The sequence below is a fragment of the Taudactylus pleione genome, unplaced genomic scaffold (assembly GCF_031769625.1).
Source record: "Taudactylus pleione unplaced genomic scaffold, aTauple2 ptg000296l, whole genome shotgun sequence".
NCBI lineage: Eukaryota > Metazoa > Chordata > Amphibia > Anura > Myobatrachidae > Taudactylus > Taudactylus pleione.
This window is the reverse complement of record NW_028284698.1, coordinates 4,941,782-5,013,870: the sequence shown is the minus strand read 5'-3', so window position 1 is coordinate 5,013,870 and position 72,089 is coordinate 4,941,782. Positions and strand designations below refer to the sequence as shown.

The window sequence follows — 72,089 nt, the reverse complement described above, 5'->3', positions numbered from 1 at the left end:
TATTCTTTTGGTGAGCTTTAAGGGCATGGAACCGCACTTCCGCCCTCACTTCACATCACTTCCAGGTACAGATACTGAAGGGGAACTATACACAATCTTTAGCAGCTGCCTAGGGTGATGGGCACTAGAGGGCTCGCTGAGGCTGCCTATCACAAAAATTAAGGACATCTTGGGTGGCTGTGGGACTTATCAGCTGTGGCCACCACAGACCATACTTGCCTACTTTTGAAAACTAGTTTCAGGGAGACTACAAACCATAGCACATAGTGCCCGTTGGCGAGCCGTTGAGGGGGTGTGTCATGCTTTACCGATGGGTATATCTATCGCCACACAGCAGTGTGTCTTGTAGCGGAAGGTGAAAACTAAAGTACTAAGGCCCTCATTCAGAGCCGCTCGTTAGCGGCAGTACGCTCGTTCCGAGCGATGTTTGCACATCTGCGCATGCGTACGGTTTTTAGTACGCATGCGCGAACCAGTCAGTGCGGCCGAAAATCGTTTGTACGCTATATAGCGAGTGCCTGCTATTTTGAGTGACAGAATGAGGCGTATGTGGGTGGTAACAGGGGAAGGTGCTTGAAAATGGGGAGTGGAGATCCGAACGCAGGCGTGCTTAAAGGTCAAAACGGGCATTTTATGGGTGTGTATATTTAAAACAGCAGCGTCATTGTCCACGTCACTGGGTTATTTTATAGCCAGAACTGCTCGCAAATTTGTGGTAGCAAACACCAACCACAAGAATAGCGAGCAGTTCATACGCTGGTCGATGTACTCGATTAATCTAATAAATAGCGGACATGACGTATGGTGTGAGCGGCCAGGGGGCGTTTTTAACAAATAAACGAGCGTATGTTTTGCTCGCTCGTTCAGACTTAGAGGTGTGAACAGACTGCAATGTGCGTACGGATCATTTGAATAGCCACCCCTTGTTTTTGAACGAACGACCGCAAATAGCGAACGGCTCTGAATGAGGGCCTAAGTGCAGCAGGCTGCCAGTGGGGGTTTGTGTATGGGTGGCATGTGCAGTCACAAAAATTCACTAATTTACGTGATCACGGCCACTGTGTACAAGTCAGAATTGGTCCCAGTATGTGACACTGATTGACTAAACCAAAATGAGTCTTTAAAAAAATATATTTTTAAAACCTTCCCTGTTTGAGCAAACAGAGGGCAGTGACAGCCTATATATGCAGGGGACAATTACAGCCTATACACACAGGGGGCAGTGCCAGCACTCACCCCGAGATCGGGCATTCCTGCTCCGAACATCCTCCTCGCTATCACTCTCCATACCAGAGCTGTAACAACTGAGTCAAAGCCGTCCACAGCCAGGCCACGGAGCTGCTCACTAGCTGGTCCAGTTCCATGTGCAGGTCCCTGGCAGCCTGTCCTCTCTGCATCGGAGCAGCAGTTCCACCAGTCCGGACAGCTGCTGCCTGACTTGCGGCTCCACCTGCTTGGCCTGGATCACAGTCATGTCTGGGTCCCACTCCCCCAGCCAACTCCCTCTCACACACATTAACCACAGCCCTACCACATTCACATACCTCTCCCACATTCACATATATACTCCAGTCACCTCATTCTCACATATATACCCCAGCCCTGCCCCAGGCACCTCACTCTCACACATATACCCCAGCCACCTCACTCTCACATATATACCCCAGCCCTGCCCCAGCCACCTCACTCTCACATATATAATCCAGCCCTGCCCCAGCCACCTCACTCTCACATATATACCCCAGCCCTGCCCCAGGCACCTCACTCTCACACATATACCCCAGCCCAGCCCCAGCCACCTCACTCTCACATATATACCCCAGCCCTGCCCCAGCCACCTCACTCTCACACATATACCCCAGCCACCTCACTCTCACATATATACCCCAGCCACCTCACTCTCACACATATACCCCAGCCACCTCACTCTCACATATATACCCCAGCCACCTCACTCTCACATATATAACCCAGCCCTGCCCCAGCCACCTCACTCTCACATATATACCCCAGCCCTGCCCCAGGCACCTCACTCTCACACATATACCCCAGCCACCTCACTCTCACATATATACCCCAGCCAGCTACTCTCACACATATACCCCAGCCACCTCACTCTCACATATATACCCCAGCCACCTCACTCTCACATATATACCCCAGCCACCTCACTCTCACATATATACCCCAGCCCTGCCCCAGCCACCTCACTCTCACATATATACCCAAGTCCTGCCCCAGCCACCTCACTCTCACATATATACCCCAGCAATGCCCCAGCCACCTCACTCTCACATATATACCCCAGCCACCTCACTCTCACATATATACCCCAGCCCTGCCCCAGCCACTTCACTCTCACATATATACCCCAGCCACCTCACTCTCACATATATACCCAAGTCCTGCCCTAGCCACCTCACTCTCACATATATACCCCAGCCACCTCACTCTCACATATATACCCCAGCCCTGCCCCAGCCACCTCACTCTCACATATATACCCCAGCCCTGCCCCAGCCACCTCACTCTCACACATATACCCCAGCCCTGCCCCAGTTACCTCACTCTCACACATATACCCCAGCCCTGCCCCAGCCACCTCACTCTCACACATATACCCCAGCCCTGCCCCAGCCACCTCACTCTCACACATATACCCCAGCCACCTCACTCTCACATATATACCCCAGCCCTACACATATATGCTCCTGCTCCTGCCCCAGCCACTTCATTCTCACATTCACCTACCTCTCTTACACATTCATACCCCAGCCACCTCCCTGTCACACATACACCACAGCCCTGCGTCTGGCCCACACTCACCTCTCTCTCTCTTTCTTCCCTGGTAGTGCAGTGCAGCAGCAGGTGGGGTCTGCCTGGCTCCAGTGCTCAGCTTCTATCATGTTTAAGGCTTGGAGCCGGCGGTGCATGTGAGCCCGTGGTGCGGGCCTGCCGGCCGCTCTGAGAGACGAGCAGCAGCACTTTATTGTCAAACGCTACTACACAGGAAGCTGGCCCTGCACTGGCACCCGGGGGAGGAGCTGTCACTGTAATGATGCACACTCCTCTCCCTGCTGGCTGTATTCTGCGATAGCCCCTGCCACGTCCCACTCGGAAGCGCGCATGCGCAGTTCATCTTTTGGGCACTGGGGACTAGAAAATCCGGGGGATTTATTTAGCTTTGCGGGGCAGCGGGAGACTCCACAGCGACCCGGGAGTCTCCCGCAGTAATCGGGAGGGTAGGCAACTGTGCCACAGACAGCACTGACAGGTCACTGTGCAGCAAGCCTGGCTCCCCATGCTGCCCTGGTGACTCCTCCCCTTCCTTCCCTCACAGCCAAGCATAGTAAAGCTCTGCCTCCCATATTAGACGAGGAGCTGGCCTGTGCTGGGAGCTGCAGCAAGATGAAAGGATCTTTTTCTGGGTGGCAGTGTCCTATTCATGGGGGTTATCGGCAGCCAGGGCTCAGGTATGGGGCTGCCCTGACATAGATCTAGTGCACTTTCTGGCATGAGCATCCCATGTTCCTGCCCCTGGTCTGCTCCTCCCCATGTTACAGTTAGCACTACTCCTGTGCATCATCTTCCAGAGGTGAGCAGGCTGGGGGTCTACATGTCTGGGGGTGTCCTGTATAACTAGGAGACTGCCTGTGTCTGTTCAGTAGTATTGGAACTACGGGTCCTAACATACCTTGTCAGCTAGATGAGCTGGGACTTGTAGTGCCACTGCAGCAGTAGGCTACTTATAATCGGTTCCTTTTGGGTCAGTAATCACTTATTTTATGACAATAGTTACTTCTCAATATCCCATCTTACTGTATATACCTTCTGATACTAGTATTTATACACCAGGCCGATACAAGTATTTATACACCAGGCCTATACTAGTATTTATACACCAGGCCTATACTAACATTTGTACACCAGGCCGATACTAGTATTTATACACACCAGGCAAATACTAGTATTTATACACCAGGCCTATACTAGTATTTAGACACCAGGCCGATACTAGTATTTATACACCAAGCCTATACTGTACTAGGATTTATACACCAGGCCGATACTAGTATTTATATACCAGGCCTATACTAGTATTTGTACACCAGGCCGATACTAGTATTTATATACCAGGCCTATACTAGTATTTGTACACCAGGCCGATACTAGTATTTATATACCAGGCCTATACTAGTATTTGTACACCAGGCCTATACTGTACTAGGATTTATACACCAGGCCGATACTAGTATATACAACAGGTCGATAGTAGTATATACATACCAGGCCGATACTAGTATATACACCAGGTCGAATACTAGTATTTATACACCAGGCCTATACTAGTATTTATACACCAGGCCGATACTAGTATTTATACACCAGGCCTATACTAATATTTATATACCAAGCCTATACTAATATTTATACACCAGGCCGATACTAGTATTTATACACCAAGCCTATACTAGTATTTATACACCAGGCCGATACTAGTATTTATACACCACGCCTATACTAGTATTTGTACACCAAGCCGATACTAGTATATACAACAGGTCGATACTAGTATATACATACCAGGCCGTTACTAGTATTTGTACACTAGGCCTATACTAGCATTTGTACACCAGGCGGATACTAGTATATTTGTACACCAGGCCTATACTAGCATTTGTACACCAGGAATATACTAGCATTTGTACACCAGGGCGATACTAGCATTTGTACACTAGGCCGATATTAGTATTTATTCACCAAGCCGATACTAGTATTTGTACACCAAGCCTATACTAATATTTATACACCAGGCCGATAGTAGTATTTATACACCAGGCCTATACTAGTATATGTACACCAGGCCGATACTAGTATATACAACAGGTCGATACTAGTATACACATACCAGGCCGATACTAGTATATACACCAGGCCGTTACTAGTATTTGTACACCAGGCCTATACTAGCATTTGTACACCAGGCCGATACTAGTATATTTGTACACCAGGCTTATACTAGCATTTATACACCAGGCCTATACTAGCATTTGTACACCAGGCCTATACTAGCATTTGTACACCAGGCCGATACTAGCATTTGTACACCAGGCCGATACTAGTATTTGTACACAAGGCCGATACTAGCATTTGTACATCAGGCCGATACTAGTATATACACCAGGCCGATACTAGTATTTGTACACCAGGCCGATACTAGTATTTGTACACCAGGCCGATACTAGTATTTGTACACCAGGCCTATGCTAGTATTTATAAACCAGGCCGATACTAGTATTTGTATATTACCACAGTTATGACTCCGGGACGAGAGCGAACGCAGCTGCGTATATCCAGAATCAGGCGCACAGTATCCTAACTCTCAGCCTTTTATGGGTAATACATAATATACATTGGTTTTCAAACACAATGTGGTCTTATGAGCATATTTTTCAACAGAATTACCTGCTTGCCCTATTTTTTTTTCACATATTCTTATATGGTCCAATTTTATTTTCATCTCCCAGTCCATTTTCCTTTAACCACGGTTTCCCTATGGTACTCATTTATTTATCATGATAGACTTTATCATTATAACACAGTGATATGATCTTTAGTATAGTATGTCACTCTTCAGACTGATCCTGTGTATCTGTTAGACCACACCCACTGTCACACCTTGGGTTGCCTAGCAATGCAGCACTATACTGTACATGCCACATGCGTACCCGGCTTCTAGTGATATACCTGATGTAGATGACAGCTTGCTAATCAGATGTATTTGTTATTATATAACATGGACGTATCTGTGGGGGTGATTCAGCTTGGGAAGGAATTGCATAGCTGCATACAAGCAGCTTTGCAATCCCTGTGTATATATAGTTATATATATATATATATATATATATATATATATATATGTGTGTGTGTGTGGAGCACTGTCTAAAAAACAGATGTCAATGGAAATATACACAAAAAAAAATTATTTTAAGAATTTCACTATATAAGAACTGCATATAAAACATGCACATAAAATCTTATCAATTCTGTATAACACCCTTGCATTGCCAGCACTGAGACCGAGGTTGCAGGCTTGGATCACCATTGCGACTAATGGTTGCGATGGTGGATGGCATTGGGCCATCAGCCAGCTGAATAAGCCTCAGCTTACTCAGGCTAGCCAGCTTGCGAGGCCAGGAAACTACATCCATGGACGCAGCCACTGGCCTTGCCACTCCCAGAAAACGGGCCAGACATGCCCCCTTTTCCAGGAACACCGGCAGACCCCGTTCCCACACTGCCTGCCTGTCAATCAGGCAGAGGCATAGAAGTGCCTGCGTGCGATCACGCAGGACCTATTCTGAACATTCGCAGAACGGGTTGAGCACACGCAGATTCCTGATAATCGGGAATCTGCGTTCAGCATTGCACAAGCTCAATTAGCCTCTGTGTTATAATTATTTTAAACATTAAGGACCTTAGAATCAGACATAGGGCTTAATTCAGAGATGGACGCAAACCGGATTGTTTATATATATCTCCGATGGTATCAGATCTGCGCATAGGCAGATGCCGCACTGCACATGTGCAGATCTCATTCTGCGAGATCACTCACATCGCCCTGGATGCCGCAGTCTGATTGAGTGGGAACAGTGACAGGCAGTGTTGCAGAAAATAAGGGCATGACGCCTCGTTTCTGGGTGTGCTGAAGCCAGTGGCATGAATTCCCCTGATCATCCTGAGGAACCAGAGATTACTCAGATGGCCGATGTTCACACAGATGATCCGATGCTGCATCCACGGATGCAGAAGGGAATCAGAGAAGTCGGCAGGAGACGTCTGTGTACACAAGTCGCATCCTACGGCATTAGCATATTATCACAGAGCCATAGCATACAGAAACCCAGTGGCTATGTGATTAGCGTCCATCTCTGATCTGGCCCATAAATAGAATTTGTGGCTGTTTATAACAGCAAGTTGCATTTTCTGTAGTGATCATACATGTCATGTCTCATTGTGCTGCTTTTCACAGCTGCAAGTCTGACTGTATCACTACAGGGCTGGATGGGGCAAGTATGTATACTGTAGGTGAGGTGCTGGGCGGAGGTTGTTGGGGGAGCAGGGAAAGTATTGTGTAGCTTTGCCTAGGGCACCTAGAAACCTGTGTATGTCATATACACTTACACCCATAAGATATGGTGGTAATGTTCCACAAATGGCGCTACTCAGGGATAAGGGGAGGGGAAGGGCGTAAAAAAGATGATATTTCACAAGATGATAATAAGTAATAGGAATGACACTTCCCTTGTCTACTTATTGTGTGTTTCTTCTACGAGTTATTCATCTGTATGTAATAACATAAAGTATCAATACTGTAGGAATAATGTACGTTAATACAAAATGTCCATTTTAGTAGGCATATAACCATACATTTAAATATGGGACAAGAATCAATATAAAATCCAAATGGTATTTATTAAACGAATGTTAAAAAAAAACATAAAAAAAAAACATCCAATGAGTGTGCACATAAGTATGGATAAAATAGTCCAATCTTTTACCAGAATGATGAATTAATCAGATGTGTATGTAATTATGAGGTTCTGGACCCTCAGGACACCCAATTGGCCTCACTCGCTCAGGGAAAATAGTCCTCCTTTATTAGAATCCAAGGAGCTTTGTACCAACACATTTTGGGAAACAGGGATCTATTAATTAGGGTGTGAATGTAAGCTCCATTGGCCAGGAAGTCATATTATATCTGGTGAGTATGATTAGTACTTTCAGTTTCACAATGATACTCAGAACCAGAAGTGACGTCCATATCCAGCACACTTATGCCTATGTTTTTTTATGCATCAATATGACTTCATATAAGAGGCGAGTGGATGACGTGTTATATTATGTTTAGAAGAAACTGATATATTTACAGTTAAAGATATATTTGGCATGAATTGGACATAGCACTTTATTACACAAAATATATCAGTAAATAGACTAACATAATTTAAAATAACATTGTTACTATGATCCCTAGGTCATAACACCTTCATCCATTAAAAAAGTCATTTTTCTGAAAATTGTTACCCATGTGAGTGTTATATTCATAGACCAAAGGATCTGTACTATACAATATAACGTTTATATACTCAACTCTGCATATCCTGCTGTCCCGTTCACATGCCCTCACTGACATTTAACTAAGTGTCAGCCCAGTTACACCACGTGGCGTCACTACGGGGGTGCAGTTCGCACCGGCTGACACAATGCGAGGGGCTGACAATGAAATAGTAGACCTGCTATGCTATATTGTTGTCACCCCATCGGATGAAGAGGTGATGGATGACACGCACGAGGTCACACCCTCTGATGTGACATTTTGGGGGTGTGACCACTGTGTGTGACCTCCTGGGCGCATGGGAAAGCTTCCTTTTGTGCAGTAGATGAGTGTCACTACACCCAGTGATGCCTGTGGTTACACCTCTGGTGGAAATGTGTATGACTCTGCATCACCTATACTTAAGTACGCTCAGTTTTGGTGCATACACACACAAGATACACTTTGCCAACAAGTGTATCAGCGTGACATCACACATGCAGTGAGCAAGAGCCCAGACTTGGCCTGCCAGTTCTACCTTAACATTTAAAAAAAAGAAATAAAAAGATATAATAATTGAAAAATAAAAAAACATAATTATTTTCATTTCTTTAATTTAGAAAAAATGCATTATTAAATAATAAAACATTTTTCCCAATAAGGATGCGCTGCTATCACCATCCTGAGATGGAAATAGTGATAGGAGGAGAGCTCCCGCCACTTTGCATGGTGAAGCCTTCACCATAGAGACCCAGCGAAAGCTGTCAGCGGCTTTGATAGATAAGGAGAAACCCCTATCTCACAGTCACATCTCTATGGCAATCCAAGGCATAGCTAGTCATCTGATACTAACAGAAAGTAATATAACACGTATAACACTGCTGTGTAATTTTCACCTGCAACATAGAGATTTTTCAATATTTGATATTTTTGTTATTGAAACATAGCTCTAAGAAACAAAAAGAATAGATCTGCAAATTGCAGGACACAGTGCAGGGGTAGATGTACTAAGCTTGAAGAGAGATAAAGTACCAACCAACCAGTGTCTAACTGACATTTTTCAAACATATCCTGTAAAGTGACAGTGATGAGCTGATTGGTTGGTACTATATTTCTCTCCAAGGCTTAGTACATCTCCCCCTGTGAGAGAGGGGACACTTCCATGACTGAGTGTCATTTACAGACTAAACTATAAGAATTAACTACTGTGCTCATCTGCTATATAACATTATTTGTACTGACACCTGGTTGCCCTCTATTTATTCTACCAATAACTAGTTGCTATTATTAAATATAAATAAACAAACATCTTTTCATATGTTCTTAATATAGATACATTTTTATCTGATTAATCTACATTGATAAAATTACTTCCACACCATAATTTAGGAAACCCCTATGTTATCCAGTGGTCATTTTAACCATGCCTCCCAATGGATGTTACATCCACATAGACACATCCAGCATATACCATATACAGCGCAGTGATATGGGCAGGTAACTGCCACATGTTGTGTTTGAGGCATGCGGCTGCCGCCAGGACAGCTGGGCTGTATACTTTCAAACCACTGGTACAACAGTGACAGTTGGACGTTAGCTGTGGATGCAGAGATGGAGAAGGCTGCCATGAAGAGAAGGATGGTTTCCAACTTATCTGATGAGGAAGAGGTGAAGGGAACCATCATGAGGAGGAATAAGAAGAGATGGAGAAAGTTATCTAGCTCAGAGGAGGAGAGAAACGGGTCTCGAGATGCGATGAAGAGGAGGATTAGCTCCAACTCCTCTGATGAGGAAGATGTGAAGGGATCCATCACGAGGAAGACTAAGAAGAGATGTAGGAATTTAACATCTAGCTCAGAGGAGGAGAGGAGCAGGGCTGGAGAAGCCCGGAAGAGGAGGATGGATTCTGACTCCTCTGATGAAGAACAGAAGGGATCCATCTTGAGGAAGGACAAGAAGAAGTGGAGAAAGTTACCATCTAGCTCGGACGAGAAGAGTGAGAGCGGAGCTGAGAGGAAGATGAGCGACGTACATGACGCAGTTGCAGAGAAAAGAAGTAAGGGAAACTCACACATACAAACTATTTTCATATAAACACTGTGAATGTCTTTTGGTCGCTGTACCACATTAGAGAAGTGCTGAGGCCTCTATCTCATCTACTAATATTTAAAAATACATTTATTAGAATTTATTTGCAAAATGCTAAATTACCTGCATCAAAATCTAAATTACTGTTATTTGTCTTGCTGGTCAATCTGAGAATGCCTATAAATCCCAATATTTAATGATTCTGAGTTGGGAGTAAAGCAAAACAATAATAGCAAGTATCTTTGTATCTGGAACAAACCATGTTGCAATGCAAGGGGTGCAAATACATTTATATATTTTTGTTTTATACATTCCAAAATGTTCTTCCCCTCCTTTCCTTATCCCATTTTCTTTATTCTGTACTCCTCCCTTGAAAATTATTATTATAAATATATTTGTATGCATGCAGGGTAAATACTGGTTTGCATTGCATGTAGCCCACAAATGCTGGACAGCTTTATATTTACACTGCAATTTAAATATGAGTGTGTACATGCCCATCTAAAGTCGCACATCCACTAGCAGATGGGTACACGACAGTACGACTACGACATTGTAATCGTACCATCGTTCCCCATCCCCTAAGTGCCTACACTGAAAGATTAGTCATTCATTGTAGGCACCCTCCGTCATCCCCAAACATGGTCAATCTGTCGTTATCGGCTTATTGACCAACATGTTTGGGCGATGATCGATGCCGGCAACGACCAACGTGTACGCGCATCGCTGGTCATTGCCAACATTTTGCTGCCTGATCAGTGCGCGATTAATGGACGACTGAACGATATTGTTATGATTCAGTCGTCCATTAATATCGCGTAGTGGATACGCACCTTAAGTCCCTGCACATTTTAAATCTGCCCAACATGCAGTGCAGCATGGTTTTACCAAGGTGCACAGTTACTTGCTTTGCTCCCAACTCAGGATCAGCTCCTGTATCTTCTCCACAACAAGTATCGCTAATGTGTAATACAATGACTGTGCTATCTGTCTGTCTGTGCCATGGAGCTGCTGTTTTGAATCAGACACACATAAGAGCTCAGGTTTGGAGCAGTGATACTCAGGTTGGGTGTGTGGGTGATGTAATTGGATGTAGAGGCTTATGAGGAGCTGCCCATGGCAATGAAGCTTTAGTCACTTGCACTAGAGGCTAAACCTCTGAAATCTAATGGATGTCTGACACTCACTGGCTGTTACATTTATCTCATATATGGTTACATTTCTTATTAAAAGTGAAGGAGGCAGTTGTTAAAAGTGTGAAAAATAAAATTAGACACCCAAGTGCAACATGCATATGATGTCCTGGGATTTTGTAGGTCCCAACTAAACAAACATCCAGAAAAGAGAGTTCTCATCCAATTCCTTGGCAAATTTCACTGTAAGTTCCACTAAAAGGGAGGGTTTCGTGAGATTCCAGACACGGATTTATGGGTAGATCTTAAAGCCCTCCTGTACCATAAACAATTATATGAAAATAGAGAAAGAAGGTCCACCATAGTGTATTACCATTTTAATAGGAATCTATAACATAAATCACATAGATAATAAAATCCACCATACATAAGTAAAAAATCAAGGCGTACCAGATGGTGTGGGTGTAAAATGGTAATACACTATGGTGGCCCTTCTCTCTCTATTTTCATATAATCATTTATGGTACACGGGTATACATCATATTCATACTTTTATTGTGGATCTTCAGTTTTCATTTTTGATTGTTGCGCTTGGGTGTCTAATTTTATTGTTCACATTTGTCATTTGGGTATTTATAGGGATTACCTTTTGACACCTGATAGCTGCATTTAGTGAAGCGCAGGTTCCTATACTTTTATTTTACATAGTTGTTAAAGTGGGCCGGAAAGGGTCGGAACTGCATTCCTCGTTCCGCCTCCTCCAGTCCACCTTACCCGGCCAGTCGCCTCATGCCGCAGGGAGGCTCCATTTGCCGGGCGCCCACTGAGATTTTGTTACAAGCTGGCACCCGGCTCCTTCACCACAGCGGAAGCCAGGGGCTGGAGTTCACTCCTGAGCTCTAGCTTCCAGCTCCTGCAGTGGGCACTATGGGAGAGACACCATAGTTCTGAGGAGTGGTCGGACCAGACACACCGGATGCAGGAGCAGGGCTTAAGGTAAGTATTGTGTTTGTACTTTTAGTTGTATTTTTTGTGTAAGGAGCTCTACTACTGGGGGCACTACCACTGGGGCACTACTAATGGGGGCACAACTAATGGGGGTACTACCACTGGGGGCATTACTAATGGGGGCACTACCACTGGGGGCATTTATCCTGGGGTCACTACTAATGTGGGCATTACTACTGGGGGCATTTATTCTGGGGTCAATACTAATGTGGGCACCACTACTAGGCGCATCACTACTGGGGGCATTACTACTGGGGGCACTATTACTGGGGGCACTGCATAAGGGTCACCACTACTGGGGGCACTGAATAAGGGTCACCACTACAGTGGGCATGCATAAGGGGCACTACTGCTGTGGGCATTATGTGTAAGGGGCATTAGTGCTGTTGGTATTGTATAAGAGGCACTACAACTGTGGGCATTATGTGTATTAGGGGCACTACAACTGTGGGCATTATGTGTAATAAGAGCACTACTGTGGGCATTGTCAGGGGTGTAACTAGGAATTTAAAGGCCCCATAGCAAAAAGTTTGTAAGGGCCCCTATGTACCACCCAGTGGTGAAAATTTTATATAACACATTTAACTTTGACACGGAAGATAGGCCCCTCTTAGCTCTGGGCCCCATAGCAGCTGCACCCCTTGTATCTATTGTAGTTAAGCCCATGGGCATTGTGTATAAGGGGCACTATTGTGGGCATTGTGTAAAAGGGGCACTACTGTGTGTTATAACATGAATAAAGGACATTACTATGTGGTGTAAAGTGAATCAGGGGCACTATGTGCAGTGTAATGTGAATAAGATTGTGCTACTGTATGGGGTAATTTGAATTGGGGATACTATTGTGTGACCACTCCCCTTTCTTCAGAGTCCACACCCTTTTTTTCAGCGTGCGCTGTCCCTTTGTTGATAATGTGCCGAGGATGGGGGGGGGGGAGTTTCATCACATCTCTAGGACCACTTTAAGCACTGGAAGGAGGTATATGTACTGTTTATAACCTATGTCTATTTGCATCATATTGATTTGATAGACCAAATATGCCATCAATTAATCAACACTTTTATAAATTATTTCTGTAATCAAGTTTGTTTAATTTATAGTAGTCAATCTGGTTTCTAATAGAGAAGATTGCATTATAAAATACAGAACTGCCACTTTAATCATTACTGTGTTTACATTAAAGCAAACTTATGAGGTAAGATAAAAAGTGACAATGTTTTTAATTCTTCAGCTTTTGCTATCCCCAAAATCTGGGGGAGCCTTAACTCTGGCGGATCACAAGGGTCTCACGGAACTTTGGGGTCACAAAATGTTGTGATGTTTAAGTCCAATTTGTTCCCACACCAATCACATTATTTAGAAATAACAAATACAGAAATGTATCAGGCTCATCTATTAAATACAAAGGGCCTGATTCAGCTTGGGTCACAGTTGCTAATGCGCATGCTATTTGTCGATTGTTGTGTACTGCGCATGCATAACAGTGCACATGCGCAAACTCGCCATTGCGAATGCACGCAAACCACGAACTCCACGCAGTGCATTCGCAGATTGATTGACAGGCAGAGAGCGTTTGGGGGTGGTGACGGGGGTGTGGTCGGGGAAATGCAGGCGTGCCTGTAAGTTTGAACGCCGTTGCATGGGACCTGGAAAGTTAGCAATTTGTAAGGTCTGACCAGCCACAATGCTGGGTGTGGATTCGATGTCCCTCGATGTGTCCGATGTTTGGCCTGGTGTGAGCAGTGTAATGAATGAGAGTGTAGGCAGAGGGTGTGTGTATATTAGCCGTGCGACAGAATTGCGAATGCAGCATTTGCATATATTCACCTGCCTACTGAATTGCACAGAAGTTAGCAACTGCGATCCAAGCTGAATCAGGCCCAGAGTGACAAATTATATATATATATATATATATATATATATAAAGAAAAATAAGAGCCCGCAACATCCTGCTATAGAATGCAAAAAGGAAGTATTTAATCCATCATAAATAGTAAAAACCATCATCCAATAGTATAGTGCATATCCATTTAAAGGTCAGGGCATGCGGGGAGATCAGCAATAAATTCAAAAAAGTGGCATAATGAACAAGTCATAAAGTCCATGTAGAATGGCATAGATATACTCATCATAAGTCCATCCCCAAGCATGTAGTGCCCGACAGCTGTTTCGGTGTTAGAATGACACCTTCATCATGAGCAGCAATAGTGAATCCCAAAACCCACAATAAATACCTGCATAATCGAAATCAAATGCTTACACCTGTGTTGTAAAATTGTACCAGACGCTGGCATGGATCCCCCGAGCCGTCGAGACCGGAAGTCTCAACACGCGCTCCTGTCCCACGCACTACATGTGTACAGTATACACAGAGAGACGCTCCAAAGCGGAATTAGTCATCGGTTGCCAGGGCAACAAACAACGCTGGTCGGGGAGCCAGTAACGGAAGTGACGCTCTGGGAACAGAGCTAGTCACCCGTAGTCATGGCAACCAGACACACGTAATCTAAACTAACGAAAAATACTAAGGTGTCTAGCGTAATTAACAGAATCAAGACACTCGTTGCTCTTGCAACAATACATAATAGCAAAAGAAAGGGACGTTATCTCAGCAACATAATTAAAGTGTGAGCATATAATTGCGATACGCAGGTACAAAACATACAGACAAACAATTACACAGACAAAAGTTATATAACCTTGGAGAAAATAAGCAGCATATATATATATATATATATATATATATATACACATATTTTAGAAATATGTATAAAAGAATATAGAAATATATAAAAAGATAGTATAGCATCAGAGGATCACATCTACAAAAAACAGCCTAAATTTAAAGCCTCATTAAGCCCATTTGGTGTGACACAATTTAAACGATTTATCCACATAGATTCACGTTGCAAAAGTAATTTATCACTGTCCCCACCTCTTCTAAGAGGGGGAACATGATCTATAGGGAGGAACCGAAAATCCCTCATTGTATGTCTCAATAAGACAAAATGTCTAGCAACTGGAGGCGTGTTGGAATCCACCTGTATCAAAGCCTTTTTAATAGAAGAGCGATGGAGAGCAATCCTCTCCTTGAGATGTCTAATAGTCTTGCCCCCATAAAGGAGTTGACAAGGGCATATAATCAGGTAGATCACATATCGGCTATCACATTCCAAGTGAAATTTAATCTCATACTTAATCTTAGTGAAAGGATTGACAAAGGAAGTACCAATATTGAGAAATTGGCAACTGATGCAACCCTGGCATCTAAAGACACCGTTATTAAGGCATAACCATGTCCTTTTATTCTTCACATTAGGACCCAAGTCTGATTTCGCAACAATATCTTTAATGTTGCTACTCCGTTTGTAACTAAAAAGTGGTGCTGTTTGACAAAATTGTCCAATATTTTCATCACATTGTAAAATATGCCAATGTTTATGAACAGCTTGACAGATATGCTTGGATGCTATTGAATAGGTTGATGTAAAGACCAAACGGTCTAGTTGTTGGTTGCATTCCTTTTTGACAAGTGCTTGTGTCTGGGTCAAATTAAGACAATATAATATTGCCTCTTGTATCTCTTCAGCTGGGTATCCTCTGCTAATAAACCTATCACCCATCTCTCGAAGTGCTTCAGGTAATTCTGCACCATCGGAGGTGATCCGTACAACACGCAATAGCTGCGACAGCGGAAGGCCTTGCTTGAGGGGTGCAGGATGAAAGCTATTAGCTTGCAATAAGGTGTTTTTATCCGTAGATTTTTCTAAAAAGCTTGGTGTGTGTATATTAGCCGTGCGACAGAATTGCGAATGCAGCATTTTCATATATTCGCCTAAGTCCTGCCTACTGAATTGCACAGAAGTTAGCAACTGTGATCCAAGCTGAATCAGGCCCAGAGTGACAAATATATATATATATATACATACCGCATATGAGCAGCTCCTAAATATCGGGGTCAATCTAACTTTCCCCAAAGAACTTATTACACTAGAAAATGGAATTGGATATGAATATGGGTAATGGAAACATAAATGTTGTGGGCAGTCCTGTTTTTTACAAAGGGAAATCTTTAAACAAGATAAAGGGTTTATATCCAGTGGCGGGCTGGGCCGGGGGGCAGGGTGCCATGTGCCCCCTGGGCCGCAGCATCATGCGGGCCGCGGGCCGGTGCAGTCTGTGTAACACAGACTGCACCGCGTGTGTAGCGCTGACCGGACGGAGTTCGGTCAGCGCTACACTGACAAACACACAGCCGCCGGCTCCGGCAGCTGTGTGTTTGTTGTAAGCAGCAGCCAATGAGAGTCTGTCAGACTCTCATTAGCTGCTGCTGCACCCACTGCGGGAGCCGCTCCATCTTCTGGCTCCAGCAGTGGGCAATGGGAGAGACGTCATAATGTCATATGACATCTCTCCCATAATGAAGAGCGGCCCGGCCTGGGAGGACAGACGGAGGAGCTGATGGTGGCGGCAGGAGCCGGGATTTGGGTGTTTTTTTTAATTTTGTTTTTTATATTACGTGTGTCTACTGGGGGGGGTGTCCGGCACTACTGGGGGCACTGCAAAGGGGGGACTACTACTTCTGGGGGCATTACAAGGGGGGTGGGGGACTACAACTACTGGGGTCACTATAAGGGGGGGACTACTACTACTGGGGGCACTACAAGGGGGAAGGGAATTATTACTACTGGGGACTACTACTACTGGGGGCACTATAAGGGGACTACTTCTACTACTACTGGGGGCACTACAAGGGGGGTGGGGGACTACTACTACTGGGGACTACTACTACTGGGGATACTACAAGGGGGGGACTACTACTACTGGGAACACTGCAAGGGGGGGACTACTACTAGGGGCACTACAGGGGGGGACTACTACTACAGGGGGGACTACTACTACTGGGGGTACTACAAAGGGGGGGACTACTACTACTGGGGGCACTACAAAGGGGGGGACTACTACTACTGGGGGCAATACAAGTGGGGGGGACTACTACTGGGGGCACTACTGGAGGCCTGCAAAAGGGTGTTCTCTCCTGTGGCACACGGGGGCACTGCATATGGGCACTACGACAGGGGGCTGCCCTAATCTTTATTTTTACCTTACATTAATCCCATATGGACCCGCCTCCACCCTGGAACACTGGAGGGGGGGGACGCCGTAGCACGCATATTCTTCGGACACCGCCGCTACTCCTTTGCCAGGGCCGCCTGCATGCATAAAAATAAAAATCTTCATGTCACTTGGATGTCCAGGTCTTTATGTGGTCTTTGCTGTAATAAAACCCTCAGTTAATGATCTATAATATATGGCAGATGTTGATGTTCTTTTATCTCACCTTTTCTCTCTATCAGGAACCAGCAGTGCTCAGTCATCCTGCCATAGAGCCTCTGAGACCATCCAGAGACTTACATTTTACCACCAGTTAGGCCAGGGTAGTTTTGGAAAGGTAAGCAATGAAGTTCCAATAGTCACAGGGGAGTTTGGATGCTATTAGAAATGAGCAAAGCTGCAGCACAATTTCATTCAATCTGTCAGTTTTGATTTTGCATACACATTCCATGTAATGATATTCCTCATGTGGAAATCCTCATGTTTACTTATGAATATTTGTGTTGTTAATGTGTTATGAAGTATAAATGTGAGGCCTATGGGGTTGGATTGGAGGGATTCTGGATTGTAGCTTATGTACATGCAATCGGGTGAGCTACATATCTAATAGGCTGGTTGTCAATAGATTTATTTGGGGGAGAATAAAACTTCATTGGAACTTTGTTTGATCGAACCATATTTAACAGGTATAGTGCTGGGATGGTGGCAGAGTCACTTCATTGTGCTCTGAGGTGCAGTTGGGGTTTAATTAGTGAGCAGTTTACAGAGAGGTAGAAAAATCTAAAGATAGACACATAGGGACTGATTCTGATGCATGTGCAAGTGTGTATATCTGCAAACCATGCATGCACCATAGAAAGCAAATGCTGACTGCACATGTACCATAGAAAGCAATCACTGGCTGCACATACACCATAGAAAGCAATCACTGACTGCACATGCACCATAGAAAGCAATCACTGGCTGCACATGCACCATAGAAAGCAATCACTGGCTGCACATGCACCAAAGAAAGCAATCATTGACTGCACATGCACCATAGAAAGCAATCACTGGCTGCACATTCACCATAGAAAGCAATGACTGACTGCACATGCACCATAGAAAGAAATCACTGGCTGCACATGCACCATAGAAAGCAATCACTGGCTGCACATTCACCATAGAAAGCAATGACTGACTGCACATGCACCATAGAAAGAAATCACTGACTGCACATACACCATAGAAAGCAATCACTGACTGCACATACACCATAGAAAGCAATCACTGGCTGCACATGTACCATAGAAAGCAATCACTGACTGCACATGCACCATAGAAAGCAATCACTGGCTGCACATGCACCACAGAAAGCAATCGCTGGCTGCACATGCACCATAGAAAGCAATCGCTGGCTGCACATTCACCATAGAAAGCAATCGCTGGCTGCACATGCACCATAGAAAGCAATCACTGGCTGCACATTCACCATAGAAAGCAATCACTGGCTGCACATGCACCATAGAAAGCAATCACTGGCTGCATATGCACCATAGAAAGCAATCACTGGCTGCACCATAGAAAGCAATCACTGGCTGCGCATGCACCATAGAAAGCAATCACTGGCTGCGCATGCACCATAGAAAGCAATCACTAACTGCGCATGCACCATAGAAAGCAATCACTGGCTGCACATGCAACATAGAAAGCAATCAGTGGCTGTGCATGCATCATAGAAAGCAATCACTGGCTGCACATGCATCATAGAAAGCAATCACTGCACATTCACCATAGAAAGCAATCGCTGGCTGCACATGCACCATAGAAAGCAATCACTGGCTGCACATTCACCATAGAAAGCAATCACTGGCTGCACATGCACCATAGAAAGCAATCACTGGCTGCATATGCACCATAGAAAGCAATCACTGGCTGCACCATAGAAAGCAATCACTGGCTGCGCATGCACCATAGAAAGCAATCACTGGCTGCGCATGCACCATAGAAAGCAATCACTAACTGCGCATGCACCATAGAAAGCAATCACTGGCTGCACATGCATCATAGAAAGCAATCACTGGCTGTGCATGCATCATAGAAAGCAATCACTGGCTGCACATGCATCATAGAAAGCAATCACTGCACATGCATCATAGAAAGCAATCACTGGCTGCGCATGCATCATAGAAAGCAATCACTGGCTGCGCATGCATCATAGAAAGCAATCACTGGCTGCACATACACCATAGAAAGCAATCACTGGCTGCGCATGCACCATAGAAAGCAATCACTGACTGCGCATGCATCATAGAAAGCAATCACTGGCTGCGCATGCATCATAGAAAGAAATCACTGGCTGCGCATACACCATAGAAAGCAATCACTGGCTGCACATGCACCATAGAAAGCAATCACTGGCTGCACATGCATCATAGAAAGCAAATGCTGACTGCACATATACCATAGAAAGAAATCACTGGCTGCACATGTACCATAGAAAGCAATCACTGGCTGCACATGCACCATAGAAAACAATCACTGGCTGCACATGTACCATAGAAAGCAATCACTGGCTGCACATACACCATAGAAAACAATCACTGGCTGCACATGTACCATAGAAAGCAATCACTGGCTGCACATACACCATAGAAAACAATCACTGGCTGCACATACACCATAGAAAACAATCACTGGCTGCACATGTACCATAGAAAGCAATCACTGGCTGCACGTGCACCATAGAAAGCAATCACTGGCTGCACATGTACCATAGAAAGCAATCACTGGCTGCAAATACACCATAGAAAGCAATCACTGACTGCACATGCACCATAGAAAGCAATCACTGGCTGCACATGCACCATAGAAAGCAATCACTGGCTGCACATGCACCAAAGAAAGCAATCATTGACTGCACATGCACCATAGAAAGCAATCACTGGCTGCACATTCACCATAGAAAGCAATGACTGACTGCACATGCACCATAGAAAGAAATCACTGGCTGCACATGCACCATGGAAAGCAATCACTGGCTGCACATTCACCATAGAAAGCAATGACTGACTGCACATGCACCATAGAAAGAAATCACTGACTGCACATACACCATAGAAAGCAATCACTGACTGCACATACACCATAGAAAGCAATCACTGGCTGCACATGTACCATAGAAAGCAATCACTGACTGCACATGCACCATAGAAAGCAATCACTGGCTGCACATGCACCACAGAAAGCAATCGCTGGCTGCACATGCACCATAGAAAGCAATCGCTGGCTGCACATTCACCATAGAAAGCAATCGCTGGCTGCACATGCACCATAGAAAGCAATCGCTGGCTGCACATTCACCATAGAAAGCAATCACTGGCTGCACATGCACCATAGAAAGCAATCACTGGCTGCATATGCACCATAGAAAGCAATCACTGGCTGCACCATAGAAAGCAATCACTGGCTGCGCATGCACCATAGAAAGCAATCACTGGCTGCGCATGCACCATAGAAAGCAATCACTAACTGCGCATGCACCATAGAAAGCAATCACTGGCTGCACATGCATCATAGAAAGCAATCACTGGCTGTGCATGCATCATAGAAAGCAATCACTGGCTGCACATGCATCATAGAAAGCAATCACTGCACATGCATCATAGAAAGCAATCACTGGCTGCGCATGCATCATAGAAAGCAATCACTGGCTGCGCATGCATCATAGAAAGCAATCACTGGCTGCACATACACCATAGAAAGCAATCACTGGCTGCGCATGCATCATAGAAAGCAATCACTGGCTGCGCATGCACCATAGAAAGCAATCACTGACTGCGCATGCATCATAGAAAGCAATCACTGGCTGCGCATGCATCATAGAAAGAAATCACTGGCTGCGCATACACCATAGAAAGCAATCACTGGCTGCACATGCACCATAGAAAGCAATCACTGGCTGCACATGCATCATAGAAAGCAATCACTGGCTGCACATACACCATAGAAAGCAATCACTGGCTGCACATGCATCATAGAAAGCAATCACTGGCTGCACATGCATCATAGAAAGCAATCACTGGCTGCATATACACCATAGAAAGCAATCACTGGCTGCACATGCACCATAGAAAGCGCATGCACCATAGAAAGCAATCACTGACTGCACATGCACCATAGAAAGCAATCACTGGCTGCACATGCACCATAGAAAGCAATCACTGGCTGCACATGCACCATAGAAAGCAATCACTGGCTGCACATGCACCATAGAAAGCAATCATTGACTGCACATGTACCATAGAAAGAAATCACTGGCTGCACATTCACCATAGAAAGCAATGACTGACTGCACATGCACCATAGAAAGAAATCACTGGCTGCACATGCACCATAGAAAGCAATCACTGGCTGCACATTCACCATAGAAAGCAATGACTGACTGCAGATGCACCATAGAAAGAAATCATTGACTGCACATACACCATAGAAAGCAATCACTGACTGCACATACACCATAGAAAGCAATCACTGGCTGCACATGTACCATAGAAAGCAATCACTGACTGCACACGCACCATAGAAAGCAATCACTGGCTGCACACGCACCATAGAAAGCAATCGCTGGCTGCACACGCACCATAGAAAGCAATCGCTGGCTGCACACTCACCATAGAAAGCAATCGCTGGCTGCACACGCACCATAGAAAGCAATCGCTGGCTGCACACTCACCATAGAAAGCAATCACTGGCTGCGCATGCACCATAGAAAGTAATCACTGACTGCGCATGCATCATAGAAAGCAATCACTGGCTGCGCATGCACCATAGAAAGCAATCACTAACTGCGCATGCACCATAGAAAGCAATCACTGGCTGCACATGCACCATAGAAAGCAATCACTGGCTGCTCATGCACCATAGAAAGCAATCACTAACTGCGCATGCACCATAGAAAGCAATCACTGGCTGCACATGCATCATAGAAAGCAATCACTGGTTGTGCATGCATCATAGAAAGCAATCACTGGCTGCACATGCATCATAGAATGCAATCACTGCACATGCATCATAGAAAGCAATCACTGGCTGTGCATGCATCATAGAAAGCAATCACTGGCTGCGAATGCATCATAGAAAGCAATCACTGGCTGCACATACACCATAGAAAGCAATCACTGGCTGCGCATGCATCATAGAAAGCAATCACTGGCTGCGCATGCACCATAGAAAGCAATCACTGACTGCGCATGCATCATAGAAAGCAATCACTGGCTGCGCATGCATCATTGAAAGAAATCACTGGCTGCGCATACACCATAGAAAGCAATCACTGGCTGCGCATGCACCATAGAAAGCAATCACTGGCTGCACATGCATCATAGAAAGCAATCACTGGCTGCATATACACCATAGAAAGCAATCACTGGCTGCACATGCACCATAGAAAGCAATCACTGGCTGCACATTCACCATAGAAAGCAATCACTGGCTGCACATGCATCACTGGCTGTGCATGCATCATAGAAAGCAATCACTGGCTGCACATGCATCATAGAAAGCAATCACTGGCTGCGCATGCATCATAGAAAGCAATCACTGGCTGTGCATGCCCCATAGAAAGCAATCACTGGCTGCACATACACCATAGAAAGCAATCACTGACTGCACATGTACCATAGAAAGCAATCACTGGCTGCACATGCACCATAGAAAGCAATCACTGGCTGCACATTCACCTCACTGGCTGCACATGCACCATAGAAAGCAATCACTGGCTGCACATTCACCATAGAAAGCAATCACTGGCTGCACATGCATCATAGAAAGCAATCACTGGCTGTGCATGCATCATAGAAAGCAATCAATGGCTGCACATTCACCATAGAAAGCAATCACTGGCTGCACATGCATCATAGAAAGCAATCACTGGCTGTGCATGCATCATAGAAAGCAATCACTGGCTGCACATGCATCATAGAAATCAATCACTGGCTGTGCATGCATCATAGAAAGCAGTCACTGACTGCACATGCACCATAGAAAGCTATCACTGACTGCACATTCACCATAGAAAGCAATCACTGGCTGCACATGCATCATAGAAATCAATCACTGGCTGTGCATGCATCATAGAAAGCATTCACTGACTGCACTTGCACCATAGAAAGCAATCACTGGCTGCACATGCATCATAGAAAGCAATCACTGGCTGTGTATGCACCATAGAAAGCAATCACTGGCTGCACATGCACCATAGAAAGCAATCACTGGCTGCACATGTAGCATAGAAAGCAATCACTGGCTGCACATACACCATAGAAAGCAATCACTGGCTGCACATGTACCATAGAAAGCAATCACTGACTGCACATGTACCATAGAAAGCAATCACTGGCTGCACATACACCATAGAAAGCAATCACTGACTGCACATGTACCATAGAAAGCAATCACTGACTGCACATGTACAATAGAAAGCAATCACTGGCTGCACATGCACCATAGAAAGCAATCACTGGCTGCGCATGTACCATAGAAAGCAATCACTGGCTGCACATGTACCATAGAAAGCAATCACTGGCTGCATATGCACCATAGAAAGCAATCACTGACTGCATATGCACCATAGAAAGCAATCAGAATCCCGACCCGGGACTAAAGATAGGCATACTTACCACCCCTCTCGGCATGTTCATCTTTTAGGTTTCTGGCATCGGGCTATTCAGCCACCAGGACGTCCGCGGTTGCAAAATCTTTGGCAGTAAAAGTATTAGAAAAGACTCAGGAGTTAGTTTACTCTGTGGTTTATTATGCAGTTTGTTACCCATACATGAGATGGGGTTTCCAGATCCACACTGTCAGGCCTCTCTTAGGGCTCTATTTATTAACATTATTTTTACTAAAATAAAGTGAAATAGGGTGTTTTGACACCCTTTTCAAATTTTTTTAGTTTGCCCTACAGTTACTATAGGGCAATTGGAGTAGAATTCGTAAAATTCTACTCCAACCCCTAAGTATCACTTATTTTTAGTAAGCAGATTGCATTTCCCATAACTGTAATGGGAAATGTGATCTGCCTGGTAGTAACTAAAAATAAATTGTGAAAAAAATACCTAGGGAGGCCCTGTGATAATAACGCCATCTGGAGGTGGCGTTATCTAGGGTCTCCCCCGGTTACCGGACACCTGCTGTGCTCTAAAAGGCAGAGCAGAGGCGGGAGCTGGCCCCAGTGATCAGCTGTGTGGTCTCCCATGCTGCACTGCGGCCCGGTCATCAGGTGATCGAGTCCCAGTATGGGATATCACCTGACCGGAGGACATGGAAGACATCGCCGTAGGCCCGGATCATGCAGGTAAGTGTAATTAAGGGAGGGGGGGTGACGGGCGGGTCCAAGATTGCAGTGGGCGGGGCTTAGAGCCAGGGGCGGGCTTAGCACAAGGGGGTAGCAGCTGCGGCCGGTCAGCGCATGCGCGGGCACTTTGTCACGGTATTTTTTGCAAAAATACAGTGACTAGTGGGTGGAGGGGATTCACAGGGACAGAGCTTTATCGCAAGCTCTGTCTCTGCAAGGGTCAGAGGCGGATCTAGACTTTTCATTTAGGGGTGGCTGTTTAATCATAATAACCATGACTCCTCCTCTTTCCTATCCTGGCATCTCCCCTTTTGGGTGGGGTGGGAACACACCTTAGTGCAATTGTGAATAGGTGCATGGAAAGGTATGCGTTCATTATCCCGGCGGAGGTGATGATGACGCTTACAATACCAGCGCCAGTATCCCATCTGCCGTGATGCCTAAGGTAAGTAGCGGGTTGGTGGGGATGGTTAGGCACTAGACGGAGGCTGAAGCACTGAGGGGGGAGGGTTGGGTTTAGGGTGCAGGGAGGGGGGCGTTAGGTTTAGGCACTATGGGGAGGTTAGGTTAAGGCACCAAGGAAGGAGGGTTAGGGTAGAAAGAAGGTTAGCATACCGACCAGCAAGTGTCGGTATGTTAACCCAGTCGGGACCGAGACGTCAGGATTCTGACTGCCTGGATCTGCTCCCCATGGAAAGCACCTAATATATATATATATATATATATATACACACACATATATGTTATATATACTGTATCTATATATACATATACACACACATTTACATATATATATATATATATATATATAAACACAATTCACTGAAAGCCCGGCACTCTGCTGACCACAATGAGGGTCTATACCTTGCTCCGGGTGCTCTCAGAAAACCGAGATCACTCCCCCAATGTAAACAGCAGCACATCAGCGGCACTCCGAAGACTTCGATAAAGGTGAAAACAGGTGTCTTTTTATTCTACGTTTCGGGTTCAGTGACCCCTTCCTCAGGAACACACATTATGTGTGTGTATATATTATATACTTCACCCCACAGCTCCTCAGTTGTTGGTGCCAGCATGCACATCACAGAGTGACACACACAGTTGTTCCTCAAACCCTCCCCAGGGCTGCAGAGACTGGCTGCTCCTGCAGTGTGCGGCACAAATACCAGGGTGGCAGAGTGGCGGGAGGAGGATGAGGGGATGCTTGGAACTCTAGCAGGAGGGATAGAGAGGTAATAAATGGGGAGCCTTCTATTACCTCAGAGGCAGAGCTGCTTCCCTTGCTACTGCCTGGCCTCGGTCCTGGAGCCGCTGTCACGTTGCGCTAGACAATGAGCATCAGCAGTGGATTGTGCCCAGAGTCGGAAACAGACAGGAACAGGAGGTGGAGGAACGGAGCGGGAGGCGGGACCATCAGCCAACACTGCAGCACTGCCAGTGCCACTGAAGTCACAATACTCTATGGTCATGACTTGCACCTGGAACATGAGGCTACACACTGTATGGGGGAGTGTCTGGCGCTTGCGCTAAGGGGGGCGATCGCTCCAATCGCCCCCCCCTGGATCTGCCACTGGCAAGGGATTTGTAGTAATTCCCTGTGATATTGACTGAATTCGCAATGCAAATTCAGTCGGTAATATCACACTACAATCTGCATTACAATGTGGATTGTAGTAAATAGAGCACTTAGTGCCCCGGGTCACTGACTATCAGAGAAAATATGTGACAAAAAATATTGCATCCATAATAAATAAAATTGTTGCCTAAACAAATAAATGATGCCCTTGATAATAAAGAAATATGATTATAATGAAATTAATCTTGTCCCTGATGTTAAAGAATTGACCTAATCCTAAAGAAAGAAATCTTCCAACTGTGGTCCTGATTCACTATGGAACGCAACTGTGAATGCACTAGCAATTACGCCCGCAGTTCAACTGTGATAGTATGGTAATCCATTGCGATCGCTATGCCGCTGGAGACCAACATAAGGACGCCCACTTTACCTTACACACATCCGTAATGTTTAGCAAGACTGTGAAACCATCAGTACAATCGTGTACCATCGCAGCCACACTTGCACAAGCCCTGACCTTACTCAGAAAGTGCTAACTTCCATGCACGCTATGAGGCCTCAGGCTGTGTAGGGCACCATAGTGGATAATTTATGCACGTCCCTGCAATGGCGTTCAAACGCATTGGCATGCCTGAGTTCAGCCGACCACCCCCGTTACCACCCACAAACAGCACTTCCTGGCAATCACTCTACGATGGGTCTGTGTAGTCCCAATCCCAGTAGATATATTTATCCTTAGAAATACAGCATGAAATATATTTTCACATCTGAGCCAATTCACCCACCTGCTATCAAGAGATCCCTTTTTGAACTAAGGAAAACACAGACGCTGCGGCACCGACGGTGACAAAGCGGGATGACAAAACAGCAGACCGCTGTGGCTATTGTGCCTACACTAGTGAGATGAGATCGGCATCATAAACACAAGCTCCTGCATATATATTGTGGTTAAATCAGAAAGCACTGTGCGGATACAGTACCCCTGGACTGATAATTTGTGGGAGTCGCTCCAGCTACAATAATACTCTAGAGTAGTAAATAGAGACATTACCAGCGCTTCGGGACTATATCGTCCCTTTGTCAAGGCTTGATAAAGGGATGATATAGTCCTGAAACGTTGGTGTCACATTTTTCATATGTACTTTTAAATATACGCTTTTGACACTTTCATACAAGTCTCCGAGTGTTGCCGCTTGTTTGTGCTGGTATAGTATATATATATATATATATATATATATTATATATACACACAGTATACCAGCACAAACAAGCGGCAGCTTGTTGCTTGTTTTTATACATTTCTGTGGAACCGTTAGTATTGTCAAAAGCGCAGACAATGCTATAATGTAAACTGGGCACTGCAAACAAACATAAAATTTAACAGCCTCTGAAGGATGTGACTCTAGAATTATTGGGAGTTCCTTCAAAATTATAGTTACACCCTGACCCTACATAATATGCATTAGGCTCCAGTGAGCCAGGATAGTTAATAGCTGGGTAGCCAATCAGGAGTAATCTCTTAAGGTGTGTACACACTAGATGATTTTTTGAACAATTTACCAAATTCCAAAGCATCAGAATCGTTGTGAAGTGCGCACTCTTGTGGGGTCATCAGCCACATCATCAGGTTGGTCCTACATGCAGCCCTACATGTAGTCCAACCTGACGATGCGGCTGATGACCCCATGTTGTGGGATGCGGCAGGGTAAGACATTGGGCAGTCAGGCACCGGATCGTCTATTGTGTACCATCCATCCGATATGTCAGCCCCTCGGCGGGGGGGGGGGGGGAGACACCCAGTGCCAGATGAAGGTCCACATGGGCCTGGAGCTGAAACTTATGAAGGGCCTATTGTGTGCCGGCGCAGGGGTTGTGACCAACACAACATGGGTCTGACTAGTAATGTGGAGGGTATGACCAATGTTGTGGGGGCGTGGCACTCCTCCAAATATTTATTCTTGCCAGGTGCAATCGGCATCAGCACTCAGGGAACTTTTAAACAGATGAGTCAGCACTCAACACTTGTGTTCCAATGTTTCAGAATTGAATTCTTTCCTCAGGGAACAATGGGCCTGATTGAAAGTTGTACACAAACCCAATGATTTACGTACATCTCTGATGTTTGTCAATCTGCACATGCACAGAACCTGTACTGCGCATGTGCAGATCTCTATCTGCGATTATGGTTGCAGTGCTCCCTAAGCCACAGCATGATTGACATGCTGCAGCTGTTTGGGGACAGGGAAGGGGGGTTGATGGCCAGAGTTACAGAAAATGATGGTGTGTCAGCCCCATTTTCTGGGTGTACAGAGGCTTGTGACTGCACCCTTGGATGCAGCTTCACTTGCCCCAGAAGTGAGAAATTCACAGCCATCCTTGGTAACCTGAGGGTCACTCAAATGAATGATATTCATACAGATGGTGCATACTGCTCGGATCACAAAGCATGCAGTGGGTGTTTTTCTGCTTCTTTTACATATTTTAATACAGCAGTTGCGTCTCTCTGTGAGAACTGTGCACAACTGTGAATCAGGCCCAATGTACATTATAAACTCACCTTAAATATCCATAGTTGAGTTTCCAGCATGGACCTGGCAGGCTGCAATCGGCGGCAGCTGCTCTCGGTAAAAGCAGAAGTGCATAATCACGTTGGCGCATCCTGACTGGGGTTTGCATAGTTACTATAATAGAGTGTATACATAAAAAGAAATAGTCCCAAGTACATGAAAGAAGGTAATAACACATATACAAACATAATGATCCTGTGAGCTTAAGATGCTAATCACAATGAGCCAATAAACCTGACACGTATATAATAAAAAGAATGTAACAACTGCATTAGAGTCCTTATCACATAGAAAATGTACAAATCAACTAGGTCTAAAAGGAAAAAAAGTATAAATAAATCTGTAGCACATATAATAGGCCTCCATCTACATAATGTAATGCTGCATTCAATTGTTGACATCCTGGATGTAGACATTCAGAACATGTCAACTTTATGCAGTTGACATGCTGAATGTGGACAAAATATAGCACTCCTGTCGTCAGGGGTATGCCAAAACTAAAAGAAAATAGCTTACCTCATATCCCATGATACCATGTGCGATTCCAAATGCTGCCCGGCATTTGGAATCACACATCCTGACTATAGTACACTGTGTTGGTGTCATAATAATAAATATATATATCTGTATATACATACACACACACACATATATATCTTAATCCGCCAACATCTGTCCCGCCTCTGACATGCATAGTGGGAGCCGGGGCACTCACCATAAGAGCCAAAAGCATCCACTGCAGCGAACCACAGGACAGGCCGTAGCTGGAGAGGACGAAGGAGGACCACTCTGTGGGTGCCAGGAACGGGTAAGTATTGAGCAGGGATGGATTGGGGAGGAGGGGAGCTGGATGGATCGGGAGGCAGGATGGGGCTGAGCGAGTGGCAAACCGAGTCCCTTTACTAGTGTGTGTGTGTATGTGTGAATATAAATATATTTATAAAATATATGTATTCGTATCTACTGTTGTCCTTAAAAAGGAATATATGTATATATATATATATATATATATATATATATATAAAGGGTAATGGTCATTGACAAAATCATGATGAAGCCTGGTCCTTCACTCATTTGAACTGTAAATAATGGAGTTCTCCCTCTCTGTGCAGGGAGGGAGCAGCATGGTGGTTTTCATTGGGCTGGGCTAGGGCTGGATTAATGGTTTGGGGGTCCAAGTCACTTAAAAGTGGGGGTCCCTATAGACTTAAATTAACAGCATAGTCATAATAAATTAGATAGATAGTAAGAGGGAGCTACAAATAGGCGGTACATAATAAAGAGCCTTTCACACCATTTCCATAACATAAGAAACATTTATTTAGCATATATTCATAATTTCATATACAAGTATTCACATAGGCAGAGCCACTCATGCAGATCACATATAAAGTCACTCATGCAGCAGGTCATATATGCAGTCATATATGCAGCAGGTTACATGTGCAAATAAGCATGCAGGGTCACACATACAGAGGATCATATATGCACACATGAGACACACACACATACTGTACTTAACAGTAGTTAAAATCTCTCTTACACCGTGCAGGCAGGTACTGGATGTTGTCACTAGGGAGTTGAAAGTAAACAGGGGCTCTGTAGCAAATAATCTGCCCTCTGTCCCATGATGGCAAACCATCAACAGTCAGCAACAGGCAGGAGGACAGTACACTGGGCCGTTTAGCCCCGCCCCCACACTCGGAACACGCCCCCACACTCGGAACACGCCCAATCTCTCTTTGCTTGCTTCCTTGCACTGCAGCAGTTCCATTTTAATTAATGTCCGTTTCCTCCCTTTAATCCAGCTCTGTGTGCAGGGCCACGGAGAGCACACGCCACACAGCAGCTGGCAGCTTGAGGCAGGATTTTTTTTTTTCTATCAACACTGCCAGCTGATCCTGTTGACAATGGGCCTATTTTTATGGTGGACCTGGAGCTGAAGCTCCACCCGCCCCATTATTAATCTGGCCCTGGGGACACCGGTCGCATTGATGGGTACAATCGTTGTTTAGTGTGTACCAAGCTTTACACTGTCAGCTAATCACACATTAGAGCAGCTGCATATTCCAAGTACTTCAAGTCTCTTTCTGCAAAGTGGAAAACACTAATGCACACTTAGCAAATGCTCCTCTCATCAGTATCTGCATACTTTTACCTCCAGCAATTAAGGTGCTGATAGGGGGTGGAGGGTGGTGTATATTTCAAAGTACCTGTCCAGGAACACTTGGAACTGGCGATCAGACCCTTATCCTCCCATCCATTGTCCCAGCTAAATTGGATTATGGGTGTGGGAGGGAGCCTACATAGCAAAAGCTTCTTATGGGTCTATCGTTTCTTTTTCAGTAATCCAACAGGTAATACACAATCACTGTGATACAACAATGCATTTGCCTTTACATTCCTGTGTGGCTTATGAGGATGACTCTGTAATATTTCCTCTAGGTCCTGCTGGCTGCAGATTCCTATGGCAGTCACCATTTGGCCGTTAAAGTCATGAGCAAGAGAGAGCTGCTAGCGGAGGGCGAGGAGGATATGGTGTTTGTGGAGAGGAGGATATTAGAACTTGCATCGGGAAGCGCCTTCCTTATCCATGGGTACTTTGCTTTCCAGACCAAGGTACTGCTGTCATTATCTCTGTATTGCTCAATATATACACATATACCATATATCCTCAATTTCCTCTGCTGTGACTCTTCTTTCCTAGAAAGCAAATCTCATCTAATCATTTCCAGAAATCCTGGCATTCTGTATCTACAACACTTGGTGATATAGAGGTTATTGAAAATAGACAATAGAATTGAACGTTGTACCTGAGTGTATGTGTCGCATCAGACTATTAAGTGCTTCCTGCAGTTTTATATTCATGTACACAGCAATTTTGTATCTCCTGCCATATCTACTCCAGTGCTGGCAGTACATGAATATGGTTACATTTCTTATTAAAAGTGAAGGATGCAGTTGTTAAAGTGGGCCGAAAAGAGGCGGAACTGCATTCCGTCAGTTCCTCGTTCCCCCTCCTCCAGCCCACCTTACCCGACCAGTCGCCCCATGCCGCAGGGAGGCTCCATTTGCCGGGAGGCTCCATTTGGCTGTTTACTTGGCCTAAATATGTCACAGACATTCGCCGATAATCATTTAATAGTGGGATTATATGAGGAGCTGCAGTTACTGGGCTGATAAATGGGAGGACATAGCAGGTGATGAGTATGGGATATCCTAACATAGAAATATAGCTAAGAGCCAGCTGTCCACTATTATAGGCATATATAATTTATTATACCACCATCACTGCTATAACACATTCCTCCCTAACCTCTGTAACAAGACATTCCCCCTCCTCACTGCAGTAACATACTGTATTTCTTCCCCACCCCTCCCAACTCATACTTACCTACTTTTACATTGTGCTCTCCAGGAGAAGCTGGAAAGGAGATGCAGGTGGGCAGTAATGGGCAGGACAAGACTATTTATATAAATAGGCTGTGTCCCCTTATGACAAAATGCTGTGAATCGCGCATATTTGAATAGGTAGTGGGGCCAAATGATGCATTTATCATAGAAACTAGTCATTATGCCCCTCCCCTCCAGACAGACCATGGATTCCTGGTGAGATTCTCCCTATTCTGCCCACTTTACTCGGCAGTAGGTGGGATGCGGGAGAAGTGCCTGCTCTTCCGGGGGTGTGGGAGGACTACCTGAAAAATCAGGAACCTCCCACAGGTTCCTGAAGAGTAGCTGTCCCAACTATGCAGTAACACATTCCCCTACATATCACTTACCTGTCCTCCCATGTGGTAAAACTTGTGAGACCATGCTCTACTATAGGACAGTAATGGTCTGGGGGCATATCACAGTGTAGCTCATTCATTCTGCTGCTTGACTGACATTACTTATAAGATGCCTCATTGCAGCTGTGTGGGTGATTGCAGAAAGCCAGACTCAGGGCCATGCAAGAAAGGACAGATACAGGGAGACAGCGGTATTTCTGTACCAGGTATCCGTGTATCTGTCCTGGTTCCTGCAGGAAGAAGAGAGCGGCTTTGCCTGTGTTATGTGGCCCATAGATTGGGGATCAGTGCTATGTGGCCCATAGATTGGGGATCAGTGCTATGTGGCCCATAGATTGGGGATCAGTGCTATGTTGCCCATAGATTGGAGATCAGTGCTATGTGGCCCATAGATTGGAGATGAGTGCTATGTGGCCCATAGATTGGGGATCAGTGCTATGTGCTAGATGACATTTCCCCACAGTCCAATTTGTTCCCTCCTGGCTTCCCCGACATGTGTAATGATACTACTGCTTCTTCCATAAACAGGAGCATGTGCTTCTTGGCATGGAGTACGCATGTGGTGGGGATTTCCATCAGCTCCTCACAAGGGAAGGCCGCCTTGACATCCCCAGTGCAAGGTGAGGATATAGAATGATATCTTGTAAACACAACTAGATAGAGGATGGACTTAATGAACGTTTTCTTCTGATGTATAGAAATAGATAACACAGTGTTTATAAGCATAAATTACATCTGTGTTATATCTTAGAATAAAAAGGAGTATCTTGTAAACAGAAGGAGGCTAAGAAAGTAATCAGATGTGCAAAGGTAAAAGCGGAGGAGAAAATGGCACAGTCAGTGGGAAAAGGGGGCAAAACTTTTTTTATAAGTATATAAGCGAAAGGAGAAAAACAAAAGGTGGAATAAAAAGATTAAAGACAGAAAGAGGCAGTATTGTTGAGGGAGACAATGTAATAGCTGATCATCTTAATAATTATTTTTGTTCAGTATTCACTACTGAGAGAGAAGGCAAGGGGACAGTGGCATGTGGGGAGTTTGACTGGGGTGGTACACCTGTCAAACCATAACACAAGGTGAGCTCAGGGAGGACAGAAACCTCCCATGGAGCAGATGGGAACAGTAGGTACAAGCACATTTACAGAGGAGAAGATCCTAACAGAACTCTCAAACCTGAAAGTGGATAAATCAACGGGGCCTGATGGGATACATCCAAGGATACTAAATTAGCTTAAAGGGGTGCTGGTAACACCATTAACAGGATTATTCAACCAGTCACTAGCTACTGGAGTAATTCCAGAGGACTAAAAAAAAGCAAACGTTGTCTCACTGCACAAAAGTGGAAGCAAGGAAGAGGCAAGTAACTACCGACCAGTGAGCCTTACATCAGTAGTAGGGAAATTGGTGGAAACACTCTTAAAATAAAGAGTCATAGATTATCTCAAAACAGCATGGATTTACTGGTGGGAGATCATGTCAAACAAATCTTATTGACTTTTTTGACTGGGTGACTAAGGAAATAGATAAAGGGGGGCCATAGATATAGATAAGCTAGACTTTAGTAAGGCTTTTGACACTGTTCCACATCACAGACTGTTAAATAAACTGGAAAGCATGGGATTGGATACAAAGATAGTTGAATGGATATCATGGCTGCAGGATAGGAAACAGAGTTGTAGTAAACGGAGTGCAGTCTCAAGAGGGAAATGTTACCAGTGGAGTACCTCAGGGATCTGTATTTGGACCATGGATTCCTGGTGAGATTCTCCCTATTCTGCCCACTTTATATGGGCAGAATATCTTTATTTGTGACATTGCAAATGATATTGAAGGGAAGCTATGCCTTTTTGCAGATGACACAAAGATATGCAACAGGGTAGACACACCAGGAGGGGTAAAACAAATGATTGATGATCTAGGTAGACTAGAGGAATGGTCAAGAATGTGGCAACTACAGTTTAATGCCAAAAAATGCAAGATCATGCACTTGGGTCTCAAAAATCCAAAGGCTAAATATAGTATTAATGGCACTATACTGGAAACTACTGAAGAGGAAAGGAATCAACAGTAGGAGTCACTATTTCAGGTGACTTAAAGGCAAGCTGTAACAAAGCAGTGAGGAAGGCAAGTCAGATGCTTGGTTGCATAGGGAAAAAAATCAGTAGTAGAAAGAAAGAAGTGATAAGACCACTGTATACTGTAGGTCATTGGTACATCCTCATCTCGAATACCATGTTCAGTTCTGGAGGCCATATATCCAGAAGGATATTAGTACATTAGAGAATGTACAAAGAAGGGCAACTAAAATGGTGCAAGGTCTACACCCCAGAACGTACCAGGAAAGACTGAAAGATCTTAATATGTATAGTTTGTAGCAGAGAAGGGAAAGGGGGGACATGATAGAAACGTTCAAATATATAAAGGGTTTTAACAAGGTAAAGGAAGGAGACATTCTTCAAAGAAAGAGAAGTATTAGAGCAAGAGGACATGTTCTGAAATTGGAGGGAGGTAGATTCAGGGGAAATTTGAAGAAAAATTACTTCACAGAAAGGTAGTGGACAAGTGGAATAGCCTCCCATCAGAGGTGGTAGAGGCTAAGACAGTAGAGCAATTTAAACATGCATGGGATAGACATAAGGATATCCTTCAGAAGAAGTAAGGCTCAATAAGGGTTGAGGTAACAATATGTTTAAAAATGGGGCAAGTGGTTCTTATCTGCCGTCAAATTCTATGTTTCTATGTTAATTGGGATATCAGTAATATTATCCGAGAACAACAGCTGTGATATAATTGTAAAGCTGTTTTATCAAAGTGTGCAAACAAGCCACTGATCACAGCTAAGTCTTATGCTGCGTACACACTGAAGCGATGTGTACCCAGATAATATGGCAGCCGATGGGCCGACATATCATATCCATGGTACACATCAAAACTATGTAATGAAGGACGGAATTATACCTTGTTCCGTTCTTCATTACCTTGCATGGCACTGCATGCGATATCGTCCGGTTGGCCATTCAGCAGGGCCAACCAGAAGATATCGCTAACGACCATGGGAGCGTGCAGATTGGCCATACACACTGAACGATTCTGTCGATATGTTGTTCCGATATGGCCGGAAAAGTCATATCGGGCCGATATCGATATCTCTATTCCCCTCCTCTGTCTCTCTCTCACCATCCTATCTCCCCTCCTCCCTCTATCTCTCTCTATCTTTGTCACCCTCCTACATCTATATCTCTTACCCTCCATCCTCCCTCTATTCCCCTCCTCTCTCACTCCCTGTCTCTCCCCCTCCTACCTCTATATCTCTCTTCCCTCACTCTCATTCTCACCTCCCTCTCTCTCCCCCACCACACTCTCTCTTCTCCTCCTCCCTCTCTCTCCCCTCCTACTTCTATGGGCGGAATTCAATTGTATTCACGGCCCGCATCTCCCGTCTAAAGTGACAGGAGATTGCGGGCCGCTATGCAATTGTCCAAGATTTTCGTGCTGATCGCGCTCATAGAGGTCAGGTTTAGCCGCGTAAAGCAGCTAAACCCAACCAAAGTGCTGGGCGCGATCGCGAAAAGTGATGTTTGGGTGCCCAAACATGTCACTTTTCGCACATTTCAGCTCTCATCCCCCAGGGGCTGCGAGCTGAAATGTAGCGCTGGCAGCTCATCGTGCCCGACAGGAGCAAGAATTGAATAGCTCCGTCGGGCGTGATAGGGGCTACAAAGAATTGAATTCCGCCCTATATCTTACTTCCCTCTCATTCTCACCTCCCTCTCTCTCTTCACAATGCTGGAGGGGGTGAGAGGCTGTGTATGTGGCAGCCAGTGAGAGCTGTGAGGGGAGGGCGGGTAGGGCCTTGCTCCAGTTCTCACTGCACTTGCATAAAATTTGTCAACATTTTTTTTTTTATATATAGATGTTTGATAAGTGACTGCAATATAGTGCAGCATCAGAAATGTTCATGTGCTAATATTAACAAAAATGGTTCAAAATATAAGATTGCACTGAGATGTTTGAAATTGTGTGTGGACAATCTTAAACCGTCAAGGTTTTTGGGATTTTAAAACATTCTTCTCCTTACACCTAGCCATGTGGTGTATCACATTATATTATGTTCTCCTCCTTACACCTAGCCATGTGGTATAACAGATTATGTTATGTTCTCCTCCTTACACCTAGCCATGTGGTATAACAGATTATGTTATGTTCTCCTCCTTACACCTAGCCATGTGGTATAACAGATATTATTATGTTCTCCTCCTTACACCTAGCCATGTGGTATAACAACTTATATTATGTTCTCCTCCTTACACCTAGCCATGTAGTATAACAAATTATGTTATGTTCTCCTCCTTACACCTAGCCATGTGGTGTATCAGACTATGTTATGTTCTCCTCCTTACACCTAGCCATGTGGTGTATCAGACTATGTTATGTTCTCATCCTTACACCTAGCCATGTAGTGTATCAGATTATGTTATGTTCTCCTCCTCAGGCCTGTCAAGAGCCGTGCTGGGCCCCGGAAAAAGGGGGCGTGGCCTAATCACGGGAGGTGCGGTCACACCCCCGTAAGTAAATAAAGAAAACGTTTTGCAGCGCCACTTGCGCACTGATAAGGGGGGGTGCAGTGAGCCCCCTCAGCCCGACACATAACCAGTGGGGGATGTGATCAGCTTGATCGCTCCCCCCACAGGCATACTGTCGGAGACTGCTGTGGCTGTTTCTCAGCAGCCGCAAGCAGTCTCCAGGGCAGCCCAGCACACAGCAGTGTGTGCTGGGCTGCTGAGTGATGTAAGAGGGGGGGAAGTGGTGCCGAACCCGGGCCCCTCCAGCAAGCTCCTCCCCCTCTCGGCACCCCTGCTCCTCCTCACACCTAGTAATTATCACAAGCCGCCGCACTGCCATTGCTGTGCGGGGTGAGCACTGGGCAAGCATTCGCTGAAGTCTCCTCCTTCCTCCTGTTTGGATCTGTGGTTAGCAGGATATTGTTTGAAGTTCCAGTCTTGGTTGCTGCTGAGCCTCTGCACTAATTACTGCCTGTTAGGTGCCCACTGATTGATTCTCCTGTCTCTGCACAGCCCAGGTGCTCACTGGTCTGTCATTAGGGAGACTTGCTCTGGTTGGGCCCTGTTTCTGTTAAATTCCAGCCAGCCCTTCACTCCATGCCGGTGATAGCGTTCCACGTGTTTCCGGTTCCAGTGTGGTCTCCTGTTTACAGTCGAGTTACCTGTGTCTAGTCTGCCTCCTTGATTTTGCCGATAGTGTCATCTGGGCGGTACGGTCCACAATAGTACTGCCAGCTGTTTGTGTCATCTAGGCGGCACGGTCCGCAATAGTACTACTGGCCGCTTGTGTCATCTAGGCGATCCGGTCCACATTCCTGTCTCCAGCCATTTGTGTCATCCCGGCGACACTAAGCGCACTTCAGCTTCTTTAGTACGCAAATTTGTGTACAGTCGCTGGTGTCATCCCGGCGACACTAAGCGCTTTTTAGCGTCCTGAGTACGCAATTTTGTGTACAATCGCTGGTGTCATCCCGGCGGCACTAAGAGCACTTCAGCATCCAGAGTATGCCATCAAGTGTACTATCGCTGGTGTCACCCCGGCGGCACTCAGCGCACCCCAGCGTCACCTTGCCAAGTCCTTCAGCCCTCAAGGCTGCTTCACAGTCCAAAGGCTGCAACTGCATCCAGTGACTGTTATAACCGGCCCAAAGGCCGCATCTCATCCTATTGGCCTTCAGGTCACAACTAGCAGGGGCTGTTACCGACCCAAAGGCCGCATCTCATCTTACCAGCCCACAGGCCACGTGGCCTAGCCATGTGGTTTAACTATAACAAATTATATTATGTTCTCCTCCTTACACCAAGTCATGTGGTGTATCAGATTATGTTATGGTCTTCTCCTTACACCTAGCCATGTGGTATAACAAATGATGTTATGTTCTCCTCCTTACACCTAGCCATGTGGTATATCAAATTATATTATGTTATCCTCCTTACACCTAGCCATGTGCAGGGCCGCAACTAGGGGGGGCTAGGCATCGGATTTGAGGGGGTACTGAAGGGCTGACTCAGACCCTGTGGTGGCTTGGGGGCACGGAGGCTTGTGGGGCATGGTGGCTTGTGGGCTGCAGATTCCATGCAGACTAGCCGACCGCATGGAATCTGCTGAAAATGGCCCTCCAAAAATGGGCGCCGCCTAGGAGGAGACAGATGCTAGAGGTCCTACTGGACCTCTAGTGTCTGTTAGGCCAGCGAATAGCAAGCGTTCCCGTAAGCGTTGGGAATGCTGGTGCTGCTGGGAGATGCAAAACCCCTGGCAACGAGTGTGAAACCCCTAACAATGAGCATGAAACACCTGGCAATGAGCATGGAACACTTGACAACAAGTATGAAACTCCTGGCAATGAGCATGGAACCCCTGACAATGAGCATTGACCCCTGGCAATGAGTGTGAAACCCCTGGCAATGAGCATGAAACCCAGAGCATGAGACCCCTGGCATCTAGCATGAGACCCCTGGCATCGAGCATGAGACCCCTGGCATCGAGCATGAGACACCTGGCAAGGAGCATGAAACCCAGAGCATGAGACCCCTGGTAACGCGCATGAGACCCCTGGCAACGAGCATGAGACCCCTGGTAATTAGCATGAGACCCCTGGCATCGAGTATGAAACCTCTGGCAATGAGCATGAAAACCCTGGCATCAAGCATAAAACCCCTGACAATGAGCAGGTAATTTAAAAGTAATTAGAAGCCTATCTGTGGGGCATAAAATGGTGTCAGGGGCAAATATGTAAGTGGCACTTTGGTAATAGGCATTACAGTGTGTGGCATAATGTGTAATGGGCATTATGGTGTGTGAAATAATGTAAGTCACTATACCAGGGACGTCTGACTAGTGCACTGCCTTATGGAGGAGCAAGGACAAATCCAGGTACATGAAGGGAGGAGGTGCAAAATTACTGCCTTGCCCCAGGTAACAGATATCCTAGCTTCGGCCCTGCCATGTGGTATAACAAATTATATTATGTTCTAAGCAAAATGTATTTATTTGTTTAAATATGTTGATCCTAACCTGAGAATATGAAGGGCCTAACTCTGAGTTGCACACATTGCCGATTTCTGTGCATGAATCTATGTCGCACTGCGCATGTGCCCAAATAGTGTGCGCACAGGGTCAGAGCTGCAATTGAGGGGCACGGGAGACACAGTCTCAGAAATGTGCTGCCAATGTAGTTGGCGTTCCTGGGCGGTGACAGGGAGGTGGCTTAGAGCATACACAGAGATGGCCCTTCTCATGGGCATGTAACGGGCATCTCATGGGTGTGTCATGGGCGTATCAATGTGTCATCATGGGCATGTCACAAACAAGATGTCATGGGCGTGCCATGGATGGGTCATGAGTGTGTGCTATGGGCAGGTCATGGGTGTGCCATTGTGTCATGGGCATGTCATTGAAAATGGTTGTGTACACAGACTCACAACCACTTATACCAGGAGAATTATGCCAGGCGCTGGTGTATCAAACAGGAAAAAGGAAAACATGTATAAATATATTTATTTGATATTTAATTTTCTATGTATAAGTGTCATCATTTATAATATTATTACAAATAATTATATTACAAATAATTACACATATACATATAAAATGTGTAGAAATCTAGCAAGAAAAACTAAAAACTCCCGTGAATAATATGAAATAAAGTAATTGGACAGGCTGTCGATGGACCTTAAAAGTCATAAATTGCCAGCTCAGCCGCTCATATAGGAGGCCGTACTCTGATGGGGAAACTGCATCTGCCATAGGGCTGGTGCCAGTGTCAGTGGTATGACCAATTGTATTTCAGCATTACGGGTGCTGACAGTGGGTGTCTCAGTCCTTGCATATTCGTAGACACAGGTGTACACCAGGGAAGGACTTTGTAGCATCATTGGCATAAAGTCACCAATGGGCGACCACCAAAAGACGCACACACGGATGCGGCTGGGTCCCACTCAGAATCATATGCTCACCAGTGCCAATATTACCAACATTTTTACATTGTCAAACACTTATAAAGCAAAAGCTACATGAGATGTATATTTGGGACACAGGGCCTGATTCAGAGCCGCTCGTAAGCGGCCGCTCGTTCGCTCCGAGCGATGTTCGCACAACTGCGCATGCATATGGGTTGTAATATGCATGCGCGAACCAGTCATTGCGGTCAGAAATTGTGTGCTCGCAAAATAGCGAATGCCTGCTATTTTGAGTGACAGGATGAGGCGTTTGTGAGTGGTAACAGGGGAAGGTGCTTGAAAACGGGGAGTGGAGATCCAAAATCAAAACGGGCATTTTAAGGGTGTGCATAATTAACAAAGCAGCGTCATCGACCACGTCACTTGGTTGTCTTTTAGCCTGAACTGCTCGCATGATTGCGGTAGGAAAATCCTACCACAAGTACTGCGAGCGGTTCATACGCCTTTCGATGTACTCGATTAATCTAATAAATAGCGGAGATGACGTAGGATGCGAGCGGCCAGGGGGCGTTTTTTAAAAAATAGCGAGCGCATGTTTCGTTCGCTCGTTCAGACATAGAGGCGTCAACACACCGCAAAGAGCGAGCGCTCTATTTAAATATCCGGCCCCTTTTTCTGAACGAACGAGCGCAAATAGCGTCCGGCTCTGAATCAGGCCCACAATCAGAAAGGTAATTTACATTTGTCACTTGATGAGGAATGTCCCTATAGTAATGTATACATATATTACTCACCACATGTGTTTGGAGGAGATTCTGCTCTCACTCTTGTTGCCAGATCTCAGGCTCGGCTCCATTAGGCAGGTCAGAGAGAACAGCGGGGCGAGTCAGCTTTATATAGGAAAGGAGGCAGCTGTCAGATGCAGGGAGAAGGACACATTGGTATAACACCATCCAATTAGGATAGAGCTGGGGTGGAGCTGATCACTTAGAAAGGTGCTATTTGCCTGCGGGCATGCAAGTTGGCCGATCTTATAGCGAGGTGAATACTGTTAGATTAGTGATAGGGATCACCAAAGAGAAATTAGTTAGTAAATATAAACAAATGACAGGGACATGGTCAGAATACATAGGGAGTGTTGACTTGAAATTTCTGTGCCATTACGTAAGCATCCTAACAATGAAACATTGATTTATTCTCTTTCTATCAGGTTCTATGGAGCGGAGATTGTATGTGGGGTTCAATACCTACATTCCAAGGGCATAGTCCATCGGTAAGTATAAAGCTACACTATAACAATGGTATAATATAAGTATATAAGTATGGATTGTAATATGCAGAATGTGATATATTTATTATCAGGTCTGCCTGCGCTCTACTTTTTACATATTATACTTTTATTCATTGCCACATATTTCCACCTACATCTTATACTGGGTACACACTGGGCGTTATATCCGCTGTTCAATTGAATGACCGATAAATCGCGAGCATGTCATCAGGTGTGTACCCCTGATATGTCTGTGAACGACATCATTCACAGACATATTGCATTGACTGTGCAGCATAGTAGATGGCCAATATATCTGCTTTAATGGTATGACCAATAGTCAGTGCATACAAAGATTGTATTTTCTTCACAGAGACCTCAAGCCTGAAAACATTCTAGTTGCTGAAACGGGTCATCTGAAGATTGCAGACTTCGGTCTTGCAATTGAAAACATGCTGGGAGACAGAACAGCCAATGGATACGCAGGAACACGTGGCTACATCGCTCCTGAGGTGAGGTGCACAGGATTTCCTACTGTTACTCATGTAACTACTCACATTTCATAGAGAAGCCTGGTGTAAGGCAATATGGCTACAAAAGGCACATTGTAAGAACACCTGTACATTACACCTACAAAGTATCCAATAATGAGGAAAGTAAACTGAGATTTCATACAACAGTTTCCATAACAGCAGAGGACATTTGTAATATTCCTATTACAGCTGTCATTCAGCTGCTTTTACCATCTCAAATTAGATGTGCTATAAATGAGCTGCGGGCTTACTGCTGGCGGATATTGGTAAGTAATTAAATAGCTCTGAGCATTAAACCCAGGAGCTGCAGGCGTGTGGTAAGTCCTGGGGATAATTGAATCTGTCTCTACACTGACACATACTGTACATGGCAATGTTTTCTCCTCACCAGGAAAACTGAAAGCTGAGACCAGCACGTGTTGTCTCCTGATAAAAAGCACCATTGCAGCCGTGCAACAAGATGTCACAATGCATTTATAGGCAATGTGTACTGTAGACACGTTACCTGGGCCAGATTAAGGCTTGTGGTGGCCCCAGGGCAACTAAATGGTGTGGGCCCTCTCCAAACCATACAGAGCCTACCCTTCCCTTCCCCCTGAAAGCCCCACATGGAGCCTTTAGGGGAGTCCTAAATATATATATATATATATATATATATATATATCACTGAAATGCTGCAGGACTTCCGATCAGAGTGTAGATTTATTCAACGTTTCTGGGCTATCAAGCCCCGTCGTCAGGAATACATAAGAAGTGAGACAATTAGTCACCTTACCTTATATCCCCACCATGGAAGTGATTGTAGACCAGGCAGGGCCGCCAGGTGCACGAAACCGGAGGGAGTAAGCAGCGCATCATGATGACGCAACAGCTCACATTCTCGGCGGTTGTCATGGAAACCTTAGACGCTTGCCCGGCTCTGACCTGCCTGTAGAGAACACGTGAAGATAGAACAGAAAAAGACAAGATTAGAAAAACCGAGTTTGAAAAGAAGAGGTTTAAATCAATCAATTTGTTAAAAACAAATATCAATGCCAAATAGTGTATAGAAAATATAAGTAGCACAAAGACGATTTTCACATATATAACTACATATAAATATACTGTATTATAATAGCTCAAAAGCATAATAAATTTAGAGCAAACAATATATGCATGATGTACTGATTCCAAAGAATTTCATTCATAAAAGCATGTTCCATGATATGCGTTCGTTTAACCCTCTAGGGGAAACCGTATCCAGTTTGAAGATCCAGGATGCCTACCATATATATATAAAACATACACTCACATATAAACAGTATACACACACTTACACATAGGGATGTAGTTATGTATACCGACAAGGAAACCCCGATAGGAACTTAAGATAGGCGTCGAAATGCTGACACCTATTTAATCCTGACGCCGGAACACTGAAGGACGCGTGCCCGAATGAAGTAAGTCTGGGGTGTCCTTAGCATTAGTAAGTCTGGGGGGAGGGTTAGGTTTCGGGAGCGTAATTAGGGTTAGGTTTTTGGGTGGTTAGGGTTAGGCCCTATTGGGGGTGGGCTAGGGTTAGGCACAAAACGGGGAGGGTTAGGGGGGGAAGTAGAGAGGGTAAGTATACTTTCCCGACCCGTTTGGATACCAATCATCAGGATGCCGCTGTCGGTATTCTGACGGGAGGCATCCCAACAGCTGGCATTACATACCCATTCCAACACATATTATAGGGCGGGATGTACTAAGGTTGCAGTGACCATTCCGCCAGTTACCGCAACCTTACTAATCACATATCTACTAACATATGCGATTAGTATCGCAAAGGACAGCTCTTGCGATAAGAGTTGCCCTTTGCGAAGCACCCGACGCCTGGTGACAGGGTCTCTGTGGGACCCCATCCCCTCTGAGCCCCGGGAGCTTCCTGCTGGTCACATGTGCAGGAAGCCCCGGGCTCCTCCTCCCGCACCCAGAAGAAGATTAGGAGTAGGAGGAGATGGAGGACCCAGGAGGAGCGCGGGCCAGCGACCATGGACAGCAGGTGAGTGGGGGCCAGCGCATGGCGACGGCGGGGCAGCGGCGAAGTGTCGGGTGCGGGGTCCGGTAAGAAGCCCATAGGCTTCTATAGGGTAATGCCAGGTTTTTCTGGTGTTACCCTCCGCGCCGAAAAAAGGGTGGGCGGGGCTTAGCACATATGGAAATACGGTAAAAACCCCAAAAAAGGGGTTTTTACCGTAGTTTTCCTTTAGTACATCCCGCCCATATACACATTAACACATACACACTAACACACATATATATATATATATATATATATATATATATACACACATTAAGACATAACACATATACACCATGACACATATACACACAGAATCACATACATACATACATACATACACATACACACACACCCACTGAAACAGTACTCAAACATACCCTCACTTGATGCAGCAGCTGCTGCAGGACCAGTCCTGGTTGCAACAGAGGCCCGACAACTCGATTCATAAGGCCCCGCCCCCGTGATGTAATGCTGTGATTTTCAGTTATATGGGGGCGGAGCTTGCATATTGGCTCTGCCCCCTATGCGGCCAGTCACTGTAGGGGGGAATCGGTGTAGCAGGGTTTTTTTCTAGATACTCAGAAACCCCCCTGCAGTCGCTAGTGTGGAGCCGGCTGGCCCCTCTCCTCCCTAGACAAAAGCTGATGCAGCAGCACTGACTGTGCTGCTGCTCCGTAGAAAAGCCACTGCTGCTGCGGAGCCTTAACCCGAGAACAGGTGTCGCAGGACACCTGTTCTCGGCAGGGTCACATCGACCCTGTGTGGGGGCCCCTTTGTGAAAAGTAAGTGTCGGGGCTATTCATCAAGTTCCGAAAAAGCATTTTTTCAGGAACTTGATGGTGTTACTGACCACCACCCTGAGATGGTGTTCATCCCCCGATAACCTTCACAGACTGCTGTTTACTCAGCAACCTGTTAAGCAGGGCTGGCGCTACTACTAGGCAAACGTAGGCATTTGCCTAAGAGCGCCGGCCACTGCAGGGTGGTAGTGTGGACAGCACACAAGTGCCGTCTTCACTACACTATTAGTATAACAAACACACAGCCGCCGGCAGCTGTGTGTTTGTTTTAGCAGCCGATGACAGTCAGACAGACTCTCATCGGCTGCTGCTACGCCCACTGCCAGAGCCATCTTCCGGCTCCTGCAGTGGGTAATGGGAGAGACGTCATGACGTCTCTACCATAATGCGGAGCAGGCCCGCCCGGGGTACAGAGGAGCGGACGCCGGAGAGGGGATTAAGGTAAGTGGAGTTATTATTTTTTTTTTACGTGTGTGATTTCCTGGGACTACTGCTGGGGGGGCGATCACTACTGGGGGCACTGCTGGGGGGAGCCTACTACTGGGGACACCGAACGACTACTACTGAGGGAACTGCTGGGGGGAGGCTACTACTGGGGACACCGAACGACTACTACTGAGGGCACTGCTGGGGGGGATCACTACTGGGGGCACTGCTGGGGGGAGGCTACTACTGGGGACACCTAACGACTACTACTGAGGGAACTGCTGGGGGGAGGCTACTACTGGGGGCACTACTGGAGACAGGCTACTACTGGGGACACCGAACGACTACTACTGGGGGCACTGCTGGGGGGAGGCTACTACTGGGGACACTGAACGACTACGACTGAGGGCACTGCTGGGGGGATCACTACTGGGGGCACTACTGGGGGGCTGCAACTGGGGGCACTGCACGAGGGGGATTAGTGCTGGTGGCACTCCACAGGAGGCGCTACTACTACTGGGGGGTATTATATAAAGGGCACTGCATAGGGGGAACCACTACCTGGGGCAATGTGTAGGTGGGACTACTACTGGGGGCATTATATAAGTGGCACTGCATAGGGGGACCACTACTGGGGGCACTGTATAAGGGTTTGTGTAGCTATCCGCGGGTGGGGGGGTGCAAGGCTGAAGAAATGCCTAGGGTGCCAAGAAACCTTGCAGCGGCCCTGCTGTTAAGATTTACATGGCAGCCACAAATCTATTCAGAACTCCCTGCTGTGTGTGCACTGGCGAGCCCCAGAGCTGAGCCCTGCAGACATGTGGCCCAGCTCACCGAAAGAAGACAGGTGAGCAGGCTAATGAGAAGGAGGGGGGATGGACACCCACGGGGGGGGATAGGAAGGGGGTCGAATCGTACACCCACGGGGATGGCAGTAAAATCCGCAGCCAGCCTGACTTCGAGCTGTGTTTGAACTTGTGATAATTATGTTTTGATGAATAGGCCCCTGAGTATTATACTATTTTTCAACACTTTTATTTTAACAAATAACAAAATGAATAAAATATACAGTTTAATAACAAAATAGTCTAGTTTTATATAACTGAGACGCCGGACCCATGTTACCTGTGTACGGGATCACAGAGGCAGGAAGTAACACACCCCTAAATGGACGAGACACACTTGTGTTTTTTGCCGACACTTCCTGTTGTCACCCCCAGATGTTCCCTGTCTGCCAATTACACTGTGATTAATAACTGGCAGCGTATGACTACGGTAATGTACCGTGGTACCTGCGTAGTGGCAAATAATTGCTCCACTTATGGAAACATTGGCATTGTGTACATCTATGAATCAGGCCCATTAGCCATTGTCAGAGATCTCTTATGGGGCAAATGATAACGATATAGTTTATATCGTCCTTTTTTTTTTAACTCCTACAAAGACCAAACTATGGTCGATATGCAGGCATGGATGGTCGATATCAATATCGACCATCGTCTGTGCATGCAGGCCAACCTGGTCGATATCGAGCAGGTTAGCCTGTTTACTATAGGGACCCACGATAGTTGATCATGGGTCGTTACATCGTTTGGGGGGTTGGTGCATATTGCTGGATGTTCAATATCGAACATCCAGCACATGCAGGATGATCAGACAATGATATCTGATCGTTGTCTGATCGTCACATGTGTACGGGCCCTTAGTGAGACTTCAGGTTCTCACATGTGATTTACGTTGTTACAGTTGTATTTGCAAGATCACTGGTGACCCAACACTGCAGAGAGCTAATCCCCACACCCCCTGGTTGTCCCTCTGCTTTAGCTGTACCAAGTCCTGGCTATAGCACTGGTGCTGGTTACACATTATTAGGGGATAACAAGGAGTTCTTAGTTATTTATTTGGATCTTTCTAATGATGGCCATCATCATCGTCACGTGATTTATAATGTTGTCTTGTGATGTTACTATGTAAACAGTAAGAAAAGGTGAGTAAGGTAAGAGACAAGACAGTAACTATTATTATATTCCTGATATCCCAGGTCAGGGAAATATCTATGATATATAAATAAATAAGGAGCTGAGTAATAGTAATGCCTGTATAGTATACATGCAGCCTTCCCCATACAACCCAGCACATGCCAATATGATTACAAGCTTGCACAGTCACTCATCAGTGTTCTGAATTGGAGCATTACATTGTATTGTTATTCTACCTCCATGTATTCTATCCCCACATAAACACTTATTATATAGAGTGATGGACTGGGGCAGTGAGATAAAAGAATGTACATTAGAGAGGGATTGGTGACAGCCATAATAACTATTATCTCTCTTCTGGTAGATGCGGTCTGGCAAGAACTACAATGCTGGTGCTGACTGGTATTCGTTTGGTGTCATCCTAACCCAAATGATCACCAGCAGACTTACCTTCCAACGTAAGCTATTTAAAGCACCAGGCGCAGCAGCCAGAGACATCATTGTAAAGGTAACCTAGATATTACGTTATTTCTGTAACTTATACAATTCTAATGGCTATAGATAATGTTGTATAACATTATATACAGCATGAGGGAAATCCTAGATGTTTAATTTAAAATATATTTTATCACTGTGCTATAGGTTTCAAGATTATGGTATAATTTCACCACCTAATTTTGCCATATAACTGATTGCCGCTTTAAATTAAGAGGCAAACTTGTCGAAATTATGCCAGGTCCGTAATTTTGGACCTATTTAATATCCCTCTCTGTGTGACAAGGGCAGACACAAATGGGTTCCTATGAAACAGCATTTAACACGGGGCGTATCTATAATGGGTGTAGAGCACATGGGGCCCTGGGTCCAGGGGGGCTCACATCGCACACCCTGCTCTCATAGTTTCTAATACTTAACTCTCTGAAGTTCCACGTTGGGTGGAGTTGTGCTACACAGAACGCCTGGAAAATAGCCGAAGCGGCCACTTTCCTGGCATTTTGTTCATGCACAGTAGACTCTGGGCACAGGCTAGTGCCTGGACTGTACTGAAACTGTCAGTACGCCATGGACGCCGGAGAGAGAGGAAGAGGTCCTGGATGGTGAGTGAACACGGGCTCCCTCTCTAAATATGCCTCTGATTTGACATGAGCAATTATTACACTTTTCTTTAGACACTGGAGACAGTATTAGCTGCTCATCAGAGGCACAGGGCCCACACCGCACACCCTGCACCCATACAGTCTTTATACATACCTGTTTGTTGTCTCCAGAGTGCTGCAAATAGTATTAGGACAACGGCGGCGGCTATTTTCCCAGAGACTTGCGCACTAAGTCAGAATCTGCTGCACACACCGCAGCACCACTAAAGGGAGGAGGGGGCCCACACTGAGTCTGCAATGGGCCCCCTCCTCTCTTAAAACGCCTCTGCTGCTCATGTGATGCCATGTTTAAAATTCATTGCTTTATAAATGCATAGATGCAGCATATAAACCCGTGTGATACCACTCTAAGAGATCCCATTCCTAATACATGAGATTAACAAATTTTCCTGATAAATGTGGCTCTGGATTCCTGATCAGAGATATTTCCCTCATACACAATATGATGCAGCAAGATAGATAAAGGGCTATTTATCAAAATGCAGCAATACAAAATGCACCACTCATTGCTGCAATAGAAAATCAATTGATGCCATTTACTGATAAAATATCACCTTGTCAGCTGAGTGATGCTATGAGTGATACTCCACTGCTTGGCAATACTGGTCACTTACTGCTTTACCGGGCCAGTCTTGGTGGCTAGCCAGGTCACGTATGCAGCCTTGGGTTTCCAGCTACACTTATATACTCATATATATCACAGGTGACGCAACAAGTGGTGACACCTCTCAATTTTCTGCAGTCGCAAAAGGGGCCTGGCCTTGTGCCCCATGACACCACACCCTAGATATGTGCTATTTTCGGGGCATGACCGCAATGTCACGCCCTCATACTCGTCATGCTGGGGGCTTGTCCAACACAACAGGAGATAATGGGAAGCTCCAGCCTCCACCAGCACAGTGTGTATGACACATCATCCATAACTCCTGCAGCTCTGCTATTTTGGTGTCACCCCCTTGGATGATGTCACCCGGTATGGCTTGCACCCCCATAGGGAGGTATATACACAACTGACTACATCATCAAACTCAAACTATTTTTACCAATGTATAGTGAGATAATATGGAAAAATACTAATTATTCTAACAAAGCCCATAAACATATTTCTAGTGGTCACATGTGTGGTCTTTGAAGAACTCTGGCTGTGTACCCTTGGCCTTGAACACCATGATGTTACATATAACTATATATTTGTCTAGTAAGATTTATAAGAGTAATTATTTCATTTCCAAATTTCTAAACAATTGTCCACTTTATAATGAAGCCAGACCTGATCCCCCATTGTTGCACAGACATATGACAGGGAATATGGGAAGGAATGACTTGGTGCTTAGGTGTTCCTGGAGTGGGAAATGATGATGGGCTACTGTGACTTTATGCAGCTGATGGGCTGTCTACTGAGACACCGGCCGGCTATTGCTGTAATGCTGTAATCTGCTGCAGTGCACAAATAGATGCACCATCGACTGGACATCAGTTGCACCAACGGACATGGCTGATGGTACATGGCCACTGGTGCCAGTGTAAATGCATCTTACAATGCAGTCCGTGACAATGTCTGCCAACATGCACACCAACATAAGCCACCCCCAGTAACTGGCCAGGAACTTCTATCAGAATTGTATATGTCTCCAAGAAATTCCAATCTGCGTCCCCTGACGATAACCATCATGATGCTTGCTCAGTGCGTCTCAGACCCATGCACACATTTATAACATCCGGCACTTTCATCTGATGTATTAAATGCATCCTCCTCTGCATCAGGCCCAATGTGAGACATGCTACAGTCCCCAGATAGAATCTCAGGGTTATCATACTGTGGCCATGGACAGATCACTTTATATTCCTCTGTGCCAGGCAGCAGAAATGTGTATAACATGATTGTGCTGAGCACGTCTGCTGTATTAATTAAAGTCACTAAATTAAATACAAATCACTTTTTCAGCTGCGCGATAAAGATCCGACCAGACGACTCGGAGTGCATGGAAAGATCCGCCACCATCCATTTTTCCAGCATGTTGACTGGGTCTCAATTGAAGCTCTTGAAGTTGCCCTCCCATACATACCCGCTCCAGTAAGTATAACACAGAACTTGTATGAGCTCCTGGGCAGCCTGTAACTAAATGCAGATCAGCAGATGATGTATAAGTGTCAGTCACATAGATATAAGGAGATGTGCACATGTCACTTCTACCATGTAACACACACATGTCCAGTTTAATCAATAGTTTGGAGTATGGAAGGAAACACACACCAACCTGGGGAAAACATACAAACTCTATGCATATAAGGCCTTGGCTAAAAATGTAGCTCATGACCCCAGTGCCAGGAGGCTGCAATGTGACTAATATGCCACCTGACTACTTTTACACAATTATAAATGGAAATTTTAAAATAAGATATTCTTGTGAGCAGGGCTATACAATAATTACTGACAAGACACATTGGGGCATATTCAATTGGGCGCGAGGTATACCGATGAAAAAAAAAACTTGCGGCCCTCGCACCCCAATTTTGGATTACTTTTTTAATTGGATACAGCGGGTATCGGGAGTGTGCATACCCGCGGTATCCAATTTAAAAATAGTGCTTGCGGGGTTTTCAGAGCTGAAAACCCTGTGCCACTTGAAAAAAAAAATTCTACACTTACCTGCCCAGGGGTCTCCGATGGTCTCCACAGCTCCCGGCAGCCTCTCCTTCATCTTCTCACTGGAGAGGGGGCTGTTGGGAGGCTCCAAGGGCTGGTGGGAAGAGCAAGGGCTGCTGGGAGATGTAATTCTCCCAGTGCCCATTATGGGGGGCACACAGACACTTGAAGGGACAAACATACCGGGGAAAACACAACACTCATATACACACACTCACTCATACACACTTACAAACACTAACAAACACTCACACTCCAGATCTCGCACCAAAGGGGGCGAGCTGTCGGTGTTGAGTGGGGGGTTGCTGCCCAAATGGAGGCGTTCCCGAGGGAATGCTTGCCGTTTGGGGGCGGCCCCACTGACATCACGAGTGATGTCAGTGGAGAGCTTCCGGCTCTGTTAGAGCCGAAAGTTCTCTGGGGCTTGTGAGGAACGAGACTCGTCGCAAGCCCGCTGGTCGTGATGGTCTTGACCATCGCGACCATCATCATGGCCGCTCACTATAGCTGTGTGTGGTAACCCATAGCTATGCGAGCGACCAGGAGGCCGCTCCTAAAAAAACAGCGCCCGCCCTGATTCAGAGCGAGCGCTCACTTTTTGCGAGCGCCTCTGAATCAGGCCCAGAGTCCACTGCCATCTTTTACCCTTCTGCCTCAAAGTAGCCTGGGGTGCAATGCAGTATGGGAGAAAGCAGGAAGAGATTCGTCTCTTCTTGCTTATCTCCCTGAGGTTGCACATAATGCCATCCTTAAATGGTGTTATATTATAGTGAGAAGCTTTGAGCAGTGCCTTGTGCCTGAGTGGTGTCACTCTTTCTTTATGAATTGACAGGCTTCATTCTCATAAATGCTGGTTCAGGGCACAAAGATTTCCTCCTTGGGATCACAACACAGGTGAAACACAACACAGTCGCTGCACTGAGCAAAGCCAGCTGTGAGCACCCAGTGCACCAACATATCCGCCAAGACACATGGGCAAGATGGTGGCATCTGTGGAGGTGACACCTGGTGTGGGTAGGGGCGAGGAGGATTATTGTGTATGTAGCAAAGCTGTGCGGTGACAAAAGGGGCGTGGCCTCCCAGGACATGGGCATGGCTCTGCGGGTAGGGGACATGGCCTCGCGGGCCAGACCCTCATTTTAGTCACTCCAGGGGTCCGGGAGATGCTGGCTGCCCCCAGAGACAAGTCTGTTACAAAGTGCCAGCTCCCTTCTTACAGCATGCTTGCCAACCCTCCTGATTCTTGCAGGAGTCTCCCATTTTTCTAACAAGCCTCCCGCTGCCTCGCAAAACTATTAAATCCCCTGCACGCCCCACAGCTACATCCAAAACCCAGACTGCGCGTGCGCAGGTCCAGATGTGAAAGGGGCGGGACCTGACAGCAGTATGCCTGGCCACGCACCACGGGGTTGTGGTTAACATTGGCCTCCTCCCCCAGCAAGCAGAGCCTCCTGTGTGGCTGTAAGTGCAGGGAGAGACATCAGTTCCCTCCTGCTACAGCGGGGACAGCAGTGGCTACATCTCCTTCTCCTCTGCATAAACAAGTAAGGAATTAATAGTTGTACTGCTCAGGGGGTGTGTGAAAGGAGAGCAGTACAAAGTCAGATTGGGTGGCAGGGGGGGTTGAGCACAAAGGAGGTAAGTGCTCCAGGCCCACCTCTATCGGCCCCCCAGCCTTTGATTATCAGAAACTAAAAAGTGAAAGGAAATGGGGGAAGTCCGAGCAGTGGGGGGGGGGGGGGCGTGGCACTGTGTGTGCAGCAGGATATGAGCAGCATGAGGGAGAAGAGGACTAGTGCAGACAGTGGGCCTGATTCATTATGCGCTCGCAAGCGGGTCGATGTTTGGCCACTGCGCATGCGCACAACGGCTCCGAAAAGCGCATGCGCGAGACCCGGCTAGTGACGGCACCAAAAGAGGGCGGCTGTCGATGTTGATCGACAGCTCGCCGCATTTTGGAGGCGGGCAGGGGGAGTGGCTGGCCAAATGGAGGCGTTCCCGACGGAATGCCTGCCGTTTGGGATCGGCCCCACCGACATCATGAGTGATGTCAGTGGTGAGCTTCCGGCTCTATTAAGAGCCAGAAGCTCACTGGGGCTTGCAGGAACGAGACCCTACCGCAAGAGTGTCGTTGCAAGCTCCGATGGTCGAGACCATCGCGACCATCACCTGGCCGCTCGCAATAGTTGTGGGTGGTCACCCACAGCTATGCGAGCGGCCTGGAGGCTGCACAAAAAAAAAAACCGCCCTGATTCAGAGCGAGCGAATCAGGCCCAGTGTACACAGTGTGAGGTACTAACAGGGAGGGGGGACACTGTGTATAAGTGAGTGTGACAGTATGTATGTGTGTGTGTAAATGTGTGACTGTATGTATATGTGTGTGATTGCCTCTCTCCCCCCCAATACTAGGGGTCACCTCACCCTGCAAAGCTGCTAATATTACCTTTATGGTGCCGATGTCACACTATTACACCCCCAATAACACTGTGAACCATCATCCTACATACACTCCCCCCCATGCTAGGGTCACCTCACCCAGCAGGAGGCATTGCTGGCAGCTATAATTATTAACCTTGTGGTGCCCATGTTACACCTATTACAACCTACTCTTGTTGTACCTGGAAGTGACGTGCAGTGAGGGTGGAAGTGCGGATCCCTGCCCACACAGTTCACTAAAAAATAAACTTGTCCCATCGTGGGCTTATCACGCTTCAGGCTCTGTGGCTCGCCACAAGATTATATTTCCACTCTATGCCCACTTGGATGGTAGAGAATGACGTTGGACAGTAGCTGATGACGGCAGGGTACAGAAACTGAGGGGGATCTAGCTGTAACCGTCACCTCACCCTACTACAGTTTTTATTTGCCACTACAGGATACACCCCTGAGCGGAATTATATATGCCCATAGGCAGAGCTAGATACGCCTTTGGGGCGGAGCCTGACACGTCCCCTCAATGGTGCCCGAGCAGTGCATTCTACTAACAAATATAATCTCCCTGAAACTAGTTTTCAAAAGTGGGCAAGTATGTCCTACAGTGCAGCACCCAGCTCCTGTTACTGAGGAGGAGTCTGCACTTTGGTGTCACCCCTCGGCCAGTGACACACGGGTGCGACCCGCATACCCCTTGTGACGCCCTGGCCACAAGTTGGCACAAGCCAACTTGTGGCCAGAGATACTGAGATACTGAGCAGAATAAGGGAGCTCATTATGAAGCAGGGAGTAGGTACACTGGCACTCCTATGTTTCCAGAGCAGTAAGGTCTGAGATTTACTTTCTAATGGTGCATACACATGGTCAGACTTGCTAAATCAACGATGGACGATTTACACTATTTTACCAATGATTTCACAAACGATGAATGATGAACAATTTCTGACAGTAATTAAATTAATGAAATTGTCCAAATCTGACTGCAAACACAGTCGATTTCAGAAATCTGACATGCGGGCACGCGCATTGTTCGTCGTGCATGTCAACGATATGAACGATGTAGCGATTTTTACAATTGTTATAGTTCATATCCTCAAAAAAATCGGTCCGTGTGTACCCTCCATTAGAGTGATATTTTGGAAATGAGATTAGGGTGGATGTGGTGCATTTCCATTTGTGCAAAGGGAACATTTCCACTATTATTGGGGCTTTTCTTAGCCTTCATATTGCACTTTGGGGGAGAAAGACATTTATAGCATCTCCCCCACAAATTGCAGGTTTTTAAGAGTAGTGTTGTTGCCCATAGCAACCAATCAAATTCTTCTTATAATTAGTCTAGTACCTTCTAGGAGATAATAGCTAGAATCTGATTGGTTGCTATGGGCAACATCTCCACTTCTATAAACCCGCACTTTAGTAAATAAACCTCTAAATGTTTATGTTATTGAATGGGAGGAAATAAAGTGGTTGGAGGTTGGAGTATAAAGTGATAGTTAGACTTTCTATAATGACTCTGGAAATTCATTATCCTGTCTGCACACCAAGGTGCTCTTCTAGGTTACGTAGGCTTCTCCTGAGAGCACAGAGGGCCTGATTCAGAGCCGCTCGTAAGCGGCCGCTCGTTCGCTCCGAGCGATGTTTGCCCACCTGCGCATCGGATCGTTATACACATGCGCGAACCAGTCGGTGCGGTCGAAATTCATGTGCTCGCAAAATAGCGAATGCCTGATAATTTGTGTGACAGGAGTAGGCGTATGTGGGTGGTAACGGGGGAAGGTGCTTGAAAACGGGGAGTGGAGATCCGAACGCAGGCGTGCTTAAAGGTCAAAACGGGCGTTTTATGGGTGTGCATAATTAAAACAGCAGCGTAATTGACCACGTCACTGGGTTATTTTATAGCCAGAACTGCTCGCAAAATTGTGGTAGCAAAAACCAACCCCAAGAATAGCGAGCAGTTCATACCCTGGTCGATTTACTCGATTAATCTAATAAATAGTGGACATGACGTAGGATGCGAGCGGCCAGGGGGCGTATTCTTTGAAAAAACGACCGCAACTTTTGTTCGCTCGTTCAGACCTAGAGGCGTGAACAGACCGCAAAGAGCGAACGGTTGATTTGAATAGCCACCCCTATTTTCTGGACGAGCGAGCGCTAATTGCGTCCGGCTCTGAATCAGGCCCAAAGTACACAGAAGTTTCATAAATGCTGTTTTTCTATCTTACACATTGAAATGAAAGATGCAATAATCACTTATTTCTTCTTTCTGTAGTCAGCCATTCCTCACTCTGGATGCAGAAAGAACCACCTGGAAAGTCTGGAAGCAGCCGAGGCCAGCAAACAGCCAATAACATCTAAGGACCAGGCAGTATTTCATGGGTTCTCATTTACCAACTCCACCTGGAGAACCCTGCCAAAGCCACCCTGCCTATAAGTACACAGAGCTCAGGCAGCAGCACTGCTGGTTACACCAATGGAGGTCTCTGCATGTATGTACATAATATATTTATGTGTTATTATTTGTAAACATGTTTAATTGAATATTTTAATTTTAAATGAATGAAGGATAAAGAAAGAAAAAAGGGAGCTAGAACTAACAATAATGTAAAGAGCAGTAATAATCAATATTCATAATGAAAGGTGTACAATAGGCTTCTCAGAAGACCAAATGGAGAAACAATAGCAGTCTTGAGATAATTACCTAAACTGACATACAGCTTGAGTTATGCATAAGAAATATAATAAAATGGGGGAAATTGAGGGCAGGGGGTGTGGAGAAGAGGCCTGTCAGGGATGTTAGCAGAGGACGGACACCTCAGAAGAAGCAAGAGAACCATGCAATATCAGTTGTTTCATGGGGCCTTATGGTGCGTGATCCAGGGGGAACAAATGCTGGAGAATGTATTACAGTGCTCATGAAAGACGCTAGTAATGTACTCTAGATGGTATGTACCCAAAATGGAACTGATCAGTGCAGTGGATGATTGGGTTATTGTATGTCATGTAGAGCATAACAGCCAGGGCTGCATGTAAATGGGTGTAGAGTGTATCATCAGAGATAGAATAGGGACAGGATAAGTAATAAGGTGTGTTCTGTCCACAGATCATCTGGTAACATCAGTGAGAGCCTGCTAGTAGAACACCGTCATGTCCATGAAGAGTAGGAGCAAGGATTCCACCGAGGTCGTCAGATGAGTTCGTTACTTGGTGAGTATAGTTTGGTTAGGGACATGAATGGTGGTGCTCTCACAGAACTGCTCTTCTTTTCTTTACAGCAATCCAAGGCTGGTGTACAAGGCAGGGATCCTCTTCTCCTGTGTCAGTGCTGCGCCCGTCAGTGAGGCCTGAGTTTTATTCCCTGATTACTGCTGGATCACAGCATGGTGAGTCAGGAATTTGAGGTGTCTCTCTCTTAGTCCTCTAGCTCTACACACCCTTACTTTTTGGCATAGTGGGCAGGATCATTGATCACTATAATATAGTAGGACCAAGGAGTGCCCAGCACCTCCCGTACCAGCCCTAGCTCTGTATCTATTTAATCACTAGCCATTCTCTGCTCACAAATATTTCTACCATATGCCACCCTTTGCCTACCAGCTTCTATCTCACATTCCATGCTCTACCCACCAGCTTTTTGTTCATATTCCCCCTGGTAACCAACATTTCCCTCACATGCCCCCAGGCTCACCAGATTTCTGTCACATGCCACACACTCCCTACCAGCTGTTCTCTCACTTGTCTTATCTCCCATGACACCCTCTGGCCACCAGCTTTTATCCCATAAGTCAACCCTTGCCTTCCAATTTTTCTCACCCCTGTCATTCCTTGCCAATCATCTTTGTATTATTCTAATCATTTTTATAGTCAAAACTCTGCAGTCTGACAGGGAGTATGACTGCACATCCCTGTCTCTAACATGCCCATGATCTTGTCCCTCACATGCCACTACTTTCCCACCAACTTTTCTATAAAATACTGTGCTACCCCCTGCTCACCAGTTTTTATATCATGCAACACCCCACCCACTGGCACATACTAAAATATAAGTGTAACATATTGCTTAATTAATACAATACTAACCATAAGCAGTCACTATTGTGCCAGACAGGTTGTCTTCTTCATCATGTCTGACATTTAAAGGCACATAGTTTAGGCTTATATGTTTGAATGAAGGAAGTCATTCAATGACAGCACCCATATCCAGTGGCGTAACTAGGGTATTTGGAGCCCAGGGCAAGTTAAAACATAGAGTGCCCCCAAAGTATTAATGTGGCCGCATATCACAAGGGGCGTGGCCACTAGAAAAAAGGGACATGTCAACATGAAGCACCACTGTTTCTCGTCACTCTGGGAAGTCCCCAGTAGTAGTGCCCCTCTTGCAATGCCCACTGTAGTAGTGCCCCATATGTAATGTCCACAGTAGTAGTGCACCCTGTAGTAGTGCCCCTTATACAATGCCCCAAGCAGTGTCTCTTATACAGTGCCCCCAGTAATGCACCCTTATACAGCGCCTCCAGTAGTGGTCCCCCCTATGCAGTGCCCCCAGTAGTGGTCCCCCTTATGCTGTGCCCCCAGTAGTGGTCCCCCTATGCAGTGCTCCCAGTAGTGCCCCTTATACAGTGCCCCCAGTAGTGGCCCCCCTATGCAGTGCCCCTTATACAGTGCCCCTATGCAGTGCCCTCAGTAGTGGTCCCCCCTATGCAGTATACCCAGTAGTGTCCCTTAAATAAAAACACACACACAAAAAAACCCACAACACTTACCTGAATCCTCGCTCCCACCGCTGTCCGCTCCTCCTTCCTCCTGGCCCACCCTACACTCTGCATGGGTGTCTCTCCCATAGTGCAGAGTGTAGAGTGGGCCAGGAGGAAGGAGCAGCGGACAGCCGGAAGATGGAGCTCATGAGTGAGCTCCAACCTGGCTCCTGTAGTGGGCGCAGCAGCCAATGAGAGTCTGTCTGACTCTCATTGGCTGCCAAAACAAACAAACCGTCGGGTAGTACGCAGTAACAAACACACGTACTACCCGGTGCCAGTGTTTGTTACTGTGTAGTGTGGACCGCACTACACTTGCTTGAAATCAGTGTCCTGGACTGTGGCCTCTGGTGCTGATGGTCCAACGGCACCCAGGGCACGTGCCCTGTTCAACCCTCCCACGTTACGCCACTGCCCATATCACATACTAAACTATAATGATTAAAAAAAGAGTGACTTGTTACATTTATATAATGCCCCCTGCAGAAGAAAGAATCTGTCTTTATATATACGTATGTACAACTGCATACTAGTGTCATATTCAGGTGGGGTCAAGCAGGGAATGTGCCCTGGGTGCCGTAATAGGTCTGACAAACATTTAAAAGAGATTAATAATTTTCTAATATATCTCTTCCCCCACAATACCCACCACATACCAATCACCAACTAATGATCCGCATATGTCATCCATGCCCTACGTCCAAATGCTCACCCCAAATGTAATATATACCAATTAAAGCCTCATAGTAAAGGCACATATATTTTGGCAAATGTAAGGCCTCATGATAAAGGCACTTTCCTAAATGCATCCAAATTGAGAGCCAGCTTACCTGGGAGTCACCCCTGGGAACTTTAATTGGTATATATTACATTTGGGGTGAGTGTTTGGACGTAGGGCCCCCCAAGGCTACTCTGGCTGGGCCTCCTCAGGGCATCACCACTTAATACACATAGTAACTTTTCACATCACCTTTTATGTTTGTTTATTATTCATGTATTTTCTCACATATATTTTAACCTCTCATTCCACACTTATTGATTACTCACACACATCTATACTTTACACTGCACTATCACTCCTTTTCCATTTTCGTGTGATGCCCTGTGGAGGTCCTGGGCTGGACTTTTTTGGGGTGCACTGCGCCCCGGACGTGAACCTCTTATTGTTAGGGACTGCTAGTGACAGAGAAGCCGTGACGAGGCCTAGCAGCTTCCCATGTATTTGCAAATGCATGCAACCAATATCTCTATTACCATATAGTATTCATATGTTGTTGCTAGTACAATTCAGTGTGCTGAGGAACAATAGGGGGTTAAAACCCCCCTCTCTTTTCTACTTGTATGACCCCTCCCTTTCATGCACCTGAAAAGTACTATCAGATTGATTGAGCAGCTGCCATTTTTTTGTTTGCATTTATAATCATGAAATATTTGGAAAAGGACATGTTTGTAGGAGGGTGCTTATTCAGTTTACTGGGTGGTGCTGAACAACCTAGCATCGGCCCTGTCTGTATGTTGTGTGCATATACACTATATATATATTATATGGAAACCCCCCCCGCTTGTCCCTGCACAGCGGCACTACTGTGTCTCTAGCATGACTCACATTACGCAGCAGCACCCTCTGTGTTCTCTTTAGCTCCTAAGTTAAGACAGACTAATCACCAATGACCGTCTCCTCAGGGCTATATTTACATTTTTGTAAGCTCACTGTCTGCTGTCCTCCTGCAGCCGCCTCATGCATCTAACATCTAGTCAGAGCCAGGGACTTGAAGATTTTCCTCCCCTCACACCCCTGCAACCTAGTAGAACCCCACAGTGTCAGCACATACAGTAAACCAGCACAAAGCCCAGAAATCACACCCGCACACTAATACAGCTAGGATATAGCAGCACAGATGGTGTAATGGTTAGCATTACTGCCTCACAACACTGAGGTCGTGGGTTCATGTCCCACTACAGCCCCAACTGTGTGGAGTTTGTATATTCTCCCTGTGCTTGTGTGGGTTTCCTCCCACACTCCAAAAATATACAGGTAGGTTAATTGACCCCGAACAAAAATTAACCCTAGTGTGTCTGTGTGTGAGCATGTGGTAGGGAATATAGATTGTGAGCTCCATTGGGGCAGGGAATGATGTGAATGGCCAGATATTCTCTGTAAAAGCACTGTGGAATATGTATGCACTATATAAATAACTGGTAATAAATAAATATAGCAATATATACATAGAATAGGTACAACAAACAATAAATAAATCTCATGAGCAAGGGTCACAACAAAATCATTTTTGTTTAATGCATGTAGCATAAATAAGTAAAATTTACATATAAATGTGCTTTAATTTCACTGATCATTTTGCTAATATGCTTTTGACAGTTTTTTCAATTTAAGTCTGTACACAGTGTTATAGTAATTAACCAGTTTATGTATCTTTATTAGGTTTATTTAATTCTGATGTAGAATTTTTTTTTTCAAGGGGGGGGGGGAGGGCCGTTTCACAATTTGCCCTGGGTACTAAAAACCCTAGTTACTGTACGCCTCTGCTATACACCCTAATTTTAATCCTAATAAGTGGTGCTACCATGCTGAGATGAAGTCCTACTGTATATAAGAAAAAGAGGATGATGGTGCATACTCTGATTCTTTGGAAGGTTACATTATGATTAGAGGCCTTTTCCTCTAATTAACCTGCAGGTGCTATGAGGACCCCTTGTGGGCTGGGTGGTGGACAGTTGAATGATATAAATGTTACAAATGTGCTATAACAGCAGAATTCACCTTTCATCAGTCTAGGGCAGTGATTCCCAACCTCGGTCCTCAAGGCACACTAACAGTCCTGGTTTTGGTGATATCCATGCTAAAGCACAAATGGTTTAGTCAAAATAACTGCGGTACTAATTAAGTTGCCTGTGCTCAAGTATGGCTATCCTTAAAACGTATTAGGACATACACAGGGGAAGCCTATGTTATACCTTTGGTAACTGTCCACAAAATGTAGATAAAGCTGTATTGGATGGATTGTGGGTGCACATGGAAATGAAGATGATGGAAAAAATAAAAGTGTCACGTTACATTCTGGCCTCCTATTATTATACCATCAGCCTATTCATTACTTTCCTATATTACACCTTCTCCTAAAACAAGCATCATCAGTAATATATTAATAATGACTGGGAGGGTACTGGGAGGGTTGTGGACAGTCTCTTACTACATGTGGCCCATTTATATGTCAGTGCTTTTATTACAAAGTGTATATGTGCACCTAGACAGGCATTCATATGAGAGATGTCTGGGTGATACAAAAGCCGTCCTACTGATAGTATAGAGTTAGACCATCTCCTAATTACAGACACCTTCTAAGATCCTTTAGTAGAGAATAGGCTCTGCGACCACCCACTAACCAGAGAATGCCCCTATACATGCCCAATCTCCTTCCCTTCAGTCTCATTTACATATCACATCCTGCAAGTGCAGCCCCCAATATTTAGCTACAAACACTGATTATCCCAACTTCCCCCATCAAGATGTTGCTCCACCCCTAGATATACAGATCCAGGTGCTTACTGTATAAGTGTGCACATTAGTGCAAGAAGAGATGTCACAAGGCAGCATATGCTCTGCAGCGGGGATGTAGTAATCTGAAGCTGGAATGCAGAACGATGCGGGCCCGAATGAGGCAAGTATAGGACGCCCATTCTCTTAGCCGCATTGTAGGTTTAGGGCACCCCTGGGGGGACTTAGGGCTATGCACCCCCTGGGGAGGGTTAAGATTAGGCTAGGGGAAGGGGGGGGTTGGGACTAGGCACCCCCCCCGGGAGGGTTAGGTTTAGGGTATGGGGAGGGGGAGTTAGGTTTAGGCCCTAACGGGGGGAGGTTAGGGTTAGGCACTAGGGGGGAGGTTAGGGTTAGACACCCCTAAAGGAGGGTTGGGGGGGAGAAGGGAGGGTTACTTACCTCTCTGCTGTCGGGATTTTAACCGGTGGCTGTACAGCCGCCGGCAATACAATCCCACTCCCTGCAGAGGCGTAGTGTTACACTCTGTTATATAACCCGGCTATACAGTATCTAGTTGTACATGTGACCAGAGTGCACATGAGTAATAGGTATACTGATCTGATATTCATTTGTAATTATACAGCACATCGAATACCATGCAGATGTCAAGATTATAGAAGACTGAAGATTGTAGGAAGACTGAAGATTGTAGCCTTATGAATAAGATTTGTTAAATTCTATAAAAACTGTTCTTTTATATGTAGAAAAACATGATTTATATGTATTACCTTAATCACTTTTATACTTATTTATTTACTTTTATATTTTAATATTTAGGTTTATATATATTTAATAGATAAGAGATAATAACATCAGAGGTGTGTGCTGGCCGGCTGGAAGGGGTGGTTTGGAGGCCGGATATACATAAAATAAATTTATATAAAATGTAATGGATTGTAATATGAGGATGGTTCAATAAGTAAGGTAACATAACCTCTCACCTGTGTAATATTCTCTATTTCATTCTAATATCCGGGCAGTCCAGAGCAGGTAAACCACTGCTTCCCTTCACGTCCGTTACACTGCGCCTCATATAAGTCATTGTCACAAGTCGCCATCGTGCTCCGGTTGTCTCTCCTCCTCCAGGTCGCCAGTCACACGCCCGGACTTCTGCTACTGTGTAACGTAAACACCTTACTGGGATGACACCTTCTGTTGCTCGGAGATTGAGATGCCAGATTATGTGATACTGGATGACGTTTCCTCCTCACCTGTGGATTACCATTAATCACCTGCCCTGTTAGTCTATTGGTTCAATCCCTTTGTTAAGCCTGCCTGTTCATTGTCGGCTATAGCATGTCTAACGTGTGCTTTAGGTTCCTGCCACTCATATATCTGTGATTCTGCCTGTGTTTTGGAGATTGTCAGCTATTACGCTCATTCCATTTCTTGGCTCTCAAACTGCACCTCGGCTATCAAAGCCACATCTCGGCCCTCAAGTTCGCATCTCTACATTTTACATCTCAGCTCTCCAGTTGCACCTCGGCTCTGAAGCCGCACCTCGGCCCTCAAGGCCGCATCTCTGCCTGAACCTCGGCTCTCGCAGTGGCAAATTGGCTCTCAAAGTCACAACTCAGCCCTTTGGGCTGCTACTCAGCCATGATATCCATCAGCTCTTTAAGCCACACCCTATTCCTCCTTGTATATCTCACCCTTTCCTGAGATTCAACAGTCACATAATATCTTGTGGCCTAGGATAACCGTGTAAGCCTCTACTATCTCGAGTTAAGTCCAGGCGGCCACCTAAGTACCGGTGAACGTGTCCAGTTCTAAGGGAACAGCGGGTGGTTGTTATTGGTGAAGACCTCATCTGTGTGATTCTAGAGGTCTTACACGGTGAGTCCTAGGGGACCATAACAGTTATACTGTCCCAACATCAGTTGTAAGATGGCAGGGCTGGTGGAAATATGGTCAAACATTGAGGTGCGTAGTATAATCAGATTTGTGTGTCTAAAGGGCATATTAGCAGCTGAAATTCATCGCCAACTTGTTGAGGTGTACGGTGATAACGCCATATTATGGAAACAGGTTAGGTTTGGTTCACTGACTTTGATAATGGCCACACTCTGCCAACCGCACGTCTGAGTTCTTACGGTGCTGGCATTGAGAGGTACTGGACTATCCGCCCTACAGCCCTGACCTGGCACTGAGTGATTTCCATCTCTTTGGACCATTGAAGGAGCAGCTGGGTAGAATGTGATTCACAACTAATGGTGAAGTTCAGCAATCCATCATGTCCTGGCTATGTACTGATTTCTTCTACAGTATGCTGGATAGATACCTTGGTACACTGTATGAATAAATGCTTAGACAAGTAGGGGGCCTAGGTGGAAAAATAATCTGTACCAAGGCCATACTATTGATTATACGTATATGTACGAGTTGAATAAACTTACGCAATGCGAGGTCTTGTTAACTTATTTACTGAACCACCCTTGTACATAAAATAAATTGATATAAAATTGAATGGATTTTAAAATAAAATATGAAGAATTGTAAGAACAAACACAATAAATGTTTTCCAGAACATTTCCTGCTGAGTGATGCATTATTCAGATACTTGGTGTACAGAAAAAGACAGGAAGCTTTCTACAATTCATTATAATAAGCGTAGTTATTATACATGTGGGGCTGTTCTATAGGAATCTGTAGTTACCAAGCTGTCTAACAGAATATTATCTACACATATTCACATAAATACTACTAAATACATATAAAATGGCAGGGAAATAAAACAGGACAACCCACAATAGACATTGCCTCTCCCAGTCAGCCACTTCCCCACACTAGCACCGGCCCTGGTGGTAGCATATTTGTGTGTACATGCAGGGCCGGATTAAGGCCCACATGGGCCTGGAGCTGAAAATGTTCAAAGGCCTGTACTGAGAAGGGGAAGAGCTGTGATCGATGCTGTGTGAGTGTGTTCAGAGTCACCTTGTTGTGTACATCCCCTACACTATGAACACTAACTACAAAGAATTAGAAAAATTGCATAATTTTTTTGGGGGTGGTGGGGACTAGAAAAACTTTTTAAATAAATACAGCTGGTAATCTTGCTGTCATGTTAATAGGCCTATTTTTATGTGGAGGCCTGGAGCAGTAGCTCCATCCGCCCCATTGTTAATCTGGCCCTGTGTACATGTGGCTGTGTGTGAGTGCATATGTACAGAGCTGGATTTAGACCTCACGGGGCCCCAGGCTGGAGAGGCGCTCTCCCTGTAGCTGCTTCTGAGTCCACTGTTGCTGCTGCTGCCCCTATATGACAAACTATATGACAGAGTCAAACTATATGACAGACAGCAGCAGCAGCCTGCTGCAGAGAAGTGCAGCTGAGCCTGAGCGACTCTTTATATATACGCCCACCCCTTGCTGTTCCCTCTCCTGGCCCTCCCCCTTCCTCCCCTCTCATATCCTCCCACTGCACTGAACCTTACATGCTGTTAAATGACATGACAGCCAGGAAGTGGGCTGAGCCTGCCTGGCTAAGCGGCTCCTCACCACCACCAGCGGCACAGCCAATCTTGTTACCCTTAGCCGCCAGCCCCCCTTCTTCTGCTCTCTGCTGCGGCTGCTGAGTGGCTGAGCCTGTGCTGTCAAACTGAATGGCAGCCAGGCAGCGAGCTGTGTCTGCCCCGAGCTGAAACGGAGCTGGAGAGAGGCTCCGCCTTCTATCCTCACAGCTCAGCCACTCACTGACTGTCCTTCCCCTCCCACTAATCTGGGCTGCATGCATCGCACTGCCAGGGAAAGGCAGCCACAGACACACTCCCAGCAGCAGCAGCTGGAGCTGAAGGGCTGCTCAGGAGGCTGCAGCAACTGTGCGGGCCAGGCAGAAATGGAACAGCAGCAGGTCAGTGCTCCCGTCACAGTGTTTGCCCATTCTCCAACCCAATGTTCCCCACCATTACTGACGCCCCATCCCAGTGTCTCCAATCCTACAAGCCCAGTGTCTCCCTCCTTCCTTCCCCAAACCAGCTCACTGCACCCATGCCACTGCCCCCCACCTAGAACCCCCCAGCCAGGCACAGTGATCCCTCCTCATTCAGCTTAGTGTTCCCACCTCCCACCTCTATATCACTTTCCCTCCCCATCCTGTCCAGTCTCTCTATCCACAAAGTGACCCCCCATCCAGCCCAGTGTTCCGTACTATCTGAATGACCCCTCATCGCAGTGACTCCCACCCTGCCAGCCCAGTGTCGCCCCCCAAGCAACACACTGTCCCATCTAACTGCCCCTGAGCAAGAACCCCTAGACAGTCTTGTCACAGTGTACTCCTTTTTCCAGCCTAGTGTTCCCCCTCCCACTACCATCTCACTGCCCCTTCCAATCTAGCCCAGTGTCCCACTATATATCACCCACTGCCTCTCCCCATCACCCATTGCCTTTCACCCTCTACCTGACATCACCCGGTACCTCTCCCTCTCACTCACTGCCTGTCACACACTGCCTCTCACTGTTATACTCTAAGTCAGGCATGTCAAAAATGCGGCACGAATAAACATTTTATGAGGCCTGACAGTGTGGGCCCACATATATATATCAGCTCCGATTGGACAGTGTTATTTAAAGCTGGCAACGCTGGTCTCTGAAGTGATCAGAAGCCTCTGATCGCTTCAGAGGCCAGCATTCCCAGTGATGCAGAGCGTGGGTGACGTCATGACGTTTCCCGCAATGAAAGGAACCTGTGCCTGCCACTCTGGATCTAATTAGATCAAGTCAGCGGCAGTGTCTATGTGGGACGGTGGGAGTAAAGACGGCGAGGACTGAAGCGGTGCCCAGCGGCCATAGTGAAGAAAGGTAAGTACTGCACAGGAGAGTGGGGCCTGTTCTATACTGGGAGGGAGCACAGCATAAGGGGCACAACATATGGGGCATTACTGGGGGCTCTGCCTAAGGGGCACTACTAGGGACATTACTGGGGTCTCTGCATAAGCGGCATTACTGGGGGCTCTGCATAAGGGTTATTACTGGGGGCTCTGCATAAGGGGCACTACTAAGGACATTACTAGGGGCTTTGCATAAGGGGCATTACTCATTACTGGGGGCACAACATTAGGGGCATTACTGTGGGCACTGCATAAGGGGCACTACTAGGGACATTACTGGGGGCTCTGCATAAGGGGCATTACTGGGGGCTCTGCAAAAGGGGCATTACTGGGGGCACAACATAAGGGGCACTACTAGGAACATTACTGGGGACTCTGCATAAGGGGCATTACTGGTGCTCTGCATTAGGAGCATTACTGGGGGCACTACTAGGGACATTACTGGGGGCTTTGCATAAGGGGCATTACAGGGGGCTCTGCATAAGGGGCACTACTAGGGGTACAGCAAGGGGCATTACTGTGGCACTGCATAAGGGGCATTGCATATAGGGCACAAATTCAAGGGACATTGCATAAGGGGCACTGCATTGGTTTTTTATTAATAATTAACCTTTTAAAATTGCATATAAGACTTCATATTTGTTGCGGCCCACACACTCTTAAGACCTTGAAAATTCGGCCCGGTTGGTATTTTGAGTTTGACATGCCTGCTCTAAGTAATCTACTGCCTCTCCCTGGTGTCCCCCACTGCCTCTCCCTTGTGTCCCCACTGCCTCTCCCTGTCACCCTTTGCCTCTCCATGGCATCAACCACTGCCTCTACCCTCTCCTGACACCCTCTGCAACTTCCTGTCACCCACTACCTCACTGCCTCCCATTATCTCTTCCTATCATCCACTGCCTCACCCCCTGCTTCTCCTTGATGTCACTATCTCCCCATCATGCTCACTGTCACCCATTGCCATTCACCCTCTACCTGATATCACCCACTGCCTCTCTCTGTCACTCCCTCTCACCCATTGCCCGTCACCCTCTCTCTCTCACCCACTGCCTATCACCCTCTCCCTGTTACTTACTGCCTCTCCCTGTCATCCTCTATGTCACCCATTGCCTCTCCCAGTCAGTCACTTCCCCACACTAGCACCAGCCCTGGTGGTAGCATATTTGTGTGTACATGTGGCTGTGTGTGAGTACATATGTACAGAGCTGGATTTAGACCTCACGGGGCCCTAGGCAAGATACAGGTTTGGGGCCCCCTCCATTAAACAAATCTGTGCATATATTACAATAGGTTTCGCTGCAGCAATATACACACATTATAATATATAAATATATATATATATTATTATTTTTTTGTATGCCCTCGCACCAGAGCCGGCCCTAGGCATAGGCATTCTAAGCAAATGCCTAGGGCATCTGGAATTCCTGGGGGCATTCCACGCTCTGCTGGCTGCTGCAGAGATTGATAAGAGCTCAGCCCTCTGATCAGGCTAGTGGAGGGGGGTGTTGAGGGTAATTCCTCCTCTCTTTACTCTTCAGGATACATGCAACTTACAAGGAATTGCATTGTTCTTCAGCAACCCCCTCGAGGGTCCCGCAGCACCAGCAGTGTCTGGATACAGCTTCCCGGCTAAACAGTGAGTGAAGTGCAGTACTGCTGGGGAAACCTTCTATGAAGAGGAATGCTGCAACTTCTGCTTTTGTGATGCAGTGTATCCACTGCCCCCATTTACCCCCTCACTACCTGTCTGTTTAGATGAATCCACAGATTTAATTACATGGCATGAACAAGACACACCGCATCATCTAACAGTGGCCCGAAACGATCGTCAGGCCACTGTTAGCTGATGCGGTGTGTCTTGTTCATGTATATATAGTGTATATATTTATATGTATATTTTATATATAGCCCTTCCCATACTGCCCTCCCCACACACTCTCTACTGTGGAAACTCCACCTGGGAGGCGGAGGGGCATGTGGGGGAGAGAGCAGTATGTATACAAGTCAGGAAGTCAGGGAAGCATCGGGAAGGGCTACATATATATATATATATATATATATATATATATATATATATATATATATATATATACACACACACTCACACATATATATGGTATATATATATACAGCCATGGCCAAAAGTTTTGAGAATGACACAAGTATTGGTTTTCACAAAGGCTGCTGCTTCAGTGTTTTTAGACCTTTTTGTCAGATGTTGCTATACTGGAGTAAAGTTACAAGCATTTCATAAGTATCAAAGGCATTTATTGACAATTATATTAAGTTTATGCAGAGTCAATATTTGCAGTGTTGACCCTTCTTTTTCAAGACCTTTACAATTCGCCCTGGCATGCTGTCCATCAACTTCTGCACCTCATACTGACTGATGGACAACCATTCTTGCCTAATCAATACTTGGAGTTTGTCAGAATTTGTGGGTTTTTGTTTGTCCACCCACCTCTTGAGGATTGACCACAAGTTCTCAATTGGATTAAGGTCTGGGGAGTTTCCTGGCCATGGACCCAACATTTCGATATTTTGTTCCACGAGCCACTTAGTTATCACTTTTGCCTTATGGCAAGGTGCTGCATCATGCTGGAAAAGGCATTGTTCATCACCAAACTGTTCTTGGATGGTTGGGAGAAGTTGCTCTTGGAGGATATTTTGGTACCATTCTTTATTCATGGCTGTGTTCTTAGGCAAAATTGTGAGTGAGCCCACTCCCTTGGCTGAGAAGCAACCCCACGCATGAATGGTCTTAGGATGCTTTACTGTTGGCATGACACAGGACTTATGGTAGCGCTCACCTTTCAGATGCCCCAAACAATCTGTAAGGGGGTTCATCAGAGAAAATAACTTTACCCCAGTCCTCAACAGTCCAATCCCTGTACCTTTTGCAGAATATCAGTCTGTCCCTGATGTTTTTCTTGGAGAGAAGTGGCTTCTTTGCTGCCCTTCTTGACACCAGGCCATCCTCCAAAAGTCTTTGCCTCACTGTGTGTGTGAAGATGCACTCACAACTGCCTGCTGCCAGTCCTGAGCAAGCTCTGCACTGGTGGTGCCCCAATCCTGCAGCTGAATCAACTTTAGGAGATGGTCCTGGCACTTGCTGGACGTTCTTGGGTGCCCTGAAGCCTTCTTCCCAACTATTGAACCTCTCTCCTTGAAGTTCTTGATGATCCGATAAATGATTGATTTAGGTGCAATCTCACTAGCAGCAATATCCTTGCCTATGAACAATGATTTCAAGCTCCATCCTCCTTTTATTCTAACTCAATCAGCATGACAGAGTGATCTCCAGCCTTGTCCTCATCCAACACTCTCACCTGTGTTAACGAGAGAATCACTAACATGATGCCAGCTGGTCCTTTTGTGGCAGGGCAGAAATGCAGTGGAAATGTTGTTTTTGGGATTAAGTTTATTGTCATGGCAAAGAGGGACTTTGCAATTAATTGCAATTCATCTGATCACTCTTCATGAAATTCTGGAGTATATTCAAATTGCCATCATAAAAACTGACAGACTTTGTGAAAACCAATACTTGTGTCATTCTCAAAACTTTTGGCCATGGCTGTATATATGCTGTGCAGGAGGGATGGGGACAACCGAAAAGATTCCCTACAGGGACTTCACAGGGACAGTGTGTCAATGCAACCATTGTCTCTTTTTTCCTGAGTAGCAGGAAAATAATTGACTAACATGCTAAGATGTAAGTTGTCTTACCCAGTTTGATCAACCATGTGTGTTACTCATCTTAAGGGCTAGGCTACCCTATAATTTTATCCTGTATTTGGTAGCATGTATCCTGTTTACAAAATGTTAGGTGCTGTCCCCCTGTTATAGTGTATCACTACTCATCACACCATATTCCAACAGTCCTGGGGAAATGCTGTACACATAGACATCTTTATAATGGGAGCAAGGTGTGCGGGGCACACGGGCCCCTGGGTCCAGTGGGGCCCACACCGCACACCCTGCACTCATACGTAATAATACTTACCTCTCCGCCGATTCCCGAAGTGCTGCTCCGCAGCGCCGGCAGAAAACACTTACTGGGAAAATGACAGTGGCCATGTTCCCAGTGATCTGCACATGCGCAGAAAAGATGTCCCCGGATAAGTAGGTGCGGGCGCCATTTTCCTGGAAACCTGAGCATGCGCTGTAGATTCTGGCAGGAAGCGAGAATCTACAGCGCTCAGTGCCGCGCTGAGCCGCCGAGAGAGAGTAGGGGGCCCAAACGGAGGCTGCACACGGGCCCCTTCCTCTCTTGAAATGCCCCTGGCTGTACAGAAGGAGGAAACTTTGGCACAGAGCTGGCGCTAACCAAATTGGTGCCCTTGACAAGATTTTGGTTGGTGCCCCCATCAGATAATCTCTGGCTCTCCCCTCACAGCACACTGTTATAATTAAAGAAAAAAGGGTTTACAGGAAAGTCCCTTACTCTCCCACCTCAGAAAGCATTCTATAGGGCACAATCTACCCTCACAGCACATCACTCCAGGATCTCCCCTCACTGCGCAGCAACCCTAAACAATCCGGGCACAGCTTCCCTCACCCAGCACAGTACTCCTTACCCAACACAGCAACCCATTCCCAGCACAGCACCCCTCACAGCACAGATTACAGCACAGCAGCCACTACCCCTCACCTAGCATGCTTTGCAGCACAGACTACAGCACAACACCCATCACACAGTACAGCACCCCCTCTCCCAGCACAGTACCCCTCAACAAGCACAGCACTCCTTAGAGCACAGCACCCATCACCCAGCACAGCACCTCTCACCAGCACAGCACAGATCCTAGCACTCATCAAAGCATAAGCGCTCTGATTGAAATATAATATATTTCATCATTTCATGTTGAAAAAGTAAGGACAAGCGCTGACAAAAACTGTCTTTTTATTGCTTATACGAGAGGCTCGGTATAGCATATATATGCCTATAGAGCAATGGCTGGGTGAGTCTGTCTCTAATCCCCAGTATAGGTCC

At 45.9% G+C, this 72,089-nt stretch overlaps 1 protein-coding gene across 2 annotated transcripts; it reads left to right on the top strand.

The window, feature by feature from the left end:
* The first annotated feature begins 17,712 nt into the window (after positions 1–17,712).
* LOC148511667 (protein kinase C delta type-like) lies at positions 17,713–63,256 on the top strand. 2 transcript variants are annotated; one of them, XM_088482804.1, is made up of 10 exons: positions 17,713–17,780; positions 31,368–31,541; positions 33,242–33,333; positions 41,885–41,947; positions 42,318–42,456; positions 48,091–48,234; positions 50,829–50,957; positions 56,233–56,449; positions 57,064–57,343; positions 62,854–63,256. In XM_088482804.1, the coding sequence occupies exons 2-8, from the start codon at positions 31,419–31,421 to the stop codon at positions 56,392–56,394; spliced, it is 852 nt and encodes a 283-aa protein (XP_088338930.1). In that variant the 5' UTR covers positions 17,713–17,780; positions 31,368–31,418; the 3' UTR covers positions 56,395–56,449; positions 57,064–57,343; positions 62,854–63,256. The 2 variants fall into 2 exon arrangements, with proteins under 2 accessions (XP_088338930.1, XP_088338931.1); XM_088482805.1 differs by lacking the exon at positions 17,713–17,780 and adding an exon at positions 37,206–37,278 and having other exon boundaries at positions 31,415–31,541.
* The last annotated feature ends 8,833 nt before the right edge of the window (positions 63,257–72,089 follow it).

Coding starts and splice junctions, on each gene's coding strand:
- LOC148511667 (XM_088482804.1), top strand. CDS start 31,419: ATGAGCAAGAGAGAGCTGCTAGCGGAGGGCGAGGAGGATATGGTGTTT. Junction 42,457..48,090: donor GTGGCTACATCGCTCCTGAG/GTGAGGTGCACA, acceptor CTCTTCTGGTAG/ATGCGGTCTGGCAAGAACTA. Junction 50,958..56,232: donor TCCCATACATACCCGCTCCA/GTAAGTATAACA, acceptor TTCTTTCTGTAG/TCAGCCATTCCTCACTCTGG.